Source organism: Trifolium pratense, linkage group LG5 (assembly GCF_020283565.1).
Source record: "Trifolium pratense cultivar HEN17-A07 linkage group LG5, ARS_RC_1.1, whole genome shotgun sequence".
Lineage (NCBI taxonomy): Eukaryota > Viridiplantae > Streptophyta > Magnoliopsida > Fabales > Fabaceae > Trifolium > Trifolium pratense.
The window spans coordinates 12,417,656-12,489,744 of NC_060063.1; the positions used below are offsets into that span (position 1 = coordinate 12,417,656).

At 34.8% G+C, this 72,089-nt stretch overlaps 2 protein-coding genes, 1 long non-coding RNA gene and 1 pseudogene across 4 annotated transcripts; 2 read left to right on the plus strand and 2 right to left on the minus strand.

The window, feature by feature from the left end:
• Positions 1–931: 931 nt before the first annotated feature.
• Positions 932–3,208, minus strand: LOC123882871 (probable polyamine oxidase 5). Its single transcript, XM_045931515.1, has one exon. It carries the CDS (start codon positions 2,839–2,841, stop codon positions 1,177–1,179), a length of 1,665 nt encoding a protein of 554 aa, XP_045787471.1. The 5' UTR covers positions 2,842–3,208; the 3' UTR covers positions 932–1,176.
• A 15,649-nt stretch (positions 3,209–18,857) lies between these two features.
• Positions 18,858–42,009, plus strand: LOC123886055 (annotated as a pseudogene).
• A 5,855-nt stretch (positions 42,010–47,864) lies between these two features.
• On the plus strand, positions 47,865–49,068 carry LOC123882872. Of its 2 annotated transcripts, XR_006800016.1 has the most exons (4): positions 47,865–48,026; positions 48,309–48,415; positions 48,527–48,547; positions 48,728–49,068. It is a non-coding gene; the product is annotated as an uncharacterized LOC123882872 (long non-coding RNA). The 2 variants fall into 2 exon arrangements; XR_006800015.1 differs by lacking the exon at positions 48,527–48,547.
• Positions 49,069–51,857: 2,789 nt separating this feature from the next.
• Positions 51,858–52,648, minus strand: LOC123886056 (secreted RxLR effector protein 161-like). The gene is made up of 2 exons (XM_045935395.1): positions 51,958–52,648; positions 51,858–51,865 (listed from the first exon to the last, which is right to left on the minus strand). The coding sequence occupies exons 1-2, from the start codon at positions 52,646–52,648 to the stop codon at positions 51,858–51,860; spliced, it is 699 nt and encodes a 232-aa protein (XP_045791351.1).
• Between the last annotated feature and the right edge of the window lie 19,441 nt (positions 52,649–72,089).

Here is a 72,089-nt window from a genome sequence, read left to right on the forward strand (position 1 = left end):
ACTAAATCGTCTAATATGGTTTGAAAGTCAGTTTTGTCATCAAGTGGTTTCAACCCTCTCCCGCTCGCAATTGCGGGTGTTCGAACCATGGTTCTCCCTATCAAATTCAGCATCAATCACCACCAAACCAACCATAACAATTGAGGTTGTCAATATGTAACTTTTATCCATGATTATTTTAAGTGTTTCTCAAAACAAACACTTTATAAGGCTTTTATAGCATATTCAAAATATCAAAGTGCATTTATCTCAAAAAGAAATTAAGCATTGACTAATAATCAATCACACTATAAGTAGGGTTTTTGATACATAATAAAAAACATGAAGCACCTTATCAATTACCTACAAGCTATATATATAATATACATGTGAAGGGACCAATTCTCAAATAGAGAGGTAGCTAGGGTAGCATCAAAGTTTTGAGTAGAGTTGAGTTGAATAAAATGACAAAGAATTACACGTAAGCATGAGCAGTTGACAAGCCATATTTCATTTCATAGATGAATGAATGAATAGCCGTGTTTGGTGGATCATGTCCATTGCCTTGAGAGAAGTGATCAAGCCAGAAAACACACATGGATGGAGAAGGTAGAATGGAAATAGATTCTCTATAATCACTTTAGAACAGATTTTGATCGTCTGATCTCAAATTAACTGTAAAAATTGTTTGAAATTAATTTAACACTTGTATAATATATTTGGTCTGGTAGTGAAATATTTAGATTGTATGCTAAAGGTTCTGTATTCGATCATCAACTAATTGTAAACCAAAAAATAAACTAAAAACAAATCAATAGTTGAGATTAGTTGTCGAGATTGACTACTGCATGCAACTATGTGATATTTTTATCCTAGAGAATTCAAGATTGAGATAGAATCTTTGAAAATTGATAAAGATTTATAATTAAAGCAAAAAAAGTACACTCATAAATGAAGAGATGAATAAATATTTGGAGAAACTTTAATTCAAATAGTACAATCAAGCTTAATGCATGTCTCCATTTTTTCACTATTCATCTTGACCCTTCTAATATTGATTTTTTTTCCCAATCACTCACTACTACTTTTCTTATACAGAAACAACAAATACCTTTTTTAAGTTGAAAATGGGAATAATAATATCATAGAGATTAATAATAATATTCAAAAATTTAAAAAAACAAAAATAAAATAATACTAATTATTAAAAATCCCAACACAATGATAATGTTGAAGAAGCCTATTAGCTTCCCTAAGACCACTGAAATAAGCTCCATGAGTTGTTGAATAATGAGTTCTATGAGTTGCTTCCCCTGCAAACAAAATTTGAAGTGGATATGAAAAACTGTTGCCATTGCTGCTATTGTTGCTATCTTTCATCAATGGCAACGGTTCAGCCATTGTATCTAAATCTTCACCACTTGAGCCAACTGCAACATAACTATATGATCCTAAAAACAAAGGATCTTTCCCCCATTTACTCTTCAAAACTTTACTAATTGAACTTGAATGAGGTAAAAAGTTTGAAACTGTTGCTGAAACACCATTCATTATTTCTTCATCATTAAGTGATTCAAGTTCTAATGCTTCTTCACCAGCAAACCAAGATAAGAGAACACTTGAGTTTTTGTAAATAGGAAAAAGTGTTGCTGTTTTCCTCATCCACCATGGTATTTTCTTATCTCTTGTTTCATTTTGAGATGAATGAAACACCATTTGAAGAAAAGGAAATGACCCTTTTGAATTTTCATCATTCATTTGTATAAACAACTTGTTAACAACACCAAAACCAAGTCTTGAAATTGCTTCAACTTTGAAAGATGGTAACTTAGGACAAAAAAACATACCTTTTTTTTCATCTTCATCATCACCATCATCATCATCATCATCATGATGATGAGAAATTGAAGCTTTTAAAACACCTAGTGAAACAGTAACAATAACATGATCTGCATACATAACAGATCCATCATAGAAATGTAGCTTAACAGGTCTAAAACTATGATCATCATAATCACTTTTTTTTTGTGTTTGCCATTCAATTTTTTTGACTTTTTTACCTAATTGAACTAAACCATTTGGTAAAACAGAAGCTATAGATTCAATTATACTCAAATAGCCTTTTGCAATTGTGATTTCTTCACCAGGAAACATTCTATACTCACTTTCAGCTTCATAATCTAAACTCTCTAAATCACCAGCTGATGTATAAGTTCTTTCTGTGTTCTCATACATTGCAAAAACAGCTTCTTGAAGCAACTTTTTGTTCCAATTGTTCCAATCTTCACACCCTTTTACCTCTTCTTGCTCTTTCATTGATTCAAAGTAAGAATCAAGACCTTGTCTCAAGAAAGAACCAATACTAAGATTCTTCTTAGAGTCAAAGTTTGAACTAGAAGAAGCTTTTGTAGCTATTTTGTAGTAACTAGAAATTTCACCTTTTGCAGATTCTTTAGTGAGTTTTCCTTGTGAGTAATCCATGAGACATTTGAAAAGCTTTGAAATAGGATCAACAATGGAAGATTGAAGATGAAAACCACCTTCAGAAATTGTTATGATAGATTCATCATTGTTATTACCATCCATGCATTCCCAAGGTTGTGAAGATTGAAGTGAATTTGTTTGTTGAGCTATTTTATGAATTGGGCTATTACCAATTCCATGGATCCATGTTGCTCCCATCTCAATCTTGTCACCACCAAATTCTGATGTGTTGATTCTTCCTCCAATTCTTGTTCCACCTTCTACAACAATAAGTTCAAATAAGTCCTTTGAAGCTGTTGAAGTATAGAGCTTATTTGCAGCTGTTAAGCCTGCCATTCCAGCTCCAATTATCACAATCTTTGGCTTTTTCACCACCATTGTTAATAATCACTTTTATATAGCTTTTTTTTGTGACTCTATCTCAAAATACAAGATATAGTTACATATGAAATGAAGAAGCTAGAAAGAGTGTGTGAAGAAATGTGAAAATGAGATTTGAGTTACTGACAATGAATTTATAACTGGTTTTCTGCTTTGTGGATTGAATGAGAATGGATTTTTTATGGTACCTTTTTTTTGGGGGTGAAGTGTGATGCCAACTTGCTCCTTTAATGTAAATTATTATAAGTAGGACAAAAGTATTTAATAATCTGCAAGTGAAAAAAATAAGAGATTATTCAAAGTCCCCTACTTAAAACAGTAAATCTGAACAGCTAGTTAGTTACAGATTTTCATGAATTTATTTGTCTATAAGAAAGTGAAAATTAAGGGAAAATGATTTCCTTGTAATAGCAAAACGCTATATTAAATCTCAACCGTTCGATTAATTTTAACGATTGAGATTGTTTTAACTAAAACATCTGATTTAAGATCGATGGTTGAGATTGAAAATGGTGTGTAACTATGTGTAATAGTTACAGCAGTGAATCCTAATCCAAAATTATGTCATTTAAAGATGAGTTGTAGTCCTAGCAAATTGGACCCTGAGGTACAAGTAATAACATACATAACCACTTAGGGTATGTGATATCTCAGTTGAGAATTGAGGCTATAGAACACTGCTTACTGCTAAGTGCGCGTTTATATTCAAAGTGAGTTTAGTGAAATTATAGTTGCAATGTGTGTACTAGGCAGCCTCCCTTGACCAACTGGGCTCGCCCCTCCATAGAATTGAGAGACCTAATATGCTTATTTGGCCCAGTATCATGAGGATAAGAACGGACTAGGTCTTAGCTACCCGAGACCCCGAACTATTGGGTCATGTGGGCTAAATAGCTGGGAGGCGGGCTCAACTCCCCCTCCTATTAAGGAGGCACGAGCGCCACCTCTCCAAGAAGAGGGGCACCTATATATATATATATATATATATATATATATAGATAAGCCAGCAGCCCTCAGAGGTTACGTTCTACATTCATACTACACTAAACCCTAGCTCAGCATCTCTGTTGATTAGTCACTCTCATAAATAACCTTAGAGAGAACATTTGGCACCCACTGTGGGGCTGCGACAAAACTTTTCCCAATCACACATAATTCAAGAGCCTCAATGTCGGGTCCACAAGACAACGGTTCATACGACAACCTCAAAGCCACGGTCGACGAACGGATGAAACAAAATGAAAGCTTATGAGCAAGAATAAAATACCTCGAGCAAGGATCATATTACGAGGAATAAGCTAAAGAAGAGGCGGTGGGAGAGCCCCAACCCCTCGCTCGGGAACTCTGGGACGCCCCCGTACTAGAAAACTTTAAAATTCTCAACCTGCCCTCGTTCGATGGAAACACGGACCCTTTAGACCACTTAATGGCGATCAAAACGCAGACAACAATAATCGGAGCCGCCAAACCCGTTAAGTCAAACTCTTATCAGGAACCTTCAAAGACGTCGCCCTTAGGTGGTACATGAATCTCACTAACCACTCCATAACGGGGTACACAGACTTTCACAAATAAATCATTCACCAATTCAAGGGGAGTAAACACAGAAAAGATATTTATGATTTTTCCCCTCGAGTTCCTAAATGCAGGCAATGCAAAAAGACAGTCACCTGGAAGCGCGGGAAACAAGGTTGTGACTTCATGGGCGAGTATATGAAGGGTCAGCATGGGGGCTTCGTTATGCCGCCTCTGGTACAAGCACTACTCCCCACTCAAGGTCTAGTGCTTGCGGGGATGTGTACCGGGCGGCTTCCCTTAACCAAGTGAGGTCGCCGATCCCTAGGAATGAGAGACCCAATATGCCTATGCAGCACAATATCAGGAGAATAGGAAGAATAGGAATAGACTAGGTCTTGGCTACCTGTGACCCTGAACTTTTGGGTCACGTGGGCTAAATAGATAAACCAACAACTCTCAGAGATTACGTTCTACATTTATACTACACTAAACTTTAGCTCAGCATCTCTGATGACTAGGCACTCTCATAAATTACCTTTGCGATAACAATGTGATTTTGTTAAAGTTATAGGTTTTGTTAAAATTATGTTAGTTCACATTTCATCAATCATATCAAATATAAACTAAGACAATAAATTTTATCTTTCTTGTTTTTCAAAAAGTTCCATTGGGATGAAATCATTTCAAAGATACACTATGCGTTTTTACGGATGACTAATTTCATATTGTTGTGGTTACTTATATAGTTATATATCATAAAAAAAAAATATAGTTTTAAGATTTTTTTTTTCCAATTTTTTTTTTTAAAAAAAAATATAAATTTAATGTATTTCCACGTGTGCATGTCACGTCAGAAAATGAAAAAAATTCGGACATTGCAGGGAGGTAAACAGGAAAAAAATTCTCGCAGAAGGGTAAACATGAAAAAAATTCGCGCAGGGATAAACGAAAAATCCCTAATTTTGCAGGGGGTAAATATGCATTTACCCTTATATAAATTCATTTTATTTTTTTTGAGCTTATAAAAAAAAAACTTTCTTTTATTTAAAAAGATAAACAAAAATGATATTTCATACATTCACACTTAATTTTTTTTTTTTGGTTTTCGTTTAATTCACACTTAATTATAAGGACTCAAATTATCTTTTGTAGATGCTTCGCATAATTACAATATCAAACTACTTTAATTTTTACAATATGTTGATATCTCAACCTTAACAATTGCTTCGCATAGCACTATATTTCTTGTTGGAATATTATAATCTTGAAATCAACTATTTGTTGTTAATATATTATTATACAGTCATCCTCTCTTTTAGCCTATGCAACTCAACTTACACCCAATTAAATCTTCACAACCTCTAAGCACATATTTAAAAATATCAAGACACTTACCACTTGAATTTATTCATCGTTAGTAATTTATATTTATTTAATTAACACGGTATTTTTTTTTTTTTTTTTTTTATTTTTTTTTTTTTATTTTTTTTTTTTCTTTTTTTATTTTATTTTATTTTTTTTTTCTTTTTTTCTTTTTTCTTTTTTTTTTTTTTTTTTTTCTTTTTTTTTTTTTTTTTTTTTTTTTTTAATTAACACGGTATTTGATCTCAACTATTTATTGTTGAAATATTATACAGTCACCCTTTCTCTTTTAGCCCTAGACAACTCAACTTACACACAATTAAGACCAAAAATGATTCACTTGAAAAATGGAAATATACCCCACACCAATAAATGCCCACGAGTGAGTAAATAATTCACAGACAATCACTGAGCACTGAGCTATAAGACTAGTGAATAGTGATATTGACAAAAATCTGGACCAGGTATACCATAGGAGAAATTAAAAACAGAAAAAGAATGCTAATTATAAACCAATATTTTTTCAAAAATTCATTGAATAACCAATATAATATATTTAGTTATTCAATAAATATTAAAAATAAATATTTACTTATAATTAAAAATGGATGGAGTATATGGTAACAATAAAAATGTGAACAAAAATAAAAAATTAATAAAAATATCAAAATTGTTGGATCGAATGTTATGAGCTACGTTCGAATTTCGAGTCATTCATTTTATGTGTGTAGTTTACAATTACCTATATTTTGTCTAATTAAAAGAAAATTGACACTGCCTTTCATTAACCTCACATGTAAATTGAGATTTGGGACTCCCTACCAAACAAAACAAGTCAATGGTCCTGATCAACTGATGGCCTGTCCTTAGATCAGTAATAAGGTGGAGACCATACAAATCTAACAATTATAATCAAATTGTTGCATAGCACCATTCCCTCATCTTCATACACTATCATTTTTAGGGTATCCCTATTGACTTTTGCTTTTATAGTAGCCATGTTGGAGCTTCCATGATCACATTTTATTAAACTTGATTTTATTTACTCTGACACCATATGAAATATGACATGTCAAGTTGTGTTTCTATGGACTTATTTTTATATAGGCTTAATTAGTCTTTTGGTCATTTAAAGATATTTTAGGTTTCACAATGGTCCCTTAAAGAAAAAAAGGTCAGGATTGGTCCCTTAAAGACACATTCGTTTATCAATTGGTCCTTTCCGTCAATTATTTACAAAAAAACGTTAGTTTTAGTAGACTGGATTGTGGATGTCATTAAGTGTAAGTGGTCCACCAAAAACCTTATTAATTTTTAAAATTTTAACCATTGGATTTTTTTGTTATATTTGGAGTTAAAATTTAACGGAAAGGACCAATATGACAAAAATATATGTCTTTAAGGGACCAATCCGTGCCTTTTTTTCTTTAAGGAACCAATCCGAGCCTTTTTTTCTTTAAGGGACCATTGTAAAACCTAAAATGTCTTTAAGGGATCAATAGACTAATTAAGCCTTTTATATATGGTCAACCGCCTAAATCTTGGTCACTCCGGTGAACTTTAAATTTTACTCCCTCCATACCATAATATATGTCACTTTGGGGGAAAAATTTGTACCACAATATATGTCGTTTTATATTATCAATGAAGCATTTAATGTTTTTTTTCCTATTATACCCTTAACTATTTATTACTCTCTCTTCTTTCAATTCTTCAATTTATTTTTTTCATACCATAAATGAAGGACAATTTTGTAAATCAATTCATAATCTCTATTTTCCATACAACATTAATTATCTTTTTTAATACGTGTAAAAGTGTCAAAGCGACATATATTGTAGTATGAAGTGATTATATTTTATTCTTTTAATTATTTTAATAATAATTAAAAATTATATGAGTGTAACTATATGATCACGTAATCATGAAAGTTTTATTTATTTTTATAATGAAAAACTTTTCTATTGAATTAAGTGAGCTCTATTCATGCATATTTAATCGTAAAAATAATTTAATTGATACCGATTTGATTTCAGGTGAGTGAGTTACGTTGTGTAAACCGTTGGATTGATGATATTCCACAAATTTATGATGCACCGTCAATATCTTACACATTTTGTTTTCTCTCTTCCCTTCATCTCTCATCTCATTGCTTCTTCAATCTCCTTCTTTTTCTTGAGTCCATTTATTTGTTGAGTTATTTGACCACCGTTCCTTAACATGTTTAGTTCAATTAATTATGTGAGATTTAATTCAAAATAAGGGAGACAAACATCATTTTTTTTTATGTCTAGCATTTGTGAGTGTTTAATAAATTGTGGTTTTTCTGTAAAATAAATAAATAAATAAATAAATTGTGGTTTTAGAAGCGGTTGAGAGGTACAATTTATATTCATGTCAACCTCCTCACCACAGTCACCTTGACATATTGATTCATACTCAAATGATAAAAATTTATCACAAATTTTCATCTTGGTGTTTTTTGTTTAGACATTACTATTATACATATTATCATGTTGTTGTGGTAAGTAAATTACTTAAAGTAAACACCAACCAAAAAATTGTAAAGGACATTTAGATTTAGAAACTTTACAAAGGATTTTTTTTAAAAAAAAAATGGTTATGAATCTCTCTCTATGAAAAAAATGGAGAATAAACAATCTTAAGAGAGAAAATGGGAGGAGTTCTATTTTGGCTGAGGTTCATAAAAATCCAACAGCAATCACATAAAAATTTAAACATGCCAACCGTGGGAGGCATATTGGGCTCTCCCACCCTAGAAGGCGCCTCATGTAGGAGGTTGATTTGAATCATGCAATATTTTCGCGTATCATGTTTCTTGTTATATAGAATGATTAGAATCATAGTAAAATTTGTGATATGTTGTTTTAAATCAAACCTACTATGTTTGCCTAGATTCTTCGAGAGAGAGAGATCAGGAAGAAGAAAAAAATTTAGGGTTTTGAATGTTGAGAGCTCTTGGGTGAGGTTCTAGGGTTGGAAAACATATTGCAAACACCTTGGATTTTATTGTACACTTTGTTCTTGTTGGTTTTGTCAATTTTCCGCTATGAGTAGTGATCCCTACCGAAACTGGCACTTTATTCTTAGTTGGGACATGAAAGAAAATTGTCATAAAGGGAGTTTGGAGATGGGACGAGGAAAATGTCACTTTGTCCGTGTGAATATTAACATTGTTCTTTTTTTAAATATACTAATGTGTTACAAATACAATTTCTGTTGTTTTTTTTTAAAAAAAATATCACCACAATTTAAAATAAAATAACACTTTGCACCCCTGGATCTTAATATTTTGTACTAGTAATATTACTTTTATTGATAATGAACCCCTGATGTTTACACTAATTTACCCCTGATGTTTTGCTTTTATTTTTTTTTTTTTTTTTGGAAAAGGCCAAGAAGAATATATCAAAAATTGGCGTAAGACATGCCAGAAACAAATACACAAAGTACCATTTGTCTTATGTCATCTCACTTACAAAACTATAATCCAAATGAAACTAAATTACTCATAAACCAATATCTGCTAAAGAACTATACCCAAAGCAAGGTAGCAGACAAACACCCAACATAACATCAATTTGTGATTTCTAGCTAACTTGTTATAACAACTCCAATGCAATTCTTAATTAACACAATAAAAGAAAACGTCAAAAACATCGCGCACCATCGTAGCCACGATGAGATCCAGCATGGTACGATGGAGGTGGTGAAGAAAAACAGAAAATCTTGATAAATCTTTCATCGTGCCACGATATGACTCATCGTAGCAACGATGAGGCGAAATTTGAACGCCATCGTGGCCACGATGGATACGATGGATGCGTAGAAAAAACTCAAATCCAGCTGAAAAACTATAAATAGAGCCCTTTTACTTGACAATTATTCATTCAGAAATCACTCAACAATAGTGATACTCATGAGAGATTTAGGAGAACTCTGAGGAGGAGGCGAGGAGGCCAAGGAACCCCAAGGCCAATAAGGTTCTTTTCTTTTATTGTCTTTGTAATTTATTTTTCCTATGTTAGGTCAAGTAGATGAACTCCCTTATGAATGTTTGAGACATGTAATTATGGTTCGATAAAGTTTATGCTCAATTGTTATTAAGTTATTTTCTATATTATTGTCTTGTTTTAATAATTCATTCTTAATATTGATCACATTAAGTGAATGAACTTAGAGGAAATTAGTTGATCCCGTGACAACAAAATCAATAGGCCAGACCAAAAAGACATTTCATCATACCAATATGAGACCATTAAATTCAATATCTGGGGTATGGGGGCAGGATTAAGAATCACACGTAGTTAAATTCTACAATGATATTAGGAAATCGAGCGGGCATAGAGAACTTGTTAAATTCTGAACTTCTAAAGGTTAGGACGCACTCATAAAAGGCTGAACCCGTTAAAGGTAATGATATGAAATAACGAAGGTTAAACCTATCAAAGCTTTAATGATTCGACCTATATCAGATTTCAATAGAAATAAGTATAGTAATACTTGGCTAATTTTAATGGAAATTAATCTGGTAGCTTATAACTAGTAATGAGGTATAGTATAACGCCAGTTACCAAGCAGGAGTAAGGGAGGGATTCGAAACACTTAACAGCACACCCCGTGTGGGCACACACACACTATTTATTGCTCTTTATTTTCTCGTACTTTACTTTATTGTTATTTATTTTGAAGCAAAACCCTTTCAAACAATCAAAGCGAATGCAAAGCACATTTATTTACTTTCTAAATTCCTAAGCGAAACTAGTAGTTTTGGCATAATTCCCGCGTAGAACGATAACTTATCACTTTATTACTTGGTTGCGATTATGTGCACTTGCAGAGCCACCATCAAGAACATACCTAGACCTGCAATATAAATCATTTGACAGATACTAAACAATGTATCGGAGTAGTCAGCCATTGCGAAATAGTTATTGTTTTGCTTTGTGATGTGCATTGACAAACCTGTAATGATATGACTGTCATTTTTTTTTTTTGCTTTTTGTGTTATCAGAATTATTATTATTATTATTATTATTATTATTATTATTATTATTATTTTTTTTTTTTTTTTTTGAAGAAGCTAAATTAGCCCACCCAAATTGGCACCAGAGAAAATTGAATCTCAGACCTCAAGAGGAGCACACTCCCAGGTCCCAAGCCAATACCAATGCACCAACCCAAGTAGGTTTTATTATTATTATTATTATTATTATTGACAATTTATTATTATTATTATTATTATTATTATTATTATTAATTAATTAATTAAGATACTCGTGATTATACAATTAGAATTAAAGTTAATATTTTGAAATCAGGAGAATCGATCTCAAGTCATGGAAATTACTTGCTAAAAGTAATTAAGCTAGAAAATCATTAATTTTTAATACGGAAAATATATTGCATGATTTTAGTTATAAATTATATAATTTATATGTTGTTGTTGTTTTAAAATTGAAATAATACTTGTATGTTGCTTTGAGAAATTTCAAACGGATTGAATCGAACCAAATTAACTTGTTTTTTATTGATTTGGTTTGGTTCAAAATACGTAAGAAAAAATTAATTAGTGATGTGATAGGAAGCGAAATATAAAAATAAAATAAAGTGTTGAATTAGTGTAACGAAACAAAAAATACTCCATCCTATTTTTTAGAATTTAATTTGTTCTTTTTATAAAAAACATTCTTTAAATTTATTCTTCATTAAATACACAATTTCTTACACTTATTAAATTAAATCTAATTATTTATTTCAATATTAGTATATTAATTAGAGAGACATATTCCTCGCGCTAGTCCAGTTTTAGAATAAAACATAAAACTTTAGTTTTTTTTTGTACGGCATAAAACTTTAGAATTATTAATAAGAAAAATTAGCTTCCTTAATTTGTTTTATTTTATATAAAGGACCGAAAATATTCAAATATCATAGCTATAAATTTTAATAGTCCACACTGCTTAAGGGTGTGTTTGGTTGTGAGAAGAAAATGAGAAGAGAGAAATAGGTGAGAGAGGGTGTAAGAAGAGAGAAAAAGATGAAAAATAAAGTAGATTTGAGGTATTGATTGGTATAAGAGAAAAAGAGAGAAATAGAGAAGAGAGAAACAAGATGATATTGTGAAATGTCAAAAATAACCTTGTTTAAATATATGACAAAATGAAGATTGATTAAGTATGAACTAATTAGCTTAATACAAATAGTTAGTTAGTTAAACTTTCTATTCAAGTCAGTTAGGTTGTTAGAGTTTGTTAGCCAAGTTAATTATTATCTTCTAACTGACTCTACTATATAAACTCTACACACACTTGTAATTGAATCAATCAATATATAAAACTTTATCTTCTTTATTTCAATTTAGCTTCTTCTCCTTCCTTTACTTTGTGTTTCAATCTTCATCAATGGAGTTTGTTCTTGTAACTTTGGTATCAGTTTACTTCCTTGTTATGGTATCAGAGCGTCTCAATTGAGCGTTCTGCTGCGTCATTCCTTCTTTTTTCTTTTCTTCCTGTTTCGTTTTATCTTTGTTTCATCCATTTTTTTGCTTCTTTCATCTTGCACAATGGTGCGTCCTCGTGCTAGTTCAAGCAATATGGATGAAACGCCTGCATTTCCTACACTTTCTGATCCTTCACAAAATCCTTCTATGTTCATCCCAATGAAAGTGCAACTGCGGCACTTGTTGCTCCTCTGCTTGATGGCAAGAATTATCATGCGTGGTCAAGATCCATGATGAAGGCTGTGAGAATGAAGAATAAGCTTCGTTTCTTGGATGGAACTTGTCCTATGCCAGATCGTTTGGATCCTTCATATGAGCCATGTATTAGTTGTAACAATCTAGTTCTATCATGGTTGATGAACTCTGTGATTCCGGCTATTTCTCAAAGTCATGTGTATATTGATTCTGCCTCACAAGCGTGAAATGATCTTAAGGCTCGTTTTTCTCGTGCTGATAGGGTACGTGTTTCTACTTTACAACGTGAATTGTATGCTCTTCGTCAAGATTCTTCCTCTGTTATAGTATTTTCACAAAATTGAAAGGTTTATGGCAAGAATTAAAGCTTTATCATCCTATTCCCAATTGTACTTGCACTTTTCCTTGTGTATGTGAAGCTATGCAAAATGCTAAGAAGTTTAGGGAAGAGGATTTGATTCTTTTGTTTCTTACTGGACTGAATGATAACCATGTTATGGCTAGATCTCATATTTTGATGATGGAACCCTTTCCTCAATTAAATTCAGTATTTGGAGTGATCATTCAACATGAGGGACTTAATAAGTTGGATGTTGTTGATGATTCAACGAGCAACCTTCTGCTGCAATCAATTTCACTAGACAAGCTTATGGAAAAGGCTCTATTCCTCCAAAATCTGATAAGAAATGCACTTATTGCCATAAGAATAATCATGTTGTAGATAACTGCTTTAGGAAGCATGGTTCTGGTTATAGGTTCAGAGATGGTACTGTTGTTGGTATCAAGGGACAAGGTCAAGCCAGTGCAAATTGTGTTGATAGTGTTGATTTTGAGCTCAAGGATCAAGTTGATAATTGTATGGCCACTTTTAGCACTGAGGAGTATCAAGCTTTGACGTCTCTGCTAAAGTCAAGTACCAAGCCTGTTGGTGAAGGACCCTCTCAAGTGCACAATGTCACTAGATGTGTTTCTTCTTCCTACAGTGATAAACAAGGTACTAATCCCAATTCTTTAGACATGTGGATCTTAGATAGTGGAGCTACATATCATGCATGTGCTTCCTTGAGTTTGTTCACTGCATATAAAGAAATTGTTAGTACCAACATAATAGGAAATATCAACATCACTTCTCAGCTTACATTGAAAAATGTTCTTTACATGCCACATTTTAGCTTCAATCATATCTGTTTCAAGAGTGACAAGTGATTTGGATTGTGTCTTTGCCTTCACTGATACTTTATGCTTCATACAAAATTCAATGCAGAAGATGATTGATTCGGGTAGATTGATCAATGGCTTATACTACCTTGAAGGTACACAATCTCAGAGTTCACTTCCAACAGGTAAGTATTGTAATGCTTTAGCTATTACAAAAAGTGCCTTATGGCATTTTAGATTTGGCCATACTTCTCAAAAAAGATTAGAAATTTTACACAAATTGTATCCAAATATTGATATCAATAAAGATGAATTATGTTGTGACATATGCCATTTAGCTAAGCAAAGAAAACTGCCTTATGATCTAAGTAACAATAGAGCTTCTAGTTGCTTAGAGTTGCTTCACATGGATATTTGGGGTCCCTTTGAAACTCCCACACCACATGGACATAAGTAATTTTTATCCATCGTGGATGATTACACAAGATTCACTTGGATTATACTGTTAAAAGGAAAGTTTGAAACATCTTCCAAAATTCAAGACTTCATTCAATTTTCTAAAGCACATTTTGGACATAAAGTGAAATATTTGAGAAGTGATAATGGTCCTGAATTTTTATGCTTATCAAAGTATTATGCTAGTAAAGGAATCATTCATCAGACAAGTTGTGTTAACACACCTCAACAGAATGAGAGAGTAGAGAGGAAACACCAATGTATATTGAATATAGCAAGAGCCTTGATGACACAATCCAACCTTCCACCAAGATATTGGGGTTATGCAGTACTCCACTCAATGTTTATCATGAATAGAGTGCTTTCCAATGCCATTCAAGGCAACATTCCTTTCCTGTCTTGCACAATAAGTTACCAGACTTATCACAATTAAAAGTCTTTAGCTCTCTATGCTATGTGTCAAATCAAGATAATCACATATCAAAGTTTGATCATAGAGCTAGAAAATGTGTTTATCTTGGTGTTAAACTTGGTATGAAGGGATATGTAGCTCTAGATTTACATAACCATGAAATTCTAGTTCCCAGAAATGTCATTTTTGAAAAAACTATATTTCCTTATCATGTCGACTCATCAAAACCTTCATGGGAGTACTTGGTGCCTCCTACAAATAATCACTCATCACATATTGCACTTAATACAACTACAAATGACCATGAAAACACAAATAGCCCTTCAACACACCAAGACAATTCACATATTGACCCTATTCCTTCTCTTGAAACTTCACATTATGGTTCACCAGTTGAACATACTTCACCTCACATTTCCCCTATTGATAATGTTCAGTAAAATTACTCTACTTCCTCCATTTACATCCCTCCACCAAAGTCTTCACCCATTATTCCACTCAGAAAATCAAGTAGAATTTCAAAACCATTTCCCCATCTCATAGATTATCACTATAACTCCATCACTCATACTACTCCTTATCCCATTTCTCACTTCATTAGGCATGATAATCTATCTCCTTCATACTCCTCATATTGCCTCCCTCTCCTTACTAATAAGGAACCAGCTAGTCATGCAGAAGCTTCAAAGCATGACTATTGGACCAAGGCTATGCAGCATGAACTCACTGCACTAGCCAACAATAACACTTGGATTATGGTTGATTTACCATAAGGTGTGAAGCCTATTGGAAATAAATGGGTATATAAAATCAAAAGAAATGCTGATGGTTCTATATATAGATATAAAGCACGACTGGTTGCAAAAGGATATAATCAAATTCAAGGTGTGGATTACTTCCAAACTTTTTCACCAATTGCAAAGATGACTACTATAAGGACTGTATTGGCTATTGCAGCTATTCAAAATTGGCACATACATCAACTAGATGTGGACAACGCCTTTCTTCATGGCGACTTGGATGAGGATATGTATGTGAAGCTTCCTCAAGGTCTGCAGGTCACTTCAACTATTCAAGTCTGCAAGTTAACCAAGTCTTTGTATGGCTTGAAACAAGCAAGCAGAAAATTGTACGAAAAATTGTCACAATTTCTCACTACCATTGGTTATACATAGATGTCTTCTGACCCCACCTTATTTACTAAATATACTAAGGACAATTTTACTACTCTCCTTGTTTATGTAGATGACATTGTGCTAACGGGTAATAGTTTAGAAGAAATTGAAGCTACTAAGTCTTGTCTGCATAAAGCATTTGGTATAAAGGACATTGGCACATTAAAATTCTTTCTTGGTTTGGAAGTAGCCCATTCACAAGGCATTACACTTTGTCAGAGAAAGTATTGCCCAGACCTTCTCACTGAGACAGGTAACTTGGGCTGGAAGCCATCTATTGTTCCCATGGATCCCAGCAATAGACTCCATTATATGATGACAGTGAATCTCACCCAAACATCACTAAATATAGAGCTTTAGTTGGTAAATTGTTGTATTTAACCTCCACAAGGCCTGATATAGCTTTTCCTATGCAACAACTTAGTCAATTTCTTCATGCACCCACTTCAGCACATTTCAAAGCAGCTCAGAAGGTATTAAGATACCTCAAAGGCAACCTTGGCACACGTCTCTTTTCCCATAAATTCTTCATTGCAGTTAATGGGATTTAGTGATGTTGATTGGGGAGGTTGCCCAGATAGCAGAAGATCCATCACAGGTTACTGTTTTTTCATTGGACAATCCTTGATTTGTTGGAAATCTAAAAAGCAGTTGATTGTATCTAAGTCCTCCTCTGAGGCAGAGTATCGTGCCTTAGCTTTAGCTACATGTAAATTGCAATGGTTGAGCTACTTGCTGAGAGACTTGCAAGTTCACACAGACAAGCTGCCAGCATTGTATTGTGACAGTCAAAGTGCCTTGCACATTGCCGCTAATCCTGTTTTCCATGAAAGAACAAAACAACTAGATATAGACTGCCACATAGTCAGAGAAAAGCTTCAAGAGGGACTTATGAAGCTCTTGCCTATACCTGGTTATAATCAACTTGCAGACATCTTGACAAAAGCTTTGCATCCAACTACTTTTCATAGGTTGTTTTCCAAGCTTGGTCTCATTAACATTTTTAGGCTTCAGCTTGAGGCGGTGTTGCAAAATGAAGATTGATTAAGTATGAACTGTTGGGTTTTTGTATGTTGGCTACATTTTGCAAAATCATCTTTTATCCAAGTGTTGAGACATATGTGCATACAACGTGTGTTGAGACAGATGTACGTACACATTGGAACAACACCTGTGTAGTTTGACTGCGCGCCAGCTTGCATTTTTATTTTATGTGCAATCTTTCGAAGCTTTGATTGAAGAATTATTTCGTTGTGACTTATACAACAAGGCGCACGTGGTCTATTGTTTCTGAAGGCAGCCGAACCCCAGTTCTATTTTGAAAAGGAATAAAATAACTTTTAGAAAATATACTATTTGATTCCAAAATATGTTTGCTGCTGCCGCAAGGTTTTGAAGACCTAATTATGTCTTGGAGTCTAAGCTATTGTTCTGCTATATAAAGGGTGTTTCTAACCTTGTTTTATACACCGAAACTTGAAGCTAAAATAGAATATCAAAGATGTAGTCTTTTAAGGGTTTCATGTCTTTGAGCCACTCTCTAGGAGAGTTGGTGTAAAGTGAACCACTCGGGCTATGAGATGGTCACTATGTCATCACTCAAAAATCTGTAGGTAATGAGTTGAGTAGTGTACTTGGAGGAAGCTTTTAAGCAACTCCAAATTATGAACTTAGTCATTGGCTAGGTATTTGTCATGGAAGTTTGTCTTCTAGTTTGCTCATAATTGTTATGTTGATCCAATCGCTGGCTGTGATTGAAGAGGGAATTGAGAAGGGCCTCATACCTAGGTGAGTCTTAGGCAGAAAGTATAACACGGGTAGTGATTAAGTGAGGAGTTGTAAACGAAGGAGTTTAGCTTTGAATTTATACTATTTAGTGGACTTTATCCCTGGCTTGGTATGCCCCTAGAGTAGGTTGTTGTGCTGAACTGAGTTAACAATTCTGGAGTGTTGTTTATGCTTTTCAGTATATGTTTTTTAATGCTCTACTTTATTGTACTTACTGCGAAGACACGTGTTACGACAAGTGTCTGAACATTGTGGACAACAGTTGTCTACTGTGTACCAGAATTTCATGAACTAATTAGCTTAATACAAATAGTTAGTTAGTTAAACTTGTTATTCAAGTCAGTTAGGTTGTTAGAGTTTGTTAGCCAAGTTAGTTATTATCTTGTAACCAGGGGCGGAGGAGATTGTGGGCTGGATAGGGCCATGGCCCGCCCTAGCTTTTTTTTTATAGTGAGCAATTACAATTATACCCTTAGCTACTTTTTTCTTTTTCCTCCCACACATCAAACTTGGATTGTTGTGTTTCAGAGTATTGCACACGCAAGAAGCACAGAAACAGAGTATTGTAAACAACCCAACGGCAAACCACATCACGTCGACACACCACCTCCACCGCCCTGAGCACCACCGCACCACCACCACCATTGACCGCACCTCCACATCACGTCGATCACTCCACTGTACTTCTCAGATTAAGGTATGAATCTCAATTGCAAAACCCTTTTCCTCTCTCAAATTTTGGCTCTGTTAGATTGATATGAAATAATACTTGGATTGTTGTGTTTCAGTTTTTTCTTGAATGTTATTGCTCTTGCTCAATACTCTTCCAATACTTCCTTATTTTGTTGTTGTTTGTTTCAATTTTAGGATTTTCATTGATTTTATTGTTTTTGTTAATGTCATGTTATTAAACTCTGTTTTGTGTTTGTTAGTTACAAGTAGGGATGGGCAAAAAAAACAATAAACCAAACTGAACTGGAGAACTAAACTGAACCAAACCAATTTTAAACTAAACCAATTTGTTACATTGAGAACCAAACCATGTAGAGCAGATTAATGAGTAAGGAATTTTAAACTGAACCAAACCAATTTTAAACTAAACTGAACCACAAGTTAACGAGTAAGGAATTCATTAAATGGTTTGAAAAATCAGTTCAGTACAACAACATAAACTGGTAAACTGAACTGGAATTTCAGTTAAGTTTATGATTGTACAGAAAACAATTTGGTTTGGTTTGAAGAACTGTGTTTCCAGTTCAGTTGGGTTCAGCTGCAGTTTCTCTCTTGAACTGAACCATGCCCACCCCTAGTTACAAGTTTGTCTATTGTTTCTGTTGTTTCTAAATTAGTTTGTTACTTTGTTTTTTATTGTTTATATTGTAGTATTTATTGTTATTGTTTGTTGATTTGCAATAGAAAATTGAAGATGAAAGTTAGAAAAATTGACTCTTTTTTTAAGAGAAGAACTTGTGAAGATGAAAGAGAGGAAGAAATTAGAACTCGAACTCCTACAACTGAACCAGTTAATGATCCAAGAATTGAAATTGAAGAAATTATAACTATTGCATCTGAACCCGTTAATGTTCCAAGAACTGAAGAATTTACGGATACGGTTGATATGTTGCATTCTTTAGAACGCGATCCTGGAAAGCGTCCTCCAATTTGGTGATATCCACCAAATCAACAAGATGAAATAAGAAGAGCTTATCTAAATTGGGGTCCATATCAAATTCGTCTAGAAAACTATCCATTATCTGGTCAAGAGAGTCATCCAAGACGTTTTCAACACTCTTGGTTTAGTTTATTTCCCTCATGGCTAGAATATTCACCTTCAAAAGATGCTGCATATTGCTTGCCGTGTTATCTTTTTAACAAAGGATCGAGTGGACATCCATTATCAGATGTATTCCTTACCGGTGGTTTTAATGCTTGGAAGAGAGTTAGAGAAGGAAAGCGTTGTTCCTTTCTTAAGCATATAGGAAAGGATCCTTGCTCATCACACAACAATGCAATGAAAGCTTGTGAAGACTTGTTGAATCAAGAGGCACATATTAGGAATCTTATTGAAGGGCAAAATGAAGGTGTGAAAACACAAGAAGGGAGGGTTGAATTGTGTTTTAGCCAAGTTTAAAACTTTTTCAAGTTCTTAACTTAACTACAACAGCAGCGGATAAGTAACACAATAAAACAAGATAAAGGAGAGAGAGAGATCACACAAGCAATTTATACTGGTTCCTCTCACAAAACGAGAGTAGTCCAGTCCCCTTGCACTTCCAAGGGATTTCACTATAATCACACAAGATTACAAATGCTCAAGCACACAAGCAAGAGACTTCACAACAATGCTCAAACACACAAGCTTAAGACTTCTCACTTAAGCACACAAGCTTAAGATTTCTCAAGTACTAGAGATAATGAAATAGATAAAAGAATACAACTGCTCTTAAGAGAACCTTAATGAGCAAATACAATGAATACAGAGTATTTGGACTAAGAGTGCAAAAACACTAGTTCAGAGGTTCAGAGCTTGTATTCGTAATTCAGAGTTTGTTCGAGCGCGTGTGTAATCCTTGATTGATTAATTGATTTTACAACTGATTCTTCTAGTATATATATAGCTAGAAAAGAGTCGTTGCAAAGATGACCGTTGAAGTAGATAACCTTTTGTCTTCAAGTAGCTTGTCTTGATGCAGTTTGGTTGTTTCTAAAACTGAGTAAGAGTTTCAGACACTTTGACCATGTGCAGAGAAGACTTTCCTTATTCAGCTAAAGAGTCTGATGTCTCACGTTCTCAAGAGTGGACAGACAAAATGAGGGTAGCTGTTCTGATCAAGCTTGAAAGGTCCTTTTCTTCATTGGTAGAAGAGTTGACTAACAAAAGAGAATCTTCACCAACTTCAAGAAGATCTTCAGAGTTTGATGAAGCTTAGTCATTAAGAAGTTCTGATGTCTTCATCTTCTGAAGGTTGTAACTTCTGAGAGCTTGCGAACTTCTGAATTACTTGTCTTCTGAGCTTTATTCAGAGCTTATCTGAAGCCAAGTTCTGCACACTTAAATTAAATTTTTAGTCCTTCCAATTGTTTATTAATACTTTGTTATCATCAAAACCTTAATAGATTTAGGGGCAAACATTTTTAAATCAATTTTGTTCCAACAATCTCCCTCTTTTTGATGATGACAAACATAAGTATTAATTGACAATTGTTGTTAAATTAACTTATCATGTTTCTCTTAGGTTTATGAGGTTTGCAAGCTCCCCCTAAGATTGATACTCCATAAAGCCTAAGCTTTAAGTTTTATCCATGATATTTTAATTTAGTATAAGATTTAAGTAATTTTAGAATAAAAACAAATTTCATGTTTTTCTTCAGGACGAGAGGTTTGCAAGCTCTCCCCCTAAGTCTCATAAGGTTAAGTTAAAATTGCACTTTTAACTTATCCTTACTTACGAAATTTATTTTCAGTTTTAAAAAACTTAGTCTCCGCATTTAAAACAAGTATTTGCAAAACAACTTTAATAATAAGAATATAATAAGTAATAAGCATTAGTGGTTTCAGCTTTTTGAAACTTATCAACTTATTAATTAATGCGTAACTACTCCTCCTTTTGTCATTATCAAAAAGCAAAAAGTTAGGAAACCAAGACAGTCAAAGATAAAAGTTGGTTGTTACAAAGATGAATTTATTTCAAAACAAAAACCAATGCGCCAAAACAGGTTATAAAAGGAGAACTTTGTGACAAACATTCTTCATAACAAAACAGAATCAAAATATCAAGAAAGAAGTAAGAAGAATGAAAAGGTTTAGTGCTCGTATTGCTGAATTTCGCAGGAAGAAGGAGGAAGAACGCGAAAGAGAAGAGCGAGATAAGGAAGAAGATAAGAAGCCACAAGAAGCTGAAATCATCATCATCTCGTCAGATTCTGAGTCTGAGAAAGATGAGATTGACGCTGACTATGCTGAATTCTGAGTCTGAGGAGAAATCTGAGATTTCTTCTGAGGATCAATCTGAATAGGTTTAGGTTGTCTTTTCTTTTTACCAATGTACTCAGCATATGCAGCTCATTAATAAAAATTTTCTTTTAAATTCTGCTTGTGTTCTTATTTTCTTGTCTAAAAATAATAGAATGAATAACGACAAACCACGCAAAAAAAATAACGTACCAAATAACCAAGTTAAAATCCAGAGAAACTAAAAAAAATTGTTCAGAAGATAAATAAAAACATAAATAAAATAACATAAATGTGCTGAGAATCCTAGGGTTTCTGAAGAAAGGCTAAGATGATGTCAAATTTGTCGTTCAAGGAGTCCACTTTGGAGTCAAGCTTGTCCACCTTTGATTCTAGATTCAGATGATCTGATCTTTGCCTCTCAAGAGCTTCTTGTTGTTGCCTCAATGCTTCCTGAAGAGCCCTCAGCTGATTTGTATCCATAGGAGCTTTGCCCTTATCAGAGGAGGGTGTTGGAACAAAATTGATTTAAAAATGTTTGCCCCTAAATCTATAAAGGTTTTGATGATAACAAAGTATTAATTAACAAATTGGAAGGACTAAAAATTTATTTTAAGTGCGCAGATATAAGCACCATTTAAGTCCTGAGTGGAGTTCAGAGGATGTGAATTCAGAAGTTCACAAGTGCTCAGAAGATGTTGGACTTCAGAAGTTACAACCTTCAGAGGATGAAGACTTCAGAACTTCATGTCTGTCTACAAGCTTCATCAAACTCTGAAGATCTCGTTGATAGCTGTGAAGATTCCCTTTTCTAGTCAACTCTTCTACCAATGAAGAAAAGGACCTTTCAAGTCTGATCAGTTCAGCTACCTCTGTTTTGTCTGTCCTAACTTGAGAACGTGGGTCTTCAGTTTTGTTAGCTGAATAAGGAAAGTCCACTCTGCAGTAGTCAAAGTAACTGAAACTCTTTCTCAGTTTTGGATACAACCAACTGCATCAAGACAGACTGCTTGAAGACAAAAGGTTATCAACTCCAACGGTTCCTTTTGCAACGACTCTTTTCTAGTGGTATATATACTAGAAGATTCAGCTAACAACAGACAATTACAAAGAATTGAACGTGCGCTGAACAAACTCTGAACTCTGTGATATACAAGCTCTGAACCTCTATCTAGTGTTTTTGCACTTTAGCCAAATACTCTGTACTATTTGTATTTGCTCATTTTAGGTTCATCTAAGAGCACTTGTATATTTTTATATACTTTATTGTTAAGTGTGTAACTTAAGCTTGTGTGCTTAAGTGTGAGACTTAAGCTTGTGTGCTTAAGTGTGAAGTCTTAAGCTTGTGTGCTTGAGCATTGTTTGAGAAGTCTCTTGCTTGTGTGCTTGAGCAGGTGTAATCTTGTGTGATTATAGTGAACTCCCTTGGAAGTGCAAGGGGACTGGACTACTCTCGTTTTGTGAGAGGAACCAGTATAAATTGCTTGTGTGATCTCTCTCTCTCTCTCTTTAACTTGTTATTTATTGTGTTACTTTTCCGCTGCTAACGTAGTTGAGTTAAGAACTTGAAAAAGTTTTAACTTAGCTAAAACACAATTCAACCCCCCCCCTTCTTGTGTTTTCACACCTTCAATTGGCATCAGAGCACCTGGTCTGTTACTTTCACTTAACAGTGAGACAGTAAAGATCTTGTGAGAACACTATGTCTGGAGGAGACGATAGTAGCACTAGAACTGGTGAGGCCAGTGGTGCTGGTGGTGGTCCCAGAAATGCTTTTGGTTATGACTACTTAAGTAATGAATCACATGAACATAGTGGCAACAGAAAAGCCCCTATATTCAATGGTGATGCTTCATTATTTGAGTGGTGGAAAGAGAGACTGTATAGCAATATTACTGCTATTGATCATGAGTTGTGGGATTTGGTTGAGTTGGGAGTAACTTTTGAAAACTTGAATGAACATGGTAGGTTGTCCATGGAGAATAGAAAGTTACTCACACCAGCTAACCTAAAAATCTACACAAAACATCATAGAGTAAAGGACATTGTTGTTGGTGCTATTAGACATGAGGATTATGTCAGAATAGAGAACAAGTCTACTGCTAAATCTATCTTTGATTCTATGTGTGCTACCTATGATGGTAATGAAAAGGTTCAAGAGGCTAAAGCTAGTCTTTTGATAAGGCAATATGAACTTTTCACTATGCAACAAGATGAAAACATTGAGACTATGTTTACAAGGTTTCAAATCCTTGTATCTGGGCTTAAAGCTCTTAAGAGAAGTTATTCTACCTATGACCATGTTCAGAAGATTCTGAGAAGTCTTCCTATTGCTTGGAGACCTAAGGTCACTGCAATAGAGGAAGCTCAAAATCTCAAGACTCTGAGTCTTGAAGCTCTGATAAGCAATCTCAGAAGCCATGAGATGGTTCTAGATGCTGACTCAGAAACTAAGAAGAAGTCTAAGTCAGTGGCTTTACAGTCAACTAAGACTACTTCTAAGGCTCTTAAGACTCAGCTTCTTGATATTGAAGAAGAATCTTCTGCTGATGGTCAAGAGGATGAGATGAATGAGGATGAGTTTGCTTTATTCACCAAGTTTCAGCAATGGAACAGATTTAACAAAAGAAATTTCAGAGGAGGTAACAGCTCCAGAAATTTTGTCAGCAAAAAGGATGATCAGAAGAACTGCTTCAACTGTAAGAAGCCAGGACACTTTATTGCTGATTGTCCAGAAATGTCTGCTAAAGACAAAAGCAAAAGATACAGCTCAAAGAAGCAACAATTCAAGAGCAGATTGAAAAAGAGTCTGATGGCTACTTTTGAAGAGCTATCATCTGAGGAAGAAGTTGAGGAAGAAGAAGAGGCAAATCTAGCCCTGATGGCTTCAGCTGACTCAGATGCAGACTCAGACGATGAATCAGAATCAGAATCAGATTCTGAAGTAACTGATGAGGTATTTTCTGACTGCTCTAAATCTCAACTCATAACTGCACTTAACAAGGTCATTGAGAAACATCTCAGAGTGTTAAGTAAACAAAAAGTTTTACAAGAAAACCTTAACACTCTGACTGAACAAGCAGAACATTTTCAAGGTCTATATCAAGAAACTCTGAATAGAGTAAATGACCTTGAAAAGGGTTGTGCTGTGTGTCACAAACCTACTGATGAGCAAGAAATGGCTCTTCAACAGTTTGTGCATCTCAACCTTGGTAAGAGCAAAGCTGCTAATCTTGTTTATAATGTCATGAGACATAGAGGAGAGGGACTTGGCTATGAATATGGTAGAACATATTCAAAGCTAAAGACCTATCCCAAAAAGGTTGGAAAATCTTGGGTTTACTATGTTGTACCTCAGAGTGAAGAAGGAAAGAAATTTGGTACTCTGGAAGATGAGGACAATAATCTGAGAGATTTGGGAATTGACAACTCAGAAGAACCAAGTTCCTCAGGATCTGGGAAGAAAAGCTCAGAAGATAAAAGCTATTCAGAACTTGACAGCATTAGTTCAGAGGTTCTGAAAGTTTCAAAATCTGAGGCTTCAACTTCTGGAACCAGAGGAATTCTAGTTCATGAGAAAAGTCAACCTAAAGGCTCAGAAGTTTTTAAAAGAAAGTCTAACCTCAAACCTCAGAGGCAACATAGGACTAAGGTTATTTATGATTCTAGAGTCAATAAATATAACCAGTCAAATCAATGGACTGGTGATAAATACAAACTCTGGAAGCATAAACAATCCAAGTCCTGGAATAATAACAGAACTCAAACTAAGAAATATTTTCAAAAGGGTTATTATTCCAAACCAAAATCTTTCTCTCACACTCAACAACACAGTAAACATTTGTGGACTAACAAGCGTGGACCCAGAAGATGGGTACCAAAAGCTGAAATTATGTATCATTCAGATTTACCAACTAGGAAAGGATATATCCTACCTAGAGTATGGAAACAAGTCCTATGCAAAGGAAGAAGGGCTTATGTCCTAGACCAATGGCTGACAAGTTCTCAAGTTAACAATCAGAACTTGTCAAATGAAGAGGAAGAATATTGGGATGACTTTATCATTAACTGTGATGAAGAGTTCTATCGCAATGATTAAAGTTGTTTCTCATACAGCCTGCCACTCAAAGAAATATCATGAAACACTCATGGTATCTGGATAGTGGATGTTCAAGGCATATGACTGGTGACAAACAACTGTTTTCTAAGCTGACTATGAAAGAAGGAGGATCTGTTGGCTTTGGAGGTAATCAAAAGGGAAAGATAATAGGTACAGGTACAGTAGGTAATTCTTCCCTATCTATTAATGATGTTTGGTTAGTTGATGGACTTAAGCATAATCTATTGAGCATAAGTCAATTTTGCGACAATGGTTATGTAGTCATTTTTAATAAGGAATCATGTACTGTAACCAAACAATCTGATAATTCCATTATATTCAAAGGTCTGAGAAAGAACAATGTTTATAAAATTAATCTTTCTGATTTGAATGAACAAAAAGTGATGTGTCTTTTAACCTTGGGTGAAGAAAAATGGATCTGGCATAAGAGGTTAGGCCATGCTAACTGGAGGTTAATCTCTAAGCTTAGTAAGCTTGACCTTGTCAGAGGTTTACCTAAAATTAAATATCACTCAAACACACTTTGTGGTTCATGTCAAAAAGGAAAGATTACAAAATCATCTTTTAAACCTAAGAACATTGTCTCTACCTCAAGACCATTGGAACTTCTTCACATTGATCTTTTTGGGCCAGTTAACACTGCTTCAATCAATGGAAAGAAGTATGGATTAGTGATTGTTGATGATTACAGTAGATGGACTTGGGTAAAATTCCTAAGAACAAAAGATGAAGCTTATGATGAGTTTAGCATCTTCTGCAAACAAATTCAAAATGAAAAAGGCTACACTATTTTAAAAGTTAGAAGTGATCATGGTGGAGAATTTGAAAATGAACCTTTTGAAAACTTTTGTGAAAAATATGGCATTCTGCATGAATTCTCTTCTCCTAGAACTCCTCAACAAAATGGGGTTGTAGAAAGGAAGAATAGAACTCTGCAAGAAATGGCCAGAACCATGATGCATGAAACAAATGTAGCAAAGTTTTTATGGGCAGAAGCTGTAAACACAGCATGTTATGTTCAAAATAGAATCTATATCAGATCTAAGTTGAACAAAACTGCTTATGAATTGTTCAAAGGAAGAAAACCTGATATTTCTTATTTTCATCAGTTTGGATGTACATGTTATATCTTAAACAACAAAGTCCATCTAAAGAAATTTGATGCTAGAGGTTATAAGGGTATTTTTATAGGATACTCTGAACGCTCAAAAGCATACAGACTATATATTTCTGAAACACATACTGTGGAAGAAAGTATGCATGTCAAATTTGATGACAAAGAGCCTGACCAAGTGTCAGAGCTTGTGGAAGGTTTGTCTAGATTTCAGGTATCAGAGGATCAATATTCGGATATTCCAAACTACTCAGAACATCCATTCTCTGAAGTACCTCTGAACACAATAGTTCCTACAGACTCTGAACAACCAAGAACTGAAGCATCTGCTGAACCTGATGTTGATGAGTCTGAAGATGATGAGCCCCCAAGAAATACTTTCAAATACAAGTCATCACATCCAGAGGAACTGATATTAGGCAACAAGGATAGTCCAAGGAAGACAAGATCTCAACTGAGAAATGAGGAATCATTAGTTGGTCTTATCTCAATGATGGAACCATCAAAGATTGATGAAGCTCTGAAAGATGATGCTTGGATTGTAGCAATGCAAGAAGAGCTGAATCAATTTCAAAGGAATGATGTGTGGACTCTAGTGCCTAAACCTTCACACAAGAACATTATTGGAACAAAATGGGTATTCAGAAACAAGTTGAATGAACAAGGTGAAGTGGTAAGGAACAAGGCTAGATTGGTTGCACAAGGTTATAGTCAACAAGAGGGGATTGACTATACTGAAACCTTTGCACCAGTTGCTAGACTTGAAGCAATCAGGTTACTTCTATCTTATGCTGTTAATCATGGAATAACTTTGTATCAGATGGATGTTAAAAGTGCCTTCTTAAATGGTTTCATTTCTGAAGAAGTGTATGTTAAGCAACCTCCTGGTTTTGAAGATGTCTCAAACCCAGAACATGTTTTTAAACTTAAGAAATCCCTGTATGGTCTGAAACAAGCTCCAAGAGCTTGGTATGATAGACTCAGTAATTTCCTTCTTGAAAAGGGTTTTGAGAAAGGAAAGGTTGACTGCACACTCTTTAGAAAAACAACCAAAGAAGACATTTTAATTATTCAAATTTATGTTGATGATATTATCTTTGGTTCTACTAATGCTGCTTTGTGCAAGAATTTTTCTAAGATAATGCAGGATGAATTTGAAATGAGCATGATGGGAGAGTTGAAGTTCTTTCTTGGAATTCAAATCAATCAGAAGAAGGAAGGAACTTATGTTCATCAATCAAAATACACCAAAGAACTTCTGAAGAAATTCAATTTAGATGACTGCAAGATAATGAATACTCCTATGCATCCAACTACCAACATGGGCAAGTCAGATGATGAAGGAAAGGTAGATCAAAAGGTCTACAGAGGTATGATTGGTTCCTTACTCTATCTGACAGCCTCTAGACCAGATATTTTATTCAGTGTTTGCTTATGTGCAAGATTCCAGTCAGATCCCAGAGAATCTCATCTTACTGCTGTAAAGAGAATCTTTAGGTATCTGAAAGGAACAACTAATCTTGGACTTCTTTATAAGAAATCAAATGATTATGTGCTAAATGGATTCTGTGATGCTGACTATGCTGGAGATAAAATTGAAAGAAAATCCACAAGTGGCAATTGTCAATTTGTTGGTGAAAACCTTATCTCCTGGGCTAGTAAGAGGCAAACTACTATAGCTTTGTCTACAGCAGAAGCAGAATACATTTCAGCAGCTAAGTGTTGCACACAACTACTCTGGCTAAAATATCAGTTAGAAGATTATCAGGTAAGCAGTAACAATATTCCTTTATATTGTGATAATACTGCAGCCATTCATTTATCTAAAAATCCTATCCTACACTCTAGAGCCAAACATATTGAAATTAAACACCATTTTATCAGAGATTATGTTCAGAGAGGCATTATAGATATTAAGTTTGTTGATACTGAAAATCAATGGGCTGACATATTTACTAAAGCCTTATCTGTTGAAAGATTTGATTTTATAAAGAAACATCTGAACATGTTTTCAATCTCTGAATGAAAATTTTTTTGGCAATTAAAGTGTAAGAGGTTATGTATATCAGAACTTATGATTCAGATCATCTGAACACAAGCTCTGAAGTACCTAACTCTGATAGAGAATTTTTAAATAACTCAGAGGCTCTGAACTATTTAAGTGGGAAACGTTTAGTATTCACTGCTGAACAGTTGTCCATTAAAATAGCAGTTACCAAGTAACTTTCTGCACGTGGTCTACGTGTGTCAGGTAGTGGGTGGTTAATGATGATTTTTGGTATTCAACTTTCTGTCAATTAGCGTAACTTCCCAAATTTGCTATTTTCGTGTTAACTGTGTGCATTTAAATAAAACTTACACAATACACTTGCACACTATTCACTTTCACAACCTACACTTTCATATTCTCTCTAAACCTCCAACACACTTTCTTTCTCTCTCGCTAGTTTTTCCAAACCTTACCCTAATCTCCAACAATGGCTGGTACTTCATCTTCTTCGTCAAAAAGGATTCCACCGTTTATTTTCAAGAACCTTCAGATTGTTGGGAACGAGATGGAATTCCCAGAATCTGAACTCACATTTCTGACAGAAAAGATAGTTGATTTCGACGGTTTGAAAGCTAATGGTTTCGACGTTAAGCCGTACTTTATCACTCAAGGTTGGGATAAGTACTTCGACATGCTTAACGGTCCTATCTACCCAGATTTGTTGAAGAAATTCTGGATGAAAGCAAAGGTGTTTGACAAGCATGAAGCTAAGAAGGAAGAGCTTGCTGCAATAGAAAGAGACCCTAGTCTGAAAGGTAAAACTAGGAAGGAAATGGGTTTGCTGGATTATACAGGTGTACAGATTAGGTCAAATATCTGTGGAATGAACCTGGCACTCTCGCCCATTCATTTCAATGCTCTTCTTGGTCTTCCTAACTCTGGGATAGAGTTAGATGTGTTTGAAAAGGATACAAGATTCAGAGATGATCTTCTGCATCTCATATGCACAGACTTCTCCTTAAAAGGGAAAGTGAAGGGTTTGACTGAAGAATGTCGAGTTCTTTTCAAGATCATCATAGCAGCTATCAGTCCAAGGGTTGGTGGGACTGATACAATCTCCTGGACGCATCGTCATCTGCTGTATTTCCTTCTGACAGGAAAGAAGGTTAATCTTGGAGATTACTTCTTTGAAAGGATTTGTGAAGCCATCTTTGCAAGTAAATCTCAGAGGAAAACTACTATAGTTTATCCTAGGTTGTTGTCAGACCTTCTGCATCAAGGTCATGTTGTTCAGAACCTAAAGAAATTTCACCCAGAGCTTGTGGAGAAGAAGTTCATTCCTGAAATTCTTCATGCTAGTTTCCTTACTAAGATGCGCCTTATTGCTTCCAAGCCTGTTGCACCTCCACAAGAGATAACTACTACACTTGAAGATCGTCTGTATGTTCAAGGCTACCCAGTTATTTCTGAAGCTGATGCTGAGCATGTTATTCAGGACTACTTGGAAGTGCTCAGAGAAGAAGGATTTGTTGTTGATAGAAGTATGGTTCCTCCAGCCCCTGTAAACTTGTATAACCCTAAGAGGAAGCCAAAGAGGAAAGCTGAACAAGAAAAACCAGATCTTTTGGCTCAGAAGAAGGTTAAGGTTGAGCAATCCTTGGCTGAGCAGAGAACAAAGAAGAAGCATGAAGAAACTGCAACCAAGGCTGCTGAAGGAGCTTCCAAAAAACCTATGGTTGTTGAAGTTGACAGTTCATCTGAGGAATCTGACTCTGAAGATGAAACTGAGTCTGATGAAGAGACAATTGCTGAGAGACTTCGTAGAAGACCTGCTCCTATTTCCAAAGATAAAGGTAAGTCTTCTAAGTATGCTTTTAATGAAAATGAGATTGGAATAGGTTACACTAAACCTCTCAGAACCATTTTACCAACCTCTGATAATCCAACCTCTGATAATCCCCTATCTGAACTGGAAAAACATCTGAGCCCTGACCCTCTCAATAATCACCCTCCTTCTCATGAAACTCAACACAAATCTAGCTCACCTCCTAAACCTACATCACCTCCACCTCAACCTCAACCTGACATTCCATCTTCTGAACCTCAACCAGATATTCCTGTCACTAAACCAACCTCTCCCTCAAAGCAATCCTCTCCACATCCTAAACCAACCCCCGAACATCAATCTCCTGAACCATCCCCTGAACATAAATCACCTGAACCATCTCCTGAACATATTTACCCTGAATCAACTTCTGACATTTCATCATCTGAACCAACCCCTGAACCACATCCTAACCCAAGTGCTGAACATGCTTCTCCTGAGCGTATTCACACTTGTGCTCCCAAGCCAGCTACTGAATCACCTACTCTCTCTACCATTCCCAATCCTTCACCCTCATCATTCAACACTTTTAGTAATCTATCCACTCAATTTCATGAAGACTTGCTTAGATTATCTACAATAAAGGACAGGTTCTTAGTTTGTCCTTCTGATGTGGACCTCGAAGTATCAAGCATTAAGGCAAGGATTTGCAATGCTTTGGATGATGCTGCTGCAAAGGTTAAGGCTGTTATTGGTAAGCGGGATCTGGAAGGTATAAGCTTCATGAGGAACAGTCTGGCTAGGGCTGAGTTGAAAAGGTTAACGCCATTCAATCATGAAGAGCATGAGCGTGCTAAGCTTGTTGCTATAGCTGCTGCTGTAAGGCGTATGTCTAAATTCAAAGATTGCTGGGTTGATTCTACACTTCTGCAACGTCTTGAGGATCAACGGATTGAGAATGAACGTCTGGAAGAAGCTGCTGCTAGAGTTGCTGAGTTGGCTAATGAGCTACAGAATGAAGATGCCACAGAAGAGGATGTACTGGTTGTGCTTGCTTCTCAGAATCAAGAGGATGTGCTGATGATAGATTATCCAGAGGAAGGAGAACCCTCTGATAAAGGCAAGGCACCTATGATTGAAGAACCAGAACCTGTGATTGAAGATCAAGCTCCTGCTATGGCGGATCAGTTGCAGATTTTTCAAGAAGCCCTGAGGGAACAGCAAGAAGGTCTAGAACGTCAAAGAGTTGCTCAAGAGACATTGGAAACCAAGGTGGATGGTTTAGTTTCCAATGTGGGATCTTTGAATGATAAATTCGACCAACTCTTAGCCTTTCTTAAGAAACCCTAGGATTCTCTGCACTTGTTTTAAGCTTTATTTTTATTTTTTTTTCTTCTGAACACTTTATCTGGTTTATCTATTTTAAGTTGTTTTGTTTATGTTTTGCTTGCTTACTTCTTTCTTGTTCACTTGATATTTATATTGTCTTGATAAATAAGAACATAAGAACACAAGATGCTTTTTAAAACGAAAATTTTTTTTATTAATGCTCTAACCATGTTGAGTACATTGGTAAAAAGAAAAAGAAAAAGACAACCTAATCCTAATCAGATGGATAAAACTCAGAAGAAATCTCTGATTTCTCCTCAGCATCCTCTGATGAAATTTCTATGGGATCTGGGTTTTGTGCTTCTTCTTCTTCTTCTTGTTCCTCTTCTGGAACATAGCTCGCCAAGAACTCAACATAGTCAGCATCATCTTCATTCTCTTCAGCTTCAGAGTCTGATGAGATGATTATTATCTCAGCATCTTGTGGTTTCTTGTTGTCCTTTTTATCCTTCTCTTCGTCTTCGCGCTTCTCTTCGTTCTTCTTTCTCTTAAACTCAGCGATGCGTAAGCTGAATCTTTTCATTATTCCTACCTTCTCTTGCTTCACTTGTTTATTCTTGTTTTTACGTGAAGCAGGCATGTTAACTCGTTCACTTTTTATAAACCTTTGAGCGCGTTGGTTTTCGTTTGTAAATTTAATTCACCTTTGTAACTACCACTCTTCTTTCTTTGACTGTCTTGGTTTTATAACTTTGTTTTACTTTTTGATAATGACAAAAGGGGGAGTAGTTACGCATTAATTGATATGTTCCAAAACTGAAACCACGCCTTTTATCTCGCTTTTATCTGTTAAGTTAAAAGTTGTTATTTTTAAGTTGTTTTACGTATTTCAAGGTGGAGACTAAGTTAGTTGAAACTAAAATAAATTTCATAAGTAAGGATAAGTTAAGAGTGCAATTTTAACTTAGCCTTATGAGACTTAGGGGGAGAGCTTGCAAACCTCTCACTCTGAAGAAAGATATGAAACTTATTTTATTTCAAAATTATCTTAATCTTATACTAAATTAATATATCATGGATAAAACATAAAGTTTAGACTTTATGGAGTATCAATCTTAGGGGGAGCTTGCAAACCTCATAAACCTAAGAGAAACATGATAAGTTAATTTAACAACAATTGTCAATTAATACTTATGTTTGTCATCATCAAAAAGGGGGAGATTGTTGGAACAAAATTGATTTAAAAATGTTTGCCCCTAAATCTATAAAGGTTTTGATGATAACAAAGTATTAATTAACAAATTGGAAGGACTAAAAATTTATTTTAAGTGCGCAGATATAAGCACCATTTAAGTCCTGAGTGGAGTTCAGAGGATGTGAATTCAGAAGTTCACAAGTGCTCAGAAGATGTTGGACTTCAGAAGTTACAACCTTCAGAGGATGAAGACTTCAGAACTTCATGTCTGTCTACAAGCTTCATCAAACTCTGAAGATCTCGTTGATAGCTGTGAAGATTCCCTTTTCTAGTCAACTCTTCTACCAATGAAGAAAAGGACCTTTCAAGTCTGATCAGTTCAGCTACCTCTGTTTTGTCTGTCCTAACTTGAGAACGTGGGTCTTCAGTTTTGTTAGCTGAATAAGGAAAGTCCACTCTGCAGTAGTCAAAGTAACTGAAACTCTTTCTCAGTTTTGGATACAACCAACTGCATCAAGACAGACTGCTTGAAGACAAAAGGTTATCAACTCCAACGGTTCCTTTTGCAACGACTCTTTTCTAGTGGTATATATACTAGAAGATTCAGCTAACAACAGACAATTACAAAGAATTGAACGTGCGCTGAACAAACTCTGAACTCTGTGATATACAAGCTCTGAACCTCTATCTAGTGTTTTTGCACTTTAGCCAAATACTCTGTACTATTTGTATTTGCTCATTTTAGGTTCATCTAAGAGCACTTGTATATTTTTATATACTTTATTGTTAAGTGTGTAACTTAAGCTTGTGTGCTTAAGTGTGAGACTTAAGCTTGTGTGCTTAAGTGTGAAGTCTTAAGCTTGTGTGCTTGAGCATTGTTTGAGAAGTCTCTTGCTTGTGTGCTTGAGCAGGTGTAATCTTGTGTGATTATAGTGAACTCCCTTGGAAGTGCAAGGGGACTGGACTACTCTCGTTTTGTGAGAGGAACCAGTATAAATTGCTTGTGTGATCTCTCTCTCTCTCTCTTTAACTTGTTATTTATTGTGTTACTTTTCCGCTGCTAACGTAGTTGAGTTAAGAACTTGAAAAAGTTTTAACTTAGCTAAAACACAATTCAACCCCCCCCCCTTCTTGTGTTTTCACACCTTCAGAGGGTCCACCTTCCTCTTGATAATCAAGCATGAGAACATCATCTTGGTGCAGCACAGCAGCTTCTTGAGCAAGCCTCTCAGCAGCTTGAGCCAGACGTTCAGTTTCTATCCACTGAGCTTCTAGACTCTTAAACAGCTTGGAATCTACCCATCAGTCCTTGAAAGCATTCAGACGCAACACAGCAGCAGACACATCAGCAAACTTAGCACGCTCATTTTCCTCATGACTGTACATTGTTAACCTCTTCAAACTAGCCCGTGCTAAACCTTCCTTCATCAGATGAACAACCTCCATATCCCGTTTACCAATAACAGACTTTATATCCTCACCAACTGCATCCAAAGCATTACAGATTTTGGCCTTGAGAAGTGATACTTCAATATCCACATCAGAGGGACAAGCCAAGAACCTGTTCTTAATATTTGACAACCTAAGTAGATCATCATAAAGCTGATTGGAGAGGTTACCAAATAGGTCAGAAGGTGAGGGTGAGATATATGGAATTGTGGAGTGTTGAGGTGATGTGGGAGTAGAGTTGTCAATTTGAATAATCTCTACTTCTGAAGGCTTAGGAGCACAAGTGTGAACACGTTCAGGAGAAACATGTTCAGCACCTGAGTCAGGGTTAAGGTCAGATGCTATGTGTTCAGAGGTTGGTTCAGGAGATTTGCTGGAGGAAGTTTGTTTGATAGGTGAGGTTGGTTGAGGTTCAGAAGATGGTTGAGGAGATATTTCTATTTGTGATTGAGGTTGTGGTGATTTTGGTTTAGGAGGGGATGAAGATTTGTTTGTTTCATGAGTGAAAGGTTGATTATTTAGGGGGTCTGGGCTAAGATGTTTTTCAAGTTCAGAGAGAGGATTTTCAGAGGAAATATGTTTGTCCTTCTGCTGAATGTTATCAGAAGAGGTAAATTTTTCAAGATTTTCTTTACCTTGTCTGATTAATTCATCAGTGAAACAATCATTTTCTTCTAAGATCAGTTCCTCTGGATGTGATGATTTGTATTTGAAAGTGTTTCTAGGGGGTTCATCATCTTCAGACTCATCAACAGCAGGTTCAGCAGCTGCTTCATTCCTTTGATGTTCAGAGTCTGTAGGAACTGTCATGTTCAGAGGTTCTTCAGAGAATGGATGTTCTGAGTAGTTTGGAATATCTGAATACTGATCCTCTGATACCTAAAATCTAGACAAACCTTCTACAAGCTCTGACATTTGGTCAGGCTCTTTGTCATCAAAATTGACATGCATAGTTTCTTCCACAGTGTGTGTTTCAGAAATATACAGTATGTATGCTTTTGAGCGTTCAGAGTATCCTATAAAGATACCCTTATAACCTCTAGCATCAAATTTCTTTAGATGGACTTTGTTGTTTAAAATGTAACAAGTACATCCAAACTGATGAAAATAAGAAATGTCAGGTTTTCTTCCTTTGAACAATTCATAAGCAGTTTTGTTCAACTTAGATCTGAAACAATTCATAAACAATTCATAAGGTTTTCTATTTTTAACATAACATGCTGTGTTTACAGCTTCTGCCTATAAAAACTTTGCTACATTAGTTTCATGCATCATGGTTCTGGCCATTTCTTGCAGAGTTATATTCTTCCTTTCTACAACCCCATTTTGTTGAGGAGTTCTAGGAGAAGAGAATTCATGCAGAATGCCATATTTTTCACAGAAATTTTCAAAAGGTTCATTTTCAAATTCTCCACCATGATCACTTCTAACTTTTAAAATAGTGTAGCCTTTTTCATTTTGAATTTGTTTACAGAAGATGCTAAACTCATCATAAGCTTCATCTTTTGTTCTTAGGAATTTTACCCAAGTCCATCTACTGTAATCATCAACAATTACTAATCCATATTTCTTTCCATTGATAGAGGCAGTGTTAACTGGCCCAAACAAATCAGTGTGAAGAAGTTCCAATGGTCTTGAGGTTGAAACAATGTTTTTAGGTTTAAAAGAGGATTTTGTAATCTTTCCTTTTTGACAAGAACCACAAAGTGTGTTTGAGTGATATTTAATTTTTGGTAAACCTCTGACAAGGTCAAGCTTGCTAAGCTTAGAGATTAACCTCCAGTTAGCATGGCCTAACCTCTTATGCCAGATCCATTTTTCTTCACTCAATGTCAGAAGACACACAACTTTTTGTTCATTCAAATCAGAAAGATTTATTTTATAAACATTGTTCTTTCTCAGACCTTTGAATACAATGGAGTTATCAGATTGTTTAGACACAGTACATGATTCCTTATTAAAGACAACTACATAACCATTGTCGCAAAATTGACTTATGCTCAATAGGTTATGCTTGAGTCCATCAACTAACCAAACATCATTAATAGAAAGGGAAGAGTTACCTACTGTACCTGTACCTATTATTTTTCCCTTTTGATTGCCTCCAAAGCCAACAGATCCTCCATCTTTCAGAGTCAACTTAGAAAATAGTTGTTTGTCACCAGTCATATGCCTTGAACATCCACTATCCAGATACCATGAGTGATTCATGATACTTCCTTGAGTGGTAGGCTGTATGAGAAACAACTTTAATCATTGCGGTAGAATTCTTCATCACAGTTAATGATAAAGTCATCCCAGTATTCTTCCTCTTCACTTCTCAAGTTTTGATTGGTAACTTGAGATCCTGTCAGCCATTTGTCTAGGACATAAGCCCTTCTTCCTTTGCATTGGACTTGTTTCCATGTTCTAGGTAGGACATATCCTTTCCTAGTTGGTAAATCTGAATGGTACATTATTTCAGCTTTTGGTACCCATCTTCTGGGTCCACGCTTGTTAGTCCACAAATGCTTACTATGTTGTTGAGTGTTAGAGAAAGATCTTGGTTTTGGAATAATAACCTTTTTGAAACTTTTTCTTTGCTTGAGATTTGTTATTATTCTAGGATTTGGATTGTCTATGATTCCAGAGTTTGTATTTATCACCAATCCTTTGTTCTGATTGGTTATATCTACTGACTCTAGAATCATAAATAATCTGAGTCCTGTATTGCATTTGAGGTTTGGAGTTTGATTTTTTTCTTTTAAAAACTTCTGAGTCTTTAGATTGACTTGCCTCAGGTACTGAAGTTCCTTTGGTTCCAGAATTTGAAGTCTCAGATTTTGAAGTTGTCAGAACATCTGAACTAATATTCTCAGGTTCTGAATAACTTCTATCTTCTGAACTTTTCTTCCCAGATCCTAAGGAACTTGGTTCCTCTGAGCTGTCAGCTTCTAATTTTCTCAGATCATCATCCTCATTTCCCAGAGTACCAGATTTCTTTCCCTCTTCACTTGGTGGAGCAACATAATAAACCCAAGATTTTCCAACCTTTTTGGCAAAGGTCTTTAGCTTTGAATATGTTCTACCATATTCATAGCCAAGTCCTTCTCCTCTATGTCTCAAAACATTATAAATCCTATTTGCAGCTTTGCTCTTCCCAAGGTTGAGATGCATAAACTGTTGAAGAGCCATTTCCTGCTCATCAATAGGTTTGTGACACACATCACAGCCCTTTTCAAAATCATTCACTCTGTTCAGAGTTTCTTGATATAGACCTTGAAAATGGTCTACCTGTTCAGTCAGAGTGTTAAGCTTTTCTTGTAAAGCTTTTTGTTTACTTAACACTCTGAGATGTTTCTCAATGACCTTGTTAAGTGCAGTTATAAGTTGAGATTTAGAACAGTCAGAAAATACCTCATCTGTAACTTCTGAATCTGATTCTGATTCATCCTCTGAGTCTGCATCTGAGTCAGTTGAAGCCATTAGGGCTAGATTTGCCTCTTCCTCTTCCTCAACTTCTTCCTCAGATGATAGCTCCTCAAAAGTAGCCATCAGACTCTTTTTCAATTTGCTCTTAAATTGTTGCTTCTTTGAGATGTATCTTTTGCTTTTGTCTTTGGCAGACATTTCAGGACAGTCAGCAATAAAGTGTCCTGGCTTCTTACAGTTGAAGCAGTTCTTCTGATCATCCTTTTTGCTGACAAAATTTCTAGAGCTGTTTCCTCTGAAGTTTCTTTTGTTAAACCTGTTCCATTGCTGAAACTTGGTGAATAAAGCAAACTCATCTTCACCCATTTCCTCCTCTTGACCATCTACAGAAGATTCCTCTTCAATGTCAAGAAGCTGAGTCTTAAGAGCTTTAGAAGGAGTCCTAGTTGACTGTAAAGCCACAGACTTGGACTTCTTCTTAGCTTCTGAATCAGCATTCAGAACCATCTCATGTCTTCTGAGATTGCTTATCATAGCCTCAAGACTCAGAGTCTTGAGATTTTGAGCTTCTTCTATTGCAGTGACCTTAGGTCTCCAAGCAATAGGAAGACTCCTCAGAATCTTCTGAACATGGTCATAGGTGGAATAACTCCTCTTAAGAGCTTTAGGACCAGATACAAGGATTTGAAACCTTGTAAACATAGTCTCAATGCTTTCATCTTGTTGCATAGTGAATAGTTCATATTGCCTTATCAAGAGACTAGCCTTAGCCTCTTGAACCTTTTCATTACCATCATAGGTAGCACACATAGAGTCAAAGATAGATTTAGCAGTGGACTTGTTTTCTATTCTGACATAATCTTCATGCCTTATAGCACCAACAACAATGTCCTTTACTCTGTGATGCTTAGTGTAGATTTTTAAGTTAGCTGGTGAGAGTAACTTTCTGTGCTCAATGGACAATCTTCCATGTTCATTTAAGTTTTCAAAAGTTACTCCGAGCTCAACTAAATCCCATAATTCATGATCAATAGCAGTAATATTGCTATACAGTCTTTCTTTCCACCACTCAAATAATGATGCATCACCATTGAATATAGGGGCTTTTCTATTGCCACTATGTTCAGGTGATTCATTACTCAAGTAATCAAAACCAAAAGCATTTCTAGGACCACCACCACCACCACTAGCATCACTGGCCTCACCGGTTGTTCTAGTACTACTATCGTCTCCTCCAGACATAGTGTTCTCACAAGATCTTTACTGTCTCACTGTTAGGTGAAAGTAACAGACCAGTGCTCTAGATACCAATTGAAGGTGTGAAAACACAAGAAGGGGGTGGGGGTTGAATTGTGTTTTAGCCAAGTTTAAAACTTTTTCAAGTTCTTAACTTAACTACAACAACAGCGGATAAGTAACACAATAAAACAAGATAAAGGAGAGAGAGAGATCACACAAGCAATTTATACTGGTTCCTCTCACAAAACGAGAGTAGTCCAGTCCCCTTGCACTTCCAAGGGATTTCACTATAATCACACAAGATTACAAATGCTCAAGCACACAAGCAAGAGACTTCACAACAATGCTCAAGCACACAAGCTTAAGATTTCTCAAGTACTAGAGATAATGAAATAGATAAAAGAATACAACTGCTCTTAAGAGAACCTTAATGAGCAAATACAATGAATACAGAGTATTTGGACTAAGAGTGCAAAAACACTATTTCAGAGGTTCATAGCTTGTATTCGTAATTCAGAGTTTGTTCGAGCGCGTGTGTAATCCTTGATTGATTAATTGATTTTACAACTGATTCGTCTAGTATATATATAGCTAGAAAAGAGTCGTTGCAAAGATGACCGTTGAAGTAGATAACCTTTTGTCTTCAAGCAGCTTGTCTTGATGCAGTTTGGTTGTTTCTAAAACTGAGTAAGAGTTTCAGACACTTTGACCATGTGCAGAGAAGACTTTCCTTATTCAGCTAAAGAGTCTGATGTCCCACGTTCTCAAGAGTGGACAGACAAAATGAGGGTAGCTGTTCTGATCAAGCTTGAAAGGTCATTTTCTTCATTGGTAGAAGAGTTGACTAACAAAAGAGAATCTTCACCAACTTCAAGAAGATCTTCAGAGTTTGATGAAGCTTAGTCATTAAGAAGTTCTGATGTCTTCATCTTCCGAAGGTTGTAACTTCTGAGAGCTTGCGAACTTCTGAATTACTTGTCTTCTGAGCTTTATTCAGAGCTTATCTGAAGCTAAGTTCTGCACACTTAAATTAAATTTTTAGTCCTTCCAATTGTTTATTAATACTTTGTTATCATCAAAACCTTAATAGATTTAGGGGCAAACATTTTTAAATCAATTTTGTTCCAACACAAAACTCAGATGAAATTATCAAGAATCGTTTACGTCTCAAGGCTTCAATTGACGCGGTTCGTTGGTTAACATTTCAAGCTTGTGCCTTTAGGGGTCATGACGAATCTAGTAAGTCAAGAAATCAAGGTAATTTTCTTGAGTTGTTAAAATTGTTGGCATCGTACAATGTTGAAGTTGCAAAAGGAATATTGAAAAATGCTCCAAAGCATGCCAAATACACTTCACCTCAAATTCAAAAGGAGCTCTTGAGTGTTCTTGCTAAAGGGGTGAGAAAACATATTCGTGAAGAAATTGGTGATGCCAAATTTTGTATCATTGTTGATGAAGCTCGCGATGAATCAAAAAAGGAACAAATGTCTCTCTTGTGTTAAGATTTGTTGATAGAGTCGGTTTAATACAAGAACGTTTTTTTGATGTTGCACATGTTAATGACACTGCATCTTTAACTCTTAAGGAAAAGATATGTGATATACTTTCTAGGCATAACCTTGATGTTTCTAACATTCGTGGTCAAGGATATGATGGTGCTAGCAATATGAGAGGACAGTGGAATGGTTTACAATCACTCTTTATGAAGGATTGTCCATTGTTTTGCCCATCGATTGCAGCTTGCCTTGGTTTCGGCATCAAGAGATCTCAAACCAATTCATAGATTCTTTGATAAGCTGACTATGATTATCAATGTTGTTACATCTTCTACTAAGCGCCATGATGAGTTACAAGCTGCCCAAGTAACAGAAAATCAATATATGGTGGATATTAAAGAGATTATGACTGGTAAAGGGGCAAATCAAATTGGAACTTTGAACCGGCCTGGAGATACTCGTTGGGGATCACATTTTAGGTTTATTTGTAGTGTGATAAATATGTATGAAGCAACTTGTCATGTTTTAAAAAAACTTCAAAAAGAGAGTAAAAGTTGGACAACATCTGGGGATGCTGATAGTTCTTACAATTACTTGAAAGAATTTGATTTTGTATTGATCTTATTCATGATGAAAGCAATTATGGGGATAACTGATGTTCTTTGTCAAGCCTTACAAAAACAAGATCAAGATGTTGTTAATGCCATGGATTTGGTTCGTTCAACAAAGCTTGTTATTCAAGACTTAAGAGATGATGGGTGGGATGAGTTGCTTTCTACTGTGACTTCTTTTTGTCAAAGACATGAAATTGAGATCCCTGATCTCCATGATGTTCATTCAACAACAAGATTTGGTCGCTCTCGTCTTGAAGAAAATCAGGTGACAATTGAACATTATTTTAGAGTTGAAATATTTTTTACTACCATTGACAAACAATTGCAAGAGTTGAATAGTAGATTTAGTGAGCAATCAATGGAATTATTAACTCTAAGTTGTGCTTTGACTCCTAAGAACAATTACAAAACTTTTAAGGTTGAAACTATTTGCACTTTAGTTGAAAAATATTATCCCATGGACTTCACTGAACAAGAACAGCTTCTTTTGCGCTATCAACTTCAACATTTCATTGTTGATGCTCGTCAATCTTCACATTTGAAGAACTTATCAACAATTCAAGAATTATGCTCACGTTTGGTTGAAACTGAAAAGGCGACTATTTACTTCTTGATTGATAGACTACTACGTCTTATCTTGACTCTTCTGGTTTCTACAGCCACAACTGAAAGATCCTTTTCAACAATGAAAATTATCAAGAATAAGTTGAGAAACAAGATGAACTCCGATTTTCTAGCAGATAGCATGACAGTTTATATTGAAAGGGAAATTGCTGCAAGTATCGATTCAGAGACTATTATTGATGCTTTCAAGGCTATTGGAACGCGTAATGCATCGTTTTAAGGTATTTTAAATCATGTAGTTTAATTTTTTTGATGATGAACTTTGTCCTTATTACAACTTAATTTTTTGGTATATAATATAATATGCATTTTGGATTTACAATTTTTTTTTGTTTTACGCCCCCCACTATTTTTGGCTAGCTCCGCCACTGCTTGTAACTGACTCTACTATATAAACTCTACACACACTTATAATTGAATCAATCAATATAGAAAACATTATCTTCTTCATTTCAATTTAGCTTCTTCTCCTTCCTTTACTTTGTGTTTCAAGTTTCGTCAATGGAGTTTGTTCTTGTAACTTTGGTATCACTTTCTTCACTCAAATTAGAAGAAATAAAAAGGTGGTATGACCCACCAAAAATCAGTCTCTCTTCCCTGTTTCTTCTATGCTCCAAACAAAAGAAAATGTTATTTCTCCTTTATCTATGTCGTCTGTTTCTCTTTCGTCTCAAATTCTATTGAACCAAACACTGTAAACGAGGATCTTGTTTCGCCACTAGCGTCAACAACAAAAATAGAGCAAGAGAAGTACTTTAGCTTTACAAAAAAGAATTGCAAGAGAAGTGTGAGAGAGCCATAAGATGAAAATGTATTCAATCATATATCGACAACGTGCCCAATTAAATTAGTGGAATGTAGGGTTCACCCATCACACCATACACAGTTAGTCTAAATTATTTATTGAGTTCGATTCTTACAATCAATTTTGGTAAATTACAAAGTGTAATGCGCCATTATCAAAGATTTTAAATAAATAACACAAGTCAAAGCCCCAAGTAAAGAAGTACTCCACATTGAATGTCGTGAAAATATTTTCTTGAGCACTGAATCTTAAATCAAAGGGGTCCGCACCTGTCACCAGTCTCGTGTGGTTTATTGGAAATTCCAAATAAATAATCACATTTAGTCATGTACTCATCCGTCATTAATCATAAGTAAATACACATATGATTAGTAATAGTTAGTTAGTTCAACAGTCTGGATTTAATGATTCGATTCCTCGCAATTGCGATTGGACGGAGACTGGAATCACTTAATACTAGGACTGATCATCAAACCAGATTAGGCGGTCTAGTGGACCACATATTAACGGTGGAAAAAATACACGGATTATTTACTCCCTCGGTCTAGAGTTGTAAAAAATGGGCCGGGTTGATGGGCCGGTCCATTAGCCCACGGACTTGGGCGGGTCGGGCGTAAAAAAACCTAGCTCAAATGAAGTCGGGCCTTTTTTCCCCAAGCTCATGTAGCCCAAATGAAATTTGGTCTAGGCCGGGCTAGCCAATTAACGAAAACTTTATGTCATTTTTGTAGAAATAATATCAATTAAAACATAAAAAATTATCATCTAATTGAAAATTTATTATAAAAAATATAGTTAAATGTGTAAACATAATACAAAAGGTCATATTTACCTAAAACTCTTTAAAAACTTAAGTTTATAATTTATTAATTTGACGTTATTTCTTTTATAAGAATCAAACTTCGGTTTAATTGATATTTAGTGATGTAAAAATTATTTACATCAACAAAATTATATCACAATAAAATTGATAATTATTACAAACTAATACATCAAAGTCATGTAAAAAAAGATCGAATAAATGGAAAAAATAAAATGAAATGGGTCGGCCAGGCTAGGCTTATTAGCCCGCATGGCCCATACGAGCTGGGCTGAGCCAGACTCATAAATCTGTAGCCCAACAATAATCGGGTCTGGCCAGGCTAGCCCATATATATTGTCTGGCCGACTAGGCCGGACCGGATTGGATCGGATCAGTCCATTTGACAGCTCTACCCCCGTCCCAAAATAATTGTCACATTTGACTACCGCACATTTGTAGATACAAATCTAACAACATAAAAAAATTATACTGTTACATTTGACTTCTTTTTTTTTAAACACAACTGCATTTGACTATTTAACATCCTTTTTATTTGTAAAAAAAATAAATTTATTAGGAAAGATTTGATTTGATTTTTTCTATTTTAAATTTTTGTTGATGTGTCTGAAAGAATGATTTTAATTGGTTAATAGTGTAAAGTAACATTACACTGTCAGAGTATTCTACTTAAACTCAAATTGAAAAGTAAGTCATTTTAACATCTTGATTTAAATTTGTCAAAAAAAACAAATTGATTTAACTTTATTTAAGACTCGCTTAAAAATTTGTGTAAGAGCTTTTAATTAAGAGAGATAAAAATATAATTTTGATGCAAACAGAACAAGCTCCAAGTAGATGCTAGTATCTCAATTATCCTCCTCTCATATTTTAAAAATAAGGAAAACCTAAACCAAAGGCACCATGCACAAGTGATCCAAATTATTTTGCTTATAATATAGATAAAGAACATCCATTATTCAAGGCGAGTTGCACAAGTGATCCCGATAGTGCACCAATGCACCATGCACCACTTGCAAATATTATTATAAATTTTCAATGGTAAATTTTATAAAATTTGTATTCGTTATAATAATATTCATAACTTGTGCATCATAGATGACTTGGTAAAGTCTTCCATATTAGTTAAAGTCATTATTCAATAAGTTTTAAAAATAAATATTTGTTTATAATAACTAATGTTAGTTTATAAAAGTGAGAAATACTTGCATGATATATTAATATTTGGTCACATATAGTTGAAAAAAATAATAAAGAAAAAAATAATTAAATAACATATATTTTAAAATAATTAAATAATATATACTGTTATGTGAGTGTGGTTAAATTGTGATCAAATATGCAACTATTTCTCTATATAAAAAAGTAATGTAAATTTCATGTTGCTTTCTTGAATACGTACTGTGTCGTCATTGCAGCTCATATATCTCAATGCGGTGAAAATGAGATAATCAGTCAACCAAGAAATAGTATCTCATAAAGCCATAAAGTTAGGAATGACACGATGGTAGGGAAGATTTGTACTCTACTGCTCCCTCCGTCTCCGTCCCAAAATAAATGAGTCATTTTGACTATGTGCTCTATTCACATATCTTATTTTGACTTTATTTTTTTACTAATAAATAAAAACAAATATTAACATATAAGATGTTGTTGGATTCATCTCGGTGAGTATTTTTAAAATATCTATTTTTATAATTTTTAATATTATGCAATTAAAAATATTAATCGTCAAAGTTATGCATTAGCATGCGTGACGCAGTCAACTGGCTCATTCATTTTGGGACTGAGGGAGTATGTGTTTAGGATTATCCATGTGTTTAATACTTAATAAAGTATAGTAGTAACAAAATTTATTTTTTTAATTTATTATCTAACACATTTATTAAAAATATAATTATTTTGGAATTTCCTATGAAAATATATAGTCACAATATATCATCTCTTAAAAATATATAGTCAAAATTTGTTATTTTTAATTTGAAATTAACTTTTTTTTTCTTTAACTAGTCAAATTTACTTTATTTTTTCTGATTGGTGTAACGATCCATTAAGTTGCATTCAGAGCATCTAATGACTTCTTTTTCGAATTGTAAGGGTTGAGTACACCTTATACTTTTTTATAATTCAATTTTGTTTATAATAATCCAATAATAAGATTTATTATTCAAATAGTAAAAATAAACTTATGTATGGGGAATATTTCTCTCACTTGCATGTTAAACAAAATTATTAAACAAATACTGTATATCTAGTTGTTAATATAGATCAAATAAAATAATTATTAATAAATATTAAAAGTAAGTAGCTAGTAATTACTTGCAAGAGGGGGTAGATGATTGAGACGCAATTTCACCTCAATTTGACATGCAGCTGTTCATCTAAGAATGAATGATTGTGTCTAGCTTATAAATAAAAAAAAAAAGAAAAAAAAAGAATGATTGTGTCGAGAATAGTTACAAAAGTGATTGAAATCATAGCTCAATTGTTGCTGGGTCTTACTTTCTTGTTCATTACATCACCAATTTAACTTTACACATATCAATGTCCTAAATTGACCCCGCGAACAAATCCCTGCAGTCACATTTCAGTGACATTTTTATCAAAACGGTACGGTCCAATTCAAGTTCAATATTTTTTAAATTTGAAAATAAAACTATGCTTTAAACGGGAAGAACGAAATGCTCCAAATGGTAAAAATGAACGATTTATATAGTGGTCTTAGCATGTATGGAGGAAAAAACTACATAAAAAATATTAGCACTTCAACGCTAAATTAATATTTAAATGAGGAAAAATGTCAAGTAAATTGGGTGAAAATTGCATATATTAGGGTTTAGAAATATGTGTGTATTTATAGGTCAAATCTGCATGAATATGCATGGACACTGACAATTCTACTATGTAAGTGGGATGAAGAATAATAAGATTTTGGTACATGTTGAGTTTTTATTAGTTGAGGTCATGTGCCAAGAGAACGTGGTTGTTCTTGCCTTGGACATTTATCCTACAGTCGGTGATATGATATGTTCTAGAGCTTTAGCGCCTTCTTGTTAGTATTGAGTCTTAGGTGTATTGGGCTTTAGTCGGGTCCGAAACAAATTCTATAATGTTAAATAATAAAGAATCATCCATTATTTAAATTATAAGTAATATAAGAAACATTAATAATGAATTGGTCTAAGGAGTAAGGGTCTTGGTCCCCTTAAATATGTGGTCACGAGTTCAATTTCATGGCTCATGCGTATGTAGAAAATTCGGTTGAGAGGGGAGAAAATTCTTAATCAAGAAACATGTAATTATTTTTTTTTTACTTGATTAAAATTTTTAGTACTAAACATAGGATATTTTATGAACATGGGTAATATATAACTATTATTATAGAGTCTCAAAATTAATTTGCTGAGTACATATGATATTTTATAAACACTAACAATATATAACTATTATTATAGGACCCCAAAATTTTCAATTGAGACTCTCAAAATTTTGAGGCACGATGCTTACGTCACTCACCTTGCACCCCATAGGGGTCAGGCCTGATATCATGTTAATTTATCGTCCGATTAAATTTAAATGATTGATGACATTATAATTGTATAACTGATAAAAAAATATTGACCAACAAAAAATTAATTTCGTTCTAAATTTCGAATGACCATAAAAAATAGAATTTTTTGGGTGATTTTCTTGTCCTTTCATGGGTAAGAAAAATAGTTTATTTATCAAGTGACAATGATTTCCAATTCCTTATACCTTAATCAATCAAATTATATAAATTTGACTAAGATAACTTTCTACCTAAAAGTATCAACGACGGTCGTCATCGGGATAGATTTGACGCTGTTGCAGCAGGCGTCCTGCTGTAATAAGTTTGTACCGTCTGATTTTAAATTAGCGGTTTAAATTATTTTAATAAATGAAATTATATATAATACATATTGTCCGATCAGAATATGGACCGGTCGTTATCAAAGTTTAAATTATTCACATATGGAACTTACTCACCCTAGTAATTGTTTTATTGACCCTAGTAGTTGGTCTATAATTTTGTAATTTAGCTATCATTCTAATGATTTGAGTTAAAATTAAAAGCAAAGTACTACAATTAGATGAAAACACTCATACAAAATTTAAAGTGATCATGACATTGATGTGAGGGTTTGAACAAAATCAGAGGATCAGCAAGTCATAGGCATAGGATTCTTGAGCCACTAGGGGTGGACAAGACCCGAAAAACCGGCCCAGCCCACTGAAAACCGCAAAAAAAAACCGATCTGGGTCGGATCTGGACGGTTTTCTGGACCCGCGGGTATGTTTTACGGGTTCTTGTGACTACATGTGGTCGGGTCCGGTTCAATAAATCTGAACCACGGATACCCGAACCAAACCGGAATAGACATATAAAAATAATATTTTAATACTATGGAACAACAAACGCAGCGTTTTATCCTATTTTCTAGGGTTAGATCAAACATACTTCCTTCTCTCTCTCATTCAGTCGTTTCTTCTTTCACTCTCACCATTAACACACAAAATTTGAACCCTAATCTAATGGCGTTTTCGCCGCCGCTGCTACCTCCACCACCGTAAATCTTCTCTTAGAAATATGGTTTGTTTCTTCTCTGTTTTCGTTCCTCAACTCTTCTCTCTTTTTCGTTTTAAGATTTTACTACTCTTTAACAATTTTCTTTTTGCTTTTCTATCATGTTATGCACAAGAATAAAGATATATTGCTGCCTATGGTTTAGGATTTTCAATTAAAGATATTGCTCTGGTTAATTTATTTTTCCATCCATATTCTTCTTCTCTTGTTTTTCTGTTTTTCAGTTTCCTATTCTAGTTAGGGTTTTTCATGTTACTATTTGACTAACATTTTTTTTTTTCGAGTTAGGTTTTGAGAATCTTCCATCTATCAGATGCATTTTCCGGATCTGTGAGACTTGAGAGCTAGACCCTTTAAATCCTTTGATTTTATTCTAGATCTGTGAGATTTGAGAGGTAGACCCATTAAATCCTTTGATCATATTGCTATTTGACTAAGATAATTTATTTATTTTATTAGTTAAGGTGTAGGGTTTGATAATCTTATATCCTCTTTGCATTTTATAGATCTGTGGTGATATTTGAGAGGTAAGCATTGTAAACACCATTTGCATTTTCTGGTTAATTTAAAATCTATTCTATGATTTTGTTATTTTTATTTTGAATTTAATGTTCTTTATAATTTGTTCTGTTTTATTAATCAAGCTCCTGATTTCTATATTTTTTTATTTTTTTTTAAATGAAAATTGATGAAAATAACCTTCACAGGGCTGGAAAAATTGTGGTTCAATTGAATGGTAGATTGAATAAGTGCGGTGTTATAAGTCCTCGTTTCGATATCCGCGTCAAAGGGGTTGAAGGATGGACTGCAAGGCTGCTTCCCTCAAGACAGTTTGGATATATTGTCTGGACAACCTCTGCTGGTATCATGGATCATGAAGAGGCAAGGAGAAAGAATGCTGGTGGTAAAGTGTTGGGTTTTTTCTACTAGGCTATGAAGATGGCACCCTATTTCAGATTTTGATGAGCTCATAAGTTTTTGAGTGTTAGAGATTTTTTCTTCTTTTGCATGGTTATATATTATAATCTGGCTTTTACTTAGGACCTTATGTTTTTAATTTGTATTATGCTAAGTTGAATTTTGCGTAAAAAAAAGAAATTGATGAAAATAACCTGTCCAATGCATAGATTTCTATATTCTATTTTGCCACTTGATATACTTGGTATTTTCCTAAGGCTAGTTGTTTTGGTTATCTTTTTCAGGTTATTGGAAATACTCACAAGCCAATTATTAAGTTCATGGATCCAAGATCGAAGAACTATTGAATTGTTAACTAGTTTTAGTATGATATGTAGGGGTGTTTAATCTAGATTCAGTTTGAAATTAGACATTAAGGCATTGATAGTTAGTTTAATTTTTTTTTACTGTATTAGAATTTCAATGTATGTAATTTAGGCCTATTAAAATTTAAATGCATGTGATTTTAGTTATTTAAATTTTAATATTTGATATGAGCCATTCTGATTTGGGCCTATGAAAATTTCAAAACCAAGTTGTGAATGTGTATATATATAAAAACAACCCAATTTAAATATTTGGACCTCTGTAAAATAAGAAATCTAGTAAATGGTAATAAGATTTAAAAAAAAAAGCAAAAATATGTTATTGGGCCTTACAAAGTGACCAGCCCAATAACCCGAACAACCCATTCGAACTAACCCGTAACCCGCTTAAACCCAACCCGTCCAAACCGTTAGTAGATTTTGGGTTGATATGGTCCCGTGGATTCCACCCGTGGATTGGGCCGGTTTGAGGTTTTGGGCCCATACCGACCCAAACCGGCCCGTTGTCCACCCCTATGAGCCACAAACTCCACTCTTCAAGTTTTTTTTTGGAGTTTAGTAAACAAATCTAATGATTTTTCTAATTAACCCTTTTGTGCCACATCTCTAGAGACCAAATATTCAAGGTAAGGTACTACTACTACTACTACTAAAATGTTATGTATATCTATCTATTAACATTGTGGTCCAAGAATTCTTGTTCTATTCTAATTGCTAATTCTTGTAGACTTGCTAGCTAGCCTTTGATGATCATGTGATAGTGTTCCCTTTGAAAAAAAGAACAATGACATGATCGATGATACTCTCATCATCTTGATATTTTGGAACACCGTCAAAGTATATTCATCCATAATTGGCTACAATAATCAATTAAGTGCACTAGTTTTGTCATTGATATCTTATTAAGGCAATTGACTAAGGGACAAAATATGAGATTATATTTTATACAGAAAAACATACATAAAATCTTATTACATGCATATTAATCATTAAATCTATATCTTTGTTGTCAACTTTGTATAATTGCTTCCTATAGAGGGATAAAAAAAAATTGTATAATTGCGTCCTAATCTAAATAGCTTAATTGAACTAATTGTATCTTGTCGGTTGTAATAACTATTTATTTCTTATCAATATGAAACTTCATCCTTTACACTTGTATTGTACTGATTTTCAACTAGACAATGAGAATATGACAAAAGAAAAAAATCAATTTCAATTCTATCGTGTAATCCAAACTTTATGGTTATGTTTATTAAACGACAAGCGAAATATGTGTTAACTATTGAGATTATTCAAAGAGAAAAGGAGGCTAGGGTTTTCCATTATAATAAACCAAAAAGACTTTTTTTGGAACAAGAGTTACAATTGAGTATATAAACTAGGGATTATAAAAGACTAAACTACCCCTACAATAATAACATAACTATTATTTAACATCTCCCCTCAAACTCACGATGTGGTAGCATGGAGCATCGAGAGTTTGTCAATTAAGAAACGAAAACGTTTAATAGAATGTGTCTTCGTGAACAAATCTGAAATTCTGGCAGACTTGTGGAAAGATGCTGCGAAAGATGCTACAGCATCTCGTACCAGTACAGAACACAATAGACAAGTTAAAAATAAATTAAGTGCAGGAATATAAATAAGACAGATCGTTTGTTAACCTAGTTCAGTGCAACGTCACCTAATCTGGAGGATTACTAATCCAGGAATGAATTCACTATAATAGCTCTAGTTCAAAGCCTTCGACCAACACCCGGTACTTGACTTCTCGCCTAGACACTACCCGTGCAATCCTATCTAAGAACCTCTTAGATAATGAGACCCCGTCCCAAATTCCCTCTAACAACACGTACCATGTTGCTGTCAACTTTATAACGATCAAAGATGGAGACACCCTCCTAAGAAACTAATACCTAGCCAATACTTGACTAAGTTCACAATTTGGAGTTGCTTACAAGCTTCCTCCAAGTACAATACTCAACTCATTACCTATAGGTTTCTGAGTGAGGACATAGTGACCATCTCACAACCCGAGTGGTTCACTTACACCAACTCTCCTAGAGAGTGACTCAAAGACACGAAACTCTAAAGACTACATCTTGATGAACAATGACTTCGGTGTACAAATAGGTCCAAGTCTTCATGTATTTATAGCCTTGAATTGTCTTGATGTGCAAGCTAGGTCTTTAGACAAACACAGCTGGAGGAATTTCGGCCAACCCTATATTATTTTCAGAAATATAATTTGTTTTGTTTCATGTGTGACCAAACAAAAAAAAACACGCAAAAATATAATATAATTATATTTTTGTTTTAAATAATATTCCTTCAACCGACTTCATGAAAACTTGTTGAGCAAGGCTCGTTTTGCCCAGGCGCACGTGCTTGCATATATAATTGAAGCAAATCTTGACTGAGATTTGAAATAAAAATTCTGCACGAAAACAGAGCATCAGGATGCTGTATGATGATGCTACAACATCTCTGTCCAGCATCTGGCTATAACTTGTTTTTGCAAAATGTAGCCAACATAAAAACCTCAACAAAATCAGCAATCTGCAAGGAGGAAGTAATAAACGGCAAAGTAATGGTACCATGTTGAAGATGGTGACGTGTTAAGTGACAGTCGATCTCAATGTGTTTGGTACGTTCATGAAATACAGAGTTGTGGGCAATTTGAATTGCACTCTTGTTATCACAATACATAGGAGTTGGTTCAGAAAGAGTCACACCCATATCAGAAAGTAACCAACGCAACCAAACTATTTCAGTAGTGGTAGATGCCATAGCACGATACTCAGCTTCTGTAGAAGAGCGGGAAACAATATCTTGTTTCTTACTCTTCCAAGAGATAAGAGAATCTCCAAGAAAAATACAAAAACCTGTGGTAGACTTACGGTCAGTAGGATTACCAGCCCAATCAGCATCAGAGTAAGCACATAATTCTAAGGAAGAGGATGACGGAAACAAAAGGCTCTGAAATTGAGTTCCCCGAAGATAACGGAGAATACGAAGCACGGCTGCCCAATGTACTGTAGTGGGAGAAACAACAAACTGACTAACAACATGCACTGCATAAGCAATATCGGGTCTAGTAATAGTAAGGTAGACCAAACTTCCAACCAAAGTACGGTACAAAGTAGGATCCGATAGAGGAACTCCATCAGAAGGAACATATTTCACATTCATCTCTAAAGGACCGTCTACTGCTCGAGTATAAGAGAGACCAGCTTGCTCAAGAATGTTTGCAATGTACTTGGATTGAGATAAAAGATAACCCTTACGAGAATAGGCAACTTCAATCCCTAAGAAGTAGCGAAGAAGACCTAAATCCTTCATTTCAAATCTTGTAGCTAACTGTAACTTCAACTCACAAATCCTGAAATTCTGGTATCACTAGAATGATGTTACCGAAGATGTCCCAACAACTACTTTATGAATAATGTTGTTTCTATTGTTGGCACATCTTACATAACATATAAAATACTGACAGAAAATAAATAAAGTGCACAAGTAATTGTTAACCCAGTTCAGCCAACTGCCTACTCTGGGGGATACCAATCCAGGAAGGAAATCCACTAATAGCTCTAGTTACTAAGACCTCCAGCAAACCCTAGGATTTACGCCTTAAACTAAGACCTCCAGCAAACCCCTGGTTTACGCCTTATAACCTCGACACTACTCATGCAACTTCTGCCTAGGAACTCCTAGACATGAGATCCCATCTCACTTCCACTCACACAACACAACCTGTGTTGTTTAAACAATGTTGGGAATGATGTGGCAACAACTTACCAAGACACTACTTCACTTTTGCTTAAAAGCTTCAAGTGAATCACACACGGTAAACTCCGTACTTCAAAGCTTAGGAGTCACCTTAAAATAATGAACTTACTTCTTAACTCGTGTTATAGAATCCACAAGCAAGAATTACAATCAAACAATAAAAGACTCAACAAGACTCAATATGTGTAACTAATACTTTTCAATGAGATACTTAGTCTTGAGCTTGGTCTTCGTATATATAGCATAATAGAACGCTCCTCTTGCTTCAGAAAAGATAGGACGCTCCTTGTCAATCATAAAAGGTGATCTGATACTTTTTCAATCTTCATTAAGGATATATCAAGACTTTCCAAAAGTGTTTAAGGGACTTTAGAAGATAGGATAAGTCATCCAGCTATTCCATTAAGTTTGTCTTATCCTTAAAGCTCCTGATCAGATCAAATCTTCAATAAGCGTGTTTATCAGTGGATTTCCATATATAGCAGATGCTCTCATAAATGCGCGAGATTTCCTTTAATAAATATGATGTTGTAACATGTTTTCCAACATCTTGTTAGAATATTTGTTTTAGCAAAATTAAGCCAATTTCAAATATCCAACAATCTCACCCTTTGGCAATTTTTGGCTAAAACAATTTCAGGTCATTACCTTTGAGGGATATAAAAAGCGCAATCCTTCAAATCACCATGATCACACAAAAGAAGGATGTTAGAGCATCTTTTAAACAAAATTTCACAAAGGTGAAAAATATCTGCATCAGAGGCAGCAGCAGCGGAGTTATCATCAAATAGCCTCGAGCAAAATAAAACATGTGTTAGCAAAAATGTTTTAACATGTTTATCATAGCGTGGTATCAGAGCAAATGATCAATCATATGTCATATGTCATCAAAGTTGTTGTGACATATGGGAGCACATCTTCTAGCACGTTCGTCCAATCAGGGCAGCATCCATTCAGCAGCAAACTCCCCCTGAATTCATCAGCTTGTGCATCATCTCAGGGTAAAAAAATTTACTCCCCCTGAATACTTGCTTACTGCTACTTAAAACATGTCATAACAAAAGACACAACAACATGTAGCAGAAACAAACAAATGCTACTCCCCCTTTTTAGCCACAAAATGTGCCAAAATAGGAAAGTAAAGTATCCAAAGTGCAGAATTAAACAAAGTACAGACTATGCACTCAGAAGGTGCTAAATCCAGGGCACAAAACCCACAAACCAAATAACAAAGTGCAGTAAAAAATTGTAAAAAGATTACAAAATCATTCATTATCACTGCTATCAGAGTCTTCATCCTCATCTGTAGCAGTATCATATCCTTCATCCTCATCAGCATTGTTTTGATCACCTGTAGCAGCCACATTTGCACTAGCTTTGACAAGTACCTCATCAGCTTCCAAGCCTTCAATCATCTTCAAGAACACTTTATTTCTTTCCTCAAGCTCAGCCTGCTGTTTATCAATGTCCTGACATTGAACCTTTAAACCAGCAATAATCTCCTTTTTGGTCATAACACCAGCTCCAGCCGCAGATGTCCCAACATGATCAGCAATATTATGATTACCAAAAAGCTTATGATGGAAAGTAAAAACAGATTCCCTCTTCTTAGGTGTATCAGTTACAACTTTGATGTTTGGATATTGGGCTAAGATGATTCCACATAGCAAAGATGGAAATGCTATTGGCATCTTCACAGCAGTTGATCTAATATGCTTAATGGTTTGGTCAAAAATAATGGTCCCATAGTCATAGTCAACCTTGGTTCCTACAGCATATATAAATCTACCCAGGTTGGTGGCAACATTAGTTGCATGCTTAGTTGGTACCCAATTAGTTGACCCTATCCTATTGAGGATGGCATACTTGACATTCAACTTACTAGTGGGTATCAGTTTCTTCTTGGGCCACACTTTGACCTTACCAGCAGTTATTTCAGCACTCACAACATCATTGGCAACCTCTAATTCAGCCTTAGGTTCTACAGACCTACCTAAGTAATTATTGATGACAACAGGAGAAAAATTGATACATTTACCTCTAACAAAAACTTTGTGGTAGTCCTTGCTCAGTGGGTTATCACTTTCTTCAGGGATGTTCACAAGAAATTCTTTCACCAGCAGCTCATAGCAGGGACCGAAGTCACAGACTGTCTTCAGCAGACCAGCTTCCTTGATGTAGTCAAAGATGTCTTGACATTTCAGAGCATCTTTGGTCAATTCCCTTTCAACAGCTAATCTCCTCTGGTAGATGTAATCCCATCTCAGTGCAAAGGCAGCACGATGGAAGGAAATGTTGTCACAGGGGGCTTCTTCAACGCCTTGAGGAGCCTTCTTTGCAGTAGCCTTCTTAGGGTTGGGAGATGAGATGATAGCAACATCTTCAGCAGCATCATAATCTGAGTCACTGGATGACTCCATCTTCCTCTTCAGGGTCTCCTTTTTCTTGCTTTTTCCTCCAAGGCTCTCCACTTGTATTGGCCCCATAAGGTCTATGTGCAGCAATTCTAGCACCCTTGTTGTGGTAAGATGTTGCAACTTTGGATGTGACATCCTTGTCTGCTTCCCTATTTGGCATTCTCCACATATGCTTCCTTCCTCTATTTTGAGCTTAGGAAGACCTCTGATTGCCTCTTTAGCTATTGCCTTTTTCATGCCCTTAAGGTGCAGGTGGCCATGTTTTTGGTGCCACAACTTTACCTTATCTTCTTTGCTAATAAAACATGTGGATAAATTGTCTTCTTCTTTAGGGATCCAAAGATAACAGTTGTCTCTTGACCTTACTCCTTTCATCAACAGCTCTCCTTGCTCATTTGTAACTAGGCATTCAGTTTTTGTAAAGTTTACTTTCATGCCTTGATCACAAAGTTGGCTTATGCTGATTAGATTTGCTTTAAGCCCTTTTACAAGCAACACATTATCTAGCTTTGGTAAGCCATAGTTTGCAAGTTTACCAACTCCCTTAATCTCTCCTTTGGCTCCATCTCCAAAGGTCACAAAACTGGTAGCATATGACTTCAGATCTTCAAGGTAGTGTTCAACACCTGTCATATGTCTAGAACACCCACTATCAAAGTACCAGGTTTCTCTTGAGGAAGCTCTCAAGGATGTATGAGCTATTAGACCTGTGATCTTCTTCTTTTCTCTTCATTCCTTTCTTGTTGTAACATTAGAGAAGGCAGGAGTATGAAATTCTTGATGAACTTTTCTTGGATATCCATGCAGCCTATAGCAGAAAGGCCTAATATGTCCTTTCCTTCCACAATGATGACATGTCCAGTTATAGAACCTGGGCATAGGATGTCCCATAGATTGTTGCGACAATCCTCCTGACACAAACGTGTTGTTGATTGGAGTATGTATGGTGGCATTGTTGAACTTCATCTGCTGCTTTACTATTTCATGTTCAAAACCAATGGGCTTAGGTTTCCCACAGTTTTGTTTTTGTAACATTTCTTCAAAGTCATCAGTACCTTTGGTCATCATTTTAGCCACTTTTGTGACTTGATCAAAGTCAGTATTTAGCCTGGTCACTTCTTCACCTTGTTCAGCAATTTTACCTAGGAGATTGGATTTCTCCAGTAGCAACTGATGAATTTGACTACTCTGATCTTCAACCTTAATGTTGAGATTTTCAATGTTTGTGAGTAATTCAATTTTTTCAGCTTGTAGTTTGCCATTGATTTTCTTTTGTTTCTCCAATGCTTTGCAAACCTCTATGCTTCTATTATGAAGATCTTTGTAAGTAGCAGCTAGTTCTTCATAAGTTACCTCATCATCACATGATTCTGAGTCAGATACACAAACTCCTGTTAATGCATTAACAAATTTAGCAGATTCTTCTTCCTCTGAATCTGTATCAGACCATGAAACCACAAGGCTTTTCTTTTGCCTTTTTAGAAAGGTTGGACATTCTGTTCTGATATGGCCAAAACCTTCACATTCATGGCATCTTACTCCTCTTTCATCTTCATTTGTCTTTTTCTGAAAGCTGGACTGTTTGTTGTTGTTGAATCGACCATTTGACTTGGGCCTTTGGTCCACTTTCTTCATCAACTTGTTGAACTGTCTCCCAAGCATAGCCATAGACTCAGCTAAGCTTTCTTCTCCTTCAGATTCAATTTGTAAGTTATCAGCAGCACTTTTTGAAGAAAATGCTAGATTCTTATCTTTCTTTTCATTCCTCCTGTTCAAGCCAATTTCATAGGTTTGGAGTGATCCTATGAGTTCATCTAAATTTAGACTTGAAAGATCATGAGCCTCCTCAATGGCTGTCACCTTCATATCAAATCTTTTAGGCAAAGATCTGAGTATTTTTCCAACTAGCTCCTCATCTGAGATAGGTTTTCCAAGTACATCAAACGAATTTGCAAAGTCAAGCACATTCATTTGAAAGTCATGAATGCTTTCCTCCTCCTTCATTCTGAGATTCTCAAAATTGGTTTTAAGCATATGAAGCTTAGATAGCTTTACTTTAGATGTTCCTTCATGAGCTTTTCTCAGAATTTCCCAGGCATGCTTAGCAGTAGTACATCTCTTGACAAGCCTGAACATGTTAGCATCCACACCATTGAAAATTGCATACAAGGCTTTGGAGTTGCCAAGTGCTAGATCATCCTCATCTTTTGTCCATTCGTCATCTGGCTTCTTTACATCAGTTTTCTTGCCATCCTTGTCAAGAACCATTGGTGGTTCCCATCCATGCATCACAGCCTTCCATGTCCTGCTGTCAATTGATTTTATGAAAGCCTACATACGAGATTTCCAATAGTCATAGTTCTCAGGACCTGTCAGTAAAGGGGGTTTAGACAATGACCATCCTTCTTTATCCATTGTACCAGAAAATACTTCCTTGGAGCTCACCTAAAATAACAGAACAGGGTGCCTGCTCTGATGCCAATTGAAATTCTGGTATCACTAGAATGATGTTACCGAAGATGTCCCAACAACTACTTTATGAATAATGTTGTTTCTATTGTTGGCACATCTTACATAACATATAAAATACTGACAGAAAATAAATAAAGTGCACAAGTAATTGTTAACCCAGTTCAGCCAACTGCCTACTCTGGGGGATACCAATCCAGGAAGGAAATCCACTAATAGCTCTAGTTACTAAGACCTCCAGCAAACCCTAGGATTTACGCCTTAAACTAAGACCTCCAGCAAACCCCTGGTTTACGCCTTATAACCTCGACACTACTCATGCAACTTCTGCCTAGGAACTCCTAGACATGAGATCCCATCTCACTTCCACTCACACAACACAACCTGTGTTGTTTAAACAATGTTGGGAATGATGTGGCAACAACTTACCAAGACACTACTTCACTTTTGCTTAAAAGCTTCAAGCGAATCACACACGGTAAACTCCGTACTTCAAAGCTTAGGAGTCACCTTAAAATAATGAACTTACTTCTTAACTCGTGTTATAGATTCCACAAGCAAGAATTACAATCAAACAATAAAAGACTCAACAAGACTCAATATGTGTAACTAATACTTTTCAATGAGATACTTAGTCTTGAGCTTGGTCTTCGTATATATAGCATAATAGAACGCTCCTCTTGCTTCAGAAAAGATAGGACGCTCCTTGTCAATCATAAAAGGTGATCTGATACTTTTTCAATCTTCATTAAGGATATATCAAGACTTTCCAAAAGTGTTTAAGGGACTTTAGAAGATAGGATAAGTCATCCAGCTATTCCATTAAGTTTGTCTTATCCTTAAAGCTCCTGATCAGATCAAATCTTCAATAAGCGTGTTTATCAGTGGATTTCCATATATAGCAGATGCTCTCATAAATGCGCGAGATTTCCTTTAATAAATATGATGTTGTAACATGTTTTCCAACATCTTGTTAGAATATTTGTTTTAGCAAAATTAAGCCAATTTCAAATATCCAACAAATCCCATCAACATCATCACCTGTAATAATCATATCATCAACATATAAAGAAAGTATAATACGACCATGATAAGTTGTCTTAACAAATAAAGCAGAGTCATGATCATTAGAGCGAAATCCAAGAGATCTAATCACAGTAGAGAACTTCTAATACCAAGCTCTTGGAGCTTGTTTCAAACCATATAAAGCTTTCTTCAACTTACATACTTCACCCTGATTATGAGAAACACCTGATGGAGGTACCATATAAACTTCCTCCTGGAGATCACCATTTAAAAAAGCATTTTTAACATCCATTTGAGAAATATCCCACTGACGAACAGATGCAACAACAATAAGAGTGCAAATAGTAGTCATTTTGGACACATGAGCAAATGTTTCTTCATAATCCATACCATATTGTTGAGAGAATCCCTTAGCCACAAGACGCGCTTTGTAACGCTCAACTGACCCATCAGACTTTGTTTTAATCTTGTATACCCAATGAGACCCAATAACACGTTTTCCTGGCGGAAGAGGTACTATGTCCCAAGTATTTGTCTTGTGCAAAGCCGCAAGTTCCTCAGCCATAGCCTTCTGCCAAAGAGGATCAAGAATAGCTTCTTTATAGGACGAGGGCTCAGATAAAATATGAATAGATGTAAGAAAAGAAGCAAAAGAATCAGAATAAATTGAATAAAGAAAATCAGGCAATTGAGTAGACTTACGATCACAAGAAGGATAACGAGGAGGTGGTGGTGGTGTTGGTGGTGGAGGTGGTAGAGGAGGTGCAGTAGGAACAACAGTCGTAGGAGGTTGTTGAGTAGCTGATGGGACAAAAGGGGCATATGTATCTGGAGTAGCACTAGTACCATCCCTGCAGCTCTCAAAATTACAATCACTAGACATATCATTATCGACACCGAAAGGATCAATATTAATTATTTCAGACTTGCTAGGAGTATGTATATCAGACGAAAGAGAGAAAAACGGTATGTGCTCAAGAAACACAACATGATGAGAAACATACAGTTTTTTACTTGAAGGGTCATAACAACGATAACCCTTTTGACCATCCCCATAACCAAGAAAGACACATATGGTAGAATGAGGAGACAATTTATTTCGTTCTACTTGTGGGAGAAGAACAAAACAAGTAGAACCAAATACCTTCAAAGAAGAATAATCAGGAATATAACCATATAATTTTTCAAAGGGAGACAAACCTGAGGTGACCGATGACGGAATCCTATTAATAGCATGGACAGCAGTACGAATTGCTTCACCCCAAAACTCGGTTGGAACAGAAGCAGACAACAAAAGAGAACGAGCAGTTTCAACAATATGACGATGTTTTCTTTCAGCAACGCCATTTTGTTGAGGAGTATCAGTACAAGAGGTCTGGTGAATTGTACCATCATAAGCAAGCAACCCAGAGAATTTATTAGAAGTATATTCACCACCTTGATCACAACGAAAACACTTTATAACAGCATTATGTTGAGTTTTAACCATAGCACGAAACATATGATAAATTTCAAAAAACTCAAAACGATTTTTCATTAGATAAACCCAACAATAACGAGTATAATCATCAATAAATAAGACATAATATCGAGATCCACCTTTTGTAAGAACCGGTGATGGACCCCATACATCAGAATGAACTAAGTCAAAAGGTGCTTTGGACACAGAAGCACTTTTATTAAACGGCAAAGCAGAAAATTTAGCAAGTTTGCAACCGCAACAATCAGAAATATCACTAATTTGCAATTTTCCCAAAGCTCCAGTAGAGGCCAAGTATTTTAATCTAGATGCAGAAACATGACCAAGACGAGAATGCCACAAATAAAAGTTAGAGGATGATAAACTCAATCGAAAAGATGATAAATCAGTGGAAGTAGAAGTTGAGGCTGCAGTATCTGGAACTCTCAGCTCATCCAGAACATAAAGTCCCCCATGTCTACGACCTTTCCCAATCAACCTCCCTGAATGTGGATCCTACACATGACAATGAGTAGAAGAAAACATAATAGAGTATCCAGAATTACACAACTGACTAACAGAAGCAAGACTCAAAGTGAGATTATGAATATAATAAACATCAGAAAGAGACAAATTAGATGTGGACACTGATCCAATTCCTGCTAATGGCATAGGAGTGCCATCAGCAGTCATAACTAAGGTGGATGAAGTATGATTTAAAGACAAAAATGACTTACGATCATATGACATATGATGTGATGCTCCGGAGTCAAGGATCCATATAGAAGAAATACTTGAACAATTAGAAGGGGTCAAACCTTTAATAGAGTTGACAGACGTTGCATGTGGCTGGGTCGCGAGAAATTTTTGGAACTGTTCAGCAAGATCAAACACTCTTGAAGTAGTCTCATGTGGATATACATGATCAATACCAATGCCAACGGAAGGAGGAGCAGTCAAATGAGACACAACCATATTATCAAACAATCAAATAAACCAACAAACAATTACTTCAAATGTAGAGGTCCAACCAATCACCCACAATGTCAAAACTTACTAGAGCTAACCAATAATAAATTCAATAAGCAATATACCAACCAACCAGAGGTATCCAACCACTAGTAATGATGTAATAATCTTCTACTCTAGATTTGAGTTCATCAACAACAAAGAACACGTATCAAATCCAAAATATCACTTCCTTATACAATAGATAAAATCAATATCCCAATATAGAAGACAATCACACCAACAAGGTCACAACACAAATAGCAAATCCTAAAATCCCAACACGTGAATCACCTATATGAAGCAATTATCTAGGCAAAAAGAAACCAAATCCAAAACGTGATTATCTTCAACAATGATCCACCAAAAAAGAACACAAAAGCCTATCATAGGATGTGGCTCTCACACACCACTAATTCCTTACAAATGGAAAATTCAATGAGAAAAGACGGTGGAATAAGTGAAACTCTTACCTTTACAATTCAAATCGAAGGCCAGAATTACAAAAGAAACCCAAAACAAAAATCTTCAACAATTGCTAATGGATTAACCAAGCTCTTTGATACCATGTTAACTATTGAGATTATTCAAAGAGAAAAGGAGGCTAGGGGTTTCCATTACAATAAACCAAAAAGACTTTTTTTGGAACAAGAGTTACAATTGAGTATATAAACTAGGGATTATAAAAGACTAAACTACCCCTACAATAATAACATAACTATTATTTAACACAATGTTGTTCACACTCTTGCTAGGACGGCTTTGTCTTGGTCTCGCCGTTGTACCTTTGAATCATTACCTCTTTATATTACTCTCATTTTGAATAATAAAATGATATAAGTTATTGGTGGTAAAAAAAAAAATTCTAGTGGCTCTAAATATCAAAAACATAAACGTCCATCAAAAAATACAATTGATGAAATATTAAGCCGTGACACATGTCATTCTCATAAGTGCCATCATACAATCATGTTTTTATTTTAAGCTATATATATATATATATATATATATATACACACACGTGAATAATCAGATACAATTTTCGAAACAATCAAGAATTCTTCATAAATTAATGGACAAGAAATGTTGAGGATTCTCTCCATTAACATGAGGGTAAATTTTATTGTCAACCCTTGATTTGGAAAGAGAGAGAAAGGAGAAAAGGAAAAAAGAGTAAATCTAAGGGTGGTGATTGACAAACTTGAGAAACATGAGAAAAAATAAGTGGAGAGAATCTACTCTCAAAAATGTCGAATAACAAAATCAATCCTTTTAAAAGTAGTATATATAAATTTAGAAGACACAATATTGCTATGCATGTCTTTTTAACTTTTTTAAAAGATTCATAGTCTTTAGTGTCAAGAAAGTCAAAAATGTCAAATACAAATGATATAAAAATATATTGATTGTCGAAACACTTTTTTTTTTATATATTTGACCACTTTGCTTGAAGTGACTTTGAGGGTCATCTGTGCCGCATGTCGCACAATGAAATCTCCATTCCTCAATCCCTCAAATGAAGAAACTTAGTTAATTAATTAGTTTACACATGCATGCATGTTTTTCTCCTATACATATGCACACTAGAACATTTTTTTTAACAGCCAAAATGAGTACGTGTATATATATATAGGGGTTTTCTAACTTAGACCCTAGTTAGGTCTAAGTTAGCAAGGTGCACCTTTTCAATTGGACCAAAATACCCATTCTTTTTAATTAATTAACCAAAATACCCATGAATAGACGCGGATCCAGTGTCGCGCGCGTACTGAAGGACCATGGTTACAGACCGTTGATTTCCATCAGACAGCCAAGATCTGATCTCATCAAGACTGTCTGATCAATCCAACAGCCCAGATCATCCTGATCCATCAGATTCCAGCGCGTGCGCCACACTGGATTACACCCTGGAGAGAGAAAAATTTGCTTTTTAAAAGTAGGACACGTGTCACACAATGGTTGGCTGGACGTGATTTTTGTTCATTTAATACTTTGAACTCAATTATTTCGTTGTAAATTAATTTTTTATTTTTTTATTTTTATACCAAAATTCATAATTTTTTTTTTTCTACAAATAGAGACTTGGTTCGTTTGATTTGGACACCGAAAAAAAAATGCAATTTTTCACTACCTTAATCTCATTTGTATCACCCCCCAATTCCTTCTTTCTTGTGAAACAAATCTAAGATATAATCACTTGCCTCCCTCATATTCAATCTGAGTCGCTAAATCCCTCTAATACAAAGAGGATTTTCAAACCAACATTGGCCTCATAACCTCCCCACATTTAACCGCCAAGACCTTTGACCACTCAGAAAAGTAATCTCCAATGTCAGATAACTTAAGTGTTAATCTCCCCTTATGTGGATCAATCAAAAAATTCACATGCGTCTCTTTATTTACATGTACAATCGCACGGCTATAAATATATTAAAAAAAAATTCCTCACAAAGTCATGTTTGTATTTGAACATACTAGTTTAAATATTTTGTAACACAATATCCTAAAATTATTTTGTATCTAGAGCAAGTATCATATGATCATAGAGTATTGAGGAGAGCATGAGAGAGGATGAACTATACGCTCATCACCATTTAGTGTTTAAGATTTTTTTACGTATGTCAAACGTCTGATGGAATAAAATTTATATAATTAAATTATTGTGGGCAAGGACCTTTCATTAAACTTAACTTAATGGTACAACTCATCACGGTCCATTCAGAGACAAAATCCCAATCAAATAATTAATAACAATATACCATAAATCATATTAATAATAATTTCTAATAATTGATTATTGTCAATCCATAGTTGATCCATCACCACTCTCTTATTGCTCCCCCATCGAGTCGAACTGAGCTCTGATATTACTGTTAAGAAAGCAACCAGAGGAAAACTTCGCACAATAAGCATTTATTACTAAATCTTCAATTTTTACAAGGCGAAATAATCTCTCAAACTCTCATACAATTACATTTTTTACATGGACAAAATTGAAAACCACTCAACTATTAAAAATTGCTAACTCTCTCAAGACTCACAACTACTCAAACCACAATATATATAATTACTACCTTCGTTCCAATATATAAGACCTATTTTACAAAAGCACAAAAATTAAGAAAAATAGTTTTTGCGTTCAATTTATCAATAATACACATTCTCTTTTCAAAATTACCCTTCAATTATATTAAGAGAAATCAAGATCTTTTACTTCTCTTCATTTAATTATAAGTCTTTTGTTAAAATTTAATTAATACACCTTGAACTTTGAAAATAATCTTATAAAATGGGACAACAAAATTTTGCAAAAAAGTTTTATTACTCGTAGAAAATAAAATATACTATTAAAAAAATACTTTTCAATAATATGAACAAGATAAAAAAATATAATTTTAATTGTATATACTCCATTATAAAAAATAGAAAATTTATTCATACTAAGAAATTTTTTCTATTTTTACTTGTAGTATTTTCTATTTTTCTTGTAGATCCCATCCCATGCATTCATTTGTGTCCCAAAAATTTGATGCAATGTAAAAGGAGAAGAATAAAAAAACAATAACTAGCCTCACTAGGAATTGAACCAGCAACACCTACAACAAACAAAATGAGAAGGCAACCACTAGGCTAAGAAGTCTTGAGTTATGGATTAGGAGGCCTAATTATAGAAGTTTTCTCTCCCGACCCCCGCCTTTCTTTTATACCTCCAAAAATTTTATTTTGCCCCTTGCGGTTTGAAAAAATTTGGCCAACTTATTTCGGTTTCTACGAACCAAAATTTTTAAACATGGAAAAAAAATTCAGTTTATGTAAACCGAAATAACATAAATTTATCCCCCAAAAAGAAGAAAGATTTATGTGAAAATTCGTGTAGAGCTACCTGTGGTAAATTTAGCATATCTCTCTGAATATAAGTCGTATGCTAATAATTTTTAATCTAGTGTAAATAAGACAAAATTTACTACATGATTGACACCGGAATTGTTAAATTTCATTAAGTATAGTATGAGAAAATCTACCTACAAGTTTGAGAAAAGTTTCTGCAAAATATTGTAGAGATACCTGTGGTAAATTTAGCATAGCTCTCTGAATATAAGTCGTATGCTAATATTTTTAATCTAGTGTAAAGAAGACAAAATTTACTACAGGATTGACACCGAAATTGTTAAATTTCATTAAGTATAGTATGAGAAAATCTACCTACAAGTTTGAGAAAAGTTTCTGCTCTATTTCTGTACCACTACCCATTATTTGGTCAAACTGAACCAATAGGATAGTTAACCCTCAAAACAAAAATTATATTTGTATTCTTGATACCCTAAGCTTTCCAACGAGTGGTCGTTTACTTAAATCGGACATCGTTTAGTATTTCAAATAAATTGTGGAAGTTGAGGGTCTCATGCAGAATTTATGCATGAAATCTGGAAAAAAATTTGGAACACAATATTTCGGTTTATATTAACCGAAATTTTTTAGCATGACAAAAAAATTCGGTTCGTATAAACCGCAGTACCCCAACGGCAAAGACAAAAATTCAAGGGGTAGAAAAGAAATGCGAGGGGTCGGGAGAGAAAACTTCCTAATTATATATATGATGCACTTGTGCCTAAAGCTAGGGTTTGGGCCGACCCTAAATGTATTTTTTTTGGGGCCTATATATCCTCTATACAAACAAATGCTAGGGCTTGGGCCGGCCCTAAATGTGAGACTTTAATTCACTTGATATAACTCAACTATGTGATTCTCCGATCGTTAGACACGTTTCCATAAGATCAGGTTTGATTTCTAGAATACACCTTGAGAAGATGATCTACATTAATTTATGGTTTATTATGCAACCGGTTAGTAAATATTCTACCACCGTACCACGCACCAAAAATTACTGAACGAGAATAGATATCAATATCAATCGAATAATATTTTGATGTACATATTTTGGGTCAGAATTATCCATCAAAATGGAAAGAAAAACTAGCTGGATAGGTTTATTTCAAATCATAATGCCAAATTAACCACTCCATACACATAAATGTGTTTTTCTCCCAATAACAACGTTTATGTAATGAGTAGTGACACAGATTGTCTATTAAAAAAGTCTTCACATTAAGAGGTATTAGTTATTTCTTTATCAATATACATTTAATTATAGTGTATATTTTTCTACAATTAATAATAAATACTCTAAAAACATCAATTTATTTTCTTTCTTTAAGGATAAAATTATAAAAACAATATCAATTGTCAACAAACTTAATACTACAATTCACTTTCTTTTTTTTTGACATTATTATTGCTAAGGTAAACAACGTAAAAATAGCACCCATTAGGTGCCCCACATAGGTCTTTCCCGAAACCCCCAATAACTAAGGTAAACAACGTAAAAATAGCACCCATTTTTTTTTTTACATTATTATTGGTATATCGATCGGTCCAGCACAGATTGAAATATGAGCCGGTTCGACAGGAAACTTTTGAAAACACAGTGCACCCGAGTAAATTAGAAACAAGATGAACATAGAGGTTAAACGAGCATCCCACGCCCAAAAGGTGCCCCACATAGGTCTTTCCAGAAACCCCCAATAACTAAGGTAAACAACGTAAAAATAGCACCCATTTTTGTACCGGTTCCGGAAGAAGGAAGAAAAAAGGGATTTTTGTTAATAGGAATAAGAAAGTGTTAATAGCCATTGCGATATAAATAAGAATACTCATTCGAGCCGCATGAACATTTTAATCTCCATAATTTTCTAAAAAAGAAATCTTATATAGCCAATTGAAGTACATTATTTGCTACAATGTCATATTTAAACCAAACAAAATTTCCCAAATTTATACATAAAAAAAGGAGCTGATTAAGACCAATGATGTAATTATGAAAATCCATGAATTTGTTGCCCATTTTTCTCATCAAGTAGAACACATTGATACTAGCTAGCTACTAGCTAGCTTTCATATAATTTCCTTTTTATGTTCCATCATCTGTGGGTCTTGACACTCATCAAATCATATGAGGGGGAAACGCCACCTGCCCACCCACTCATATTCCATCATATAAAGTTTGCAAAGGAAACATTCGGTTGGTACCATGGCCTTGCAATTGTTGGCATAATATGTGGCCTTACTATGTTCTAATAAAAAATCTAATAACATGGCCTTGTAAGTAAACTTTGAACACAAGCAACATAGTGCGATCCTTAAGTCCCTTAATCATTTGGTCTTGAGTTCGATCTTCGACCGGTGCATATGGAGAAGTATTTATTTGGACCCGGATTTGTTGTTGTAGAAAAAAACACGCAGTTACACACTGTAATTGATCTCAGCTATTGATTTTACATCAGACGGTTTATATTACATATGCACTGAAATGATCTTGGCCATTGATTATAATCAGACGGTTGCTGCTGCAGAAAATCTGATTCCCACTTGTTGGGAGAGGTCCACCCCTTAAATGAAACTCAGTTACCTCGAAAGAATTAATCTGAGCAGTTGCGCGCGGAGGATACATTTGATTTTTAAAAAAAATTGAACACATGGAAACCTATTAAAGGTGCAACGTGACATTATGAAGAGGAACTAAAAATGAAAGATATAACATACATTTTTAACTCTTATAAATATATCATCTTTTTGTTTTTAATCCCTTCTTATATGTCACATGGTATAAAAGTAAAATCGAAACCTTCCCCTTTTCGTCATAATTTGATGCTTAGTAGATAATTAGTTATTTGTTAGCTGCTATTAAAATACATACATGAAGTTAACTCTCACTCCTAATAATAGTTCTCTTTTTATGAAACAATTATGTTGAGAAAAAGGATGTTTCTAAGCTACATTTTGAACATTGTGGTAGGTCAACATTTACGTTAAATAATTTTATATTTAAATAAAATTTAGAGATATCAATTACTCCCTCTGTCCCAAAATAAATGACATGTTTGACCACAGTTACGTTTGCCAATGCACATTTTTAATCGTTAATATCTTCAGCTATGTATTATTAAAAATTATAAAAGTTGTATATTTTGAACTCATCGAAACAAATCAAACATCTCATATGCTAATATTTGCATGTATATATTAGTAGAAAAATAAGGTCAAAGGAGATCATATGAATAGTACCTTAAGTCAAAATTAGGTCATTTATTTTGGACGGAGGGAGTACTATGCTTCCGTAAAAAAAAAAAATTACTATGCTTAATAATTCACCCCCAATAATTTTATATTTACTTAGTAAATAATGTTAGTGTTATCGTAACTCAATAACATTAAATAAGTTTATGTATTTACATAAAATTTAGAGAGATAATGTGTGTAGATGTGTCTGTTAGTAAAAAGTTATTTAATAGTATAGCATCGTTAAGATGTCACACCATTGTGTTTGATAACTTAAAAGTTAAAGAGATATCAATTACTACTATGCTTAATAATTCAGGCCAAGTCTAACCTGAACAAGTGGTTTATGTGGTGCACTATGCACAAGTTTTAGAGAACATTATAACGAATACGAATTTTAAAAAATCGACCGTTTGATTGAAAGATTATATCATATAGATCATCCGTAGAAATTTTTAGAAAAATTGAAAATTATTTAATATGTTATTGAGACGTTATTGAAACACATCAAAATTAACGGTATTTAATAAAACTCATAAACCGCTAATTTTGATGCATCTCAATAACATATCAAATGATTTTCAATTTTAGAAAAAGCCAATAATTCACAATGAATATTGGGGTGAGGTAAGACTGATTTGAGCTAAAAGTTAAAAGTATTAAGGTATAAAAGGTTCTGAATTCAAGTCTCGGCAAAAGAAAAAAAAATACTAATATATTCAACAATTAATTACTGAATTTAATTGTTTCGAAAAGGTTCGGATTTGAATAATATGCTAGATGTAACGACCCAAATTTATTATTCACTATTTAAGTGTTTAATTATTTGGTGACGTGGTTTTTGAGTAAGATAGTAACTTTAAGTTATTTATCGAGAGTTTTAGTTAACGCGCGAGTTAGTGAGAGTTAACGCGAGTTGGGCCAAGTTAGTGGGCTTGAGGCCCAATGGGCCTTGTCTCATGAGGGGGGGGGGGGGCGCTATATGAAGCCCATTGAGAGAGAAAGAGTTCTTTTTTCATGTTCTTGTGAAAGAAGAGAGAAGGGAGAGCAAGAGGAGAGCTAGGGCAAGAGCTTGGAGGAGAGATTCGAGGAGCAATCTTCGTGAGTTCGTCGATCTAAGGTACAAGAGTTAGATTTCATATTCATGAGTGGTCATAAAGAGGGGAGGATGTCGATTCCTCCATTCCCAAACTCTTTCACTCACTTTCGTTTTGGGTTGTGGGATTTTCTTAATGAAAGTGAAATCTATTGATCATAACATGTTTAATAAACTCTTAACAAGTTGTATGAACGAATGTAATGGGTAAAAATGGGAATTTGTGGATCTTAGATCCAAGAACAATGTGTTTTATGAGTTTTGAGTAAAATGTATAGATCTCTTACTTTATGACGTGCTTTGAAGTAGATCTGTGAATCAATATGTTCTTGTATGTTTATGTATGTGTAGTAGACATGAAAACAAACATATTTGGGTTTTATAACATGTAAAATGGGGTTTTGGGGCCAAATAAGTGAGTTTTGGACCATTTTTCGTATGAACATGAAGAACATCAGATCTATCACGCCCAGCGTGACTTTTCACGCCCCCAGCGTGACTGTTCCTCAGCACTCACGCGCAGCGTGATCCTTTTGGAAATGTTGCTGGTCGTCTCGGGTAGCATGATTCTTATCACGCGCAGCGTGATCATCTCCACGCGCGGCGTAGCCTTGTGTCACGCGCAGCGTGAACCTTTCACGCCCCGCGTAGTTCAACTTGAACTGTGTTGACTGTTGACTTTTGGGTTGACCGTTGACTTTTGACCTATTGACGGTTTATGCAACCGGAACCTATTTTACTCGATTTTTCGCGTAGATTCCGATTCCGGAGTTTGTTTTATGATAAAATGCATGCTTAATACACTTTACTTATATTATTAGTATTGTGTTAAAAAATGTGAGTAAATGCATTGTATGTGTTGATAATTGTTGATGATGTTTGTTTAAATATCAAAGAAGTATATTAAGGTGTTAATCAACTTAATAAAGAAGGATATTAGAGTATGTTATTCTAATAAAGAAGGATATTAAGGTATAGTGTTATCTTAATAAAGAAGTAATGTTGGATAGTGTTCCACATTAGTAAATGAAGAGCTTAATGCTATTGATTGTGAGTGAATTCATGAAATACATACATGCATTCATGAATATATGTGATATTGGATATTCCAATAAAGAAGGATATCGGATTATATTTATCCGATAAAGAAGGATATTAGAGGTGAGATACTCTAATAAAGAAGATGGTACCACATGCATTAGAGGTGTCTAGAGGACATAGCATGAATGTGAAGCATTAGATTGCATTAGGGATTATGTGTGCATTTTATGATAAATAATGTTTGACACGTACTTGGTAAATGTTGATTGTTAATCCGTATGTGAGGAGCAGAGTCCGTCATGACTATAAAATGAACAACGCATGGTCCGTCATGACCATAATCTGAACAATGTATTTGTGGTGTTAGATTACATTAGGAACTTTATGTATATCCCTATTTGTAATTGAGTTATGTGATAATTGTTGATGTTTTGGTATTGTCCGAGACGACGTGAAACTATATGTTTGGTACATTTTGGTGATAATTGATATGTGACACTTAATTGGCAATGTTTGATGTTTATGGATTATCATTGATATTTGATTATAACTTCTTGTAGCTTATAATTAAATGAGATTGATGATGTATGCTTATTAATGAAGTGTGAGTATAATTAGGTTGTAACTTCTAATTAAATAAGATTAATGAAGTATATCTATGAGTTAGAATATGCATGATTTTTGATGAAGTGTTTAAGTATCGTTTACTTACACTTGTATATTTTGATTATGTTTATCTAACTCTCCGTTTTGTGTATTTGACTGGTTTGGGACCAGATTTCACAGGTTATGTGTTTATCGATGTTGAGTCGTCGGCGAAGCTTCGCTCTGATTGTGACACGGGAATAAGGGGTTTTATATGTATATAGAGTCCCTTGTCTAGGTTGTTTTGTATAATCAATAAATACACTATTTAATTCTATAATTTGTATAAACGAGTTTTACTAATTAATTACATTAGTATTATTTTTGTAAAGAGGAGTGTAATATCTCGAACCAACAATTTATCAACCATTTGACTTAAGTCTAGAACTTTATTCCATCTGCTGCGTCGTTTTTGAAAAGGAAATTTTTTTAAAGCCATAATAAAGACAATAAAGGGTTTGGGTGTTACAATTGGTATCAGAGCCCCGTTGTCTTCGGACTGTGTGGGTTATGTGTCGATCAGAGCAGGTCTGTGCAGTCAGACCAAGTGAGTATTGTGTGTCAGTCGTGTTTGTCTAACAATTTTGTTGTGTTTGTTTTGTGAAATCATTCATGTTGTTCGTTTAGGGACTATGAGTGATGTGAATTGGATTAGATTATCCATTCTTCTTGTGAGTAGATGTGTGAGTATTATACTTCTATGTTTATAATAGTTGT

What these genes read in the sequence shown, in the direction of transcription:
- LOC123882871 (XM_045931515.1), bottom strand. Translation starts at nt 2,841, where the DNA reads ATGGTGGTGAAAAAGCCAAAGATTGTGATAATTGGAGCTGGAATGGCA.
- LOC123886056 (XM_045935395.1), bottom strand. Translation starts at nt 52,648, where the DNA reads ATGAAGGATTTAGGTCTTCTTCGCTACTTCTTAGGGATTGAAGTTGCC.